At 43.8% G+C, this 72,089-nt stretch overlaps 1 protein-coding gene across 1 annotated transcript; it reads right to left on the bottom strand.

The window, feature by feature from the left end:
- Positions 1 to 12,436: 12,436 nt before the first annotated feature.
- On the bottom strand, positions 12,437 to 51,037 carry APOB (apolipoprotein B). The gene is made up of 29 exons (XM_033125573.1): positions 50,847 to 51,037; positions 50,448 to 50,486; positions 49,323 to 49,438; positions 47,952 to 48,097; positions 45,334 to 45,487; positions 44,344 to 44,499; positions 42,725 to 42,849; positions 41,947 to 42,032; positions 40,579 to 40,798; positions 39,419 to 39,646; positions 39,079 to 39,196; positions 38,824 to 38,970; positions 37,854 to 38,065; positions 37,347 to 37,584; positions 36,596 to 36,772; positions 35,039 to 35,230; positions 33,945 to 34,112; positions 33,256 to 33,467; positions 30,867 to 31,046; positions 29,953 to 30,074; positions 27,943 to 28,153; positions 27,216 to 27,391; positions 26,905 to 27,092; positions 26,287 to 26,432; positions 24,215 to 24,588; positions 16,105 to 23,682; positions 15,582 to 15,696; positions 15,296 to 15,479; positions 12,437 to 14,389 (listed from the first exon to the last, which is right to left on the bottom strand). The coding sequence occupies exons 1-29, from the start codon at positions 50,917 to 50,919 to the stop codon at positions 12,746 to 12,748; spliced, it is 13,725 nt and encodes a 4,574-aa protein (XP_032981464.1). The 5' UTR covers positions 50,920 to 51,037; the 3' UTR covers positions 12,437 to 12,745.
- Positions 51,038 to 72,089: the final 21,052 nt, after the last annotated feature.

Genomic DNA, 72,089 nt, shown 5'->3' with positions numbered 1-72,089 from the left:
AAGAGAGCATTTGGGAGGTGCTGGTTTCCTTTGTTTCCCCGTCTGGTGTGGGCAAGCACTGCCCTGCTCTTCTGTTTCCCGGCTCACTCTTCTCCTGTTTTTCTGGACCGAGCTGCCATTGCTTCATTGGCAAACACATCACCTGTCTTGTTTCCCAGAGTGGAGGGAAGGCAGGGACGATAATGTGGTTGTGACAGTGCTGGCATCTCACAGAAACAGCATGAGGATCCTGGGACTTGGGGATTGCACTCAATTTTCACCCTTGGGGAGGTTATGGTGATCTAAAGTCTTTTTGAGCCTCCGATCCCATGTGACTTGCAGAAGGTCACAGAACAGGCCAGCCGGCTCAGGGCTGCTTACTGGACCTGTGCTCAGCAGAAGCCTGCATGGAGTGAGCTAGGTCCTGTCAACCAGCTCCCCTCACAGAGGAGTGCAAATGTGGGGTGCAAAAGAGAGGGTGGGGTGCAGCCCGGGTTGCTGCCCTGGGGACTTTTGCTATATGCCGTGTTGGTGGAAAGGGCCTGACTGGGCTCTCTTACCTCCCATTTCCCCATTTCTCCCTTGTCAATCTAGGAAACATGACTGCTGGCATGGTTCTGCGGCCTGAGGAAAGGGGTCCTGGCCTCGCTTCTCAGCCAGCAAAGTAGCCTCATCAGTAGCCCCTGACTGGGCTCTAGTTACCTCAGCACTTTCTTCCAGGGAGGCAGCTCTCCAGGACCCTTGGAGATTTTCTGCCTTTTGGCCTCTCTCTGAAGAAACTAAGGAAACTGAAGACTAGAAGGAGGTGGAGACTGTCCCAGATTTCATGAGACTGGGGCAGAGCTAGGACTGCAAATAGAATCCGGCCCATGTCCCAGTTCCATCATTTCCTGATACTCTTCTCTTTGCCCCGTGATGAATGGACGTTTTCCTTACGCCCCTGACATCTGATCAATTTAGTGGTGCCTGACTTGTTCACCTTCCCAAAGGTTATTGCCCAGGCAATTATTATGGCAGACATAATTGAATAAAAAGCTAGAGAAGTAGGAAGAAACTGCCATATACACAGAGAGCTGAGGCCACAGAAACAACCAGTGCCAACAGCCTTTGGAAGGGAAAGGAAGCAACGACCACCCCTGTCAGGAGATGGTGGGGCCCTGACCCCTCAGGCCAGGTTTACGTTTAGTCCTGCAGGTTTCCGATGAATCTGAGTTCTCACTGGCCCTGTGATGCTTGTCCTCTTGACTGGGCTGGAGATCCAGAGCTTTTTTTTGCATGGTATGAACATGACATGGTGAGAAGCTTAAGAGGGGGAGACGTAAAAACAGATAAAAAACCATACCAAACCCCAAAACCCCAACTTGGCTCCTGTCACTCATTAGACAATATTGGAATGACGTTGATGACAATCACAGAGGTGATTCCTCTACAAGCAGACAGTTAAAAGCCAAATGACCACCTTGTTCTGGGCACTGAGATCAGAGCACCAAGTTCAGGGTTCAGTACAGCTGTCATTTCAATGGATGTGCTTTAGGCTTTGCAAACTCTTGGTGCTGCTGAGTGGGCTGAATTTTTCTAAGTATGTTTTCTAGGGTAAATGATACCAAGGTGAGTCAAAGCACCATTTTGTTCTTGTCTTTTTCATCCTCTTGTGCTCCCAATGAGGAAGGGGAGAGAGCACTAGTGCAATTGCCCAGCAGGCTGCCTGGCGTCTTCCTCCTACGGGCAGTGCCTGAGGCTCTCTAGTGTCCAGCTGGTTGTCTGGGGCAGGGACTGCAGAGATGGAACATAGAGGGCCCCCCTGGACTGCAAGGTTGGGTGGCGAGGCCAGGGGAGAAGATCCTCATTCTAGAGAGGACTTGTGGGTCCAGAGTAGTTCCAGGTCTGCTTTGCACACTGGTCCTCCCTCCAGTGAGGGACGCACAGTCAGCTTAACACCTACAGGTTGGGCAACGCTCTGTAAATTCCGGTCTCGGATTGAGCATTTTTAGCACCATTTGAGCTTGAGCTCAATATTGAAAGCTGGCTTGGAGCCAATCGTGGGACTTCCCTTGCACCTTGAGGTTGTGTCTAAAGTATCAGTCTCCTCCAGTTAGGGACAGCCGGTGTGCACATGTTGCCTCCTCTTCCCGGAGTGGCGGCAGGTGCAAAGGGAGGACGGAGGTGAGAGGCAGGGATGAGTTAAGTCAACTCCCTGGAGACAGGAGCTCTTTGGCAAACCAGCTGCCTGCTGGTTGCCTTGACCCTTTCAGCTGATGTTGACCTGGAGCCTGGTGGCTCGAACAGAGAGATGATAGGTGACAGGGAAAAGGAGATGGACAGGACACATGGGGGTGCGAGAAAGGCTCTGAAACGGTGGCCCTGCCTTTGTTGAACTGATTCTGCTGGAGGCAAATGCAATCAGTATGCTTATGGGATCATTACTCTGTACCTGATTCTGCACTGGGGGTGAAGATGTTAGGGGAGGTGACGATTGCACATCAGGAGAGGTGCAGGTCTCTTTCAGGCTATCGGCAGGCAGGTGGCCCCAGGCGAGAGTGGCTTGTTTCAGTGGCCATAGCTCTGGTGAATGACTCTAAGCACAGAAATTGGGTTGGGAGGTTCTCAAACAGCCCTGTTGGTCTTGGCCATCAGGCCCTTTGCGTTCCATTCATCAGTGTCACCTCTGAAATTCCTCAGGGCCTTTCTGCATGGAATGAAACAGAGGTACCACATGTGTGGCTAGAAGCGCATTTCCCCATCAATCAGGACCCCAGGCCGCGGGAGTTCTTTGGTTGAGGTGGGTTTTATTTCAGGGGCATCTTACTAAAGTGAGTCATTCCCTGGAGAAACTCAGGCCCCGGGGCCTGTGCTGGGAGGGAGTGCCTTCTCCGCAGAAACTTGTTGCTGTGGCCACCACGCTCAGGCACTGCAGCCCTTCCCTCGGAGGCTCAGCTGCTCCCATGGCCGTGAGAGATTAGATGTCGCTGGAAGTTACCCTGATAAAAGTCCAAGCTGGAAGGGACAGGAGAGGTTCTGAGACCCAAATACCTCATAGAACAGAAGGGATGTCTGTGGTCCCGTTAGAAGTCACAGAGGTCAATAACTGACAGGCTACTGAGGCTTTGGAGGCAGAGCTGCTGCAGACAGAATCATTGGCATGTGTTTTGTTCTCTCCTAGAAGAGTGTCTGACACAGAGCAGGTGCTCAATGAAAGTCTGTTGAATGAAAGAGTCTGGCCCATCTCTACTCCTAGGCTATTTCAGCACTGTGACACTGGCTGGAGTAGGAGGCAGGGAGCTGAGGGAGCCTCCCTGCCCCATCGGTGCTCAGGCCAGGGTGTGTCGGCTGACCTGCACAAGAGTTCGTCTGGGAGCAAAGTGCTGTGACACACTCTTGTGGGGATTTCTATAACTGTTTCAGGAAGGCCACCCTCCCTGGGCGTCTCTAAGCACCCCACAGACAGCAACAGGCCAAGTGAGGAACTCCGTGGCTCAGGCACCGCAGCTGGTGCCGAGCTGGGGCTCCCATGGAACCGGCAGAACCAAAGCCTCCTCATCTCCTTTCTGACTAGAGGCTGAACATGTGGACTTACCAGGAACTCAGAGGCAACTGAGTCTGCCTGCTTGTGACTGGGCTATGTCTCTTCTAGTTGAGATGACATCTGTCAAGCAGAGCACCTGTGTGTGCTGGGTGCTGCAGGCTAGGTTGACAAAGAACTTGCTCTTGTCCCCTTTCTCAAGGATCTGCCGTCTGACCGTTGCCTCTGAGCTCCTCTCTCTGCTTCCATGGATCAGGTGGCGTAGCCCTGGGTTTCAAGGGAGCAGACAAGGATACCACGAAGCAGGAAAGAGAGAACTTCAGAAACGGAGGCTGGCAGTGAGCCTGGAATGGTGTCTCTCTGGCAGCTGTTAGAAGGCATCAAGAGGGAGGAGGATCTGGGGTGCGTCTGTTCATGTGTGTTCACGCATGTGTACATTCGTGCCGGTGTTTGTGTGTGTGCATGCACATGCCTGGTGTCTTTATACAGGTGGTAAAAGATGAGCTGAGGCATATTAAACATTTTAAGAGTTTATCTGAGCAGGTGAAGAGCTTGGGGAAGCAGGTATGTACCTATTGCTTCAGACGTATTTCAAAATTTTAATAGGTGGTATGGCCTTCCGTGTGCCAGTGGGACATCAGCTCTGTTGTCACCAAAAATTAACTTGGGTGAGAAACGAGGGAAATCTGTTTTGGCTAAAGTGAGTTAGGTTTTCAATAAAGGGCGTGTCAGGATCGGATTTACATGTTAGAAAGCGTACTCTGTTGGCTCTAGAGAAGTCACCTAATCCCCCTGTAAAACTGGGACCACCACACTCACTCTTATGTAAAGTTGGTGCAAAGGTGACGAGGGATTATACCCAAGCAGTGTGCCTGGCATTGGCAGTTGTTACTATCATTGGTCGTCCTTCCTTTGCCGTATACATACGGCACAGTGTATGTTTCCAGGTATGGTTTTGGAGATCACACAGGTCTGGATTTTAAGCCCAGTTTGCTGTTTACAAGTTGTAAAAGTGAAGCTATTCCACCTCTCTGAGCCTCAGTGTCCCCATCTGCAAAATAAAGACCACAGGATGTTATTAAGGGTTTGTTGTAGTACTGTTAATATTGCCTTGCACACAGGAAGTAATCTATACATGAGTCTTCTTCTTATGGATGGTGATGATGACGATGATGGTGGTAGCAGGAAGGATCCCTGTGCAGTCTGTCAGAAACTGGAGGCCTTTAGAAATCACCTGGGTCCACCATTCACTGTACAGCTGTGACTGCTGTGGTCTGGAGATACGTAACATGGGACGGACCTCAGGCCTCCCTGCATTGAGGGGCCCACGGAGGCATGAGGAGGCCAGTGCACCTCCAGCTGGCTCTGTCACCTGAGAAACCTCCTCTCCACATTATAAGGCCTGTGTAGATGCTGCCTTTGAGTTATTGGTGGAGGCAGAAATTCAGTCAAGTCAAGGCCTCCCAGTAACCTGGGTAACAAATGTTATAGAAACTTACTGCTTCTTTGGAGATGGTGAGGGAGGTAGAAGCCGATGGCCCACTGGTTCTCAGGGAATAGCAGGTTTCCAAAGTCAGATCATCAGATAATAAAAATCGCAATTACTTATATAGCATTTACATTGTGTCAGACACGACTCGGAGCAACTGACATGTACTAATGTCTATAATTTTCACAAGAACCACTGAGGTAGATACTGTAGCGCCCTCCCACCATACCCCCGCCTTATCTGCGGTTTTGCTTTCCGTGGTTTCACTTACCTCTGTCAACTGTGGTCTGAAAATATTAAATGAAAAATTTCAGAAACAAACAATAAATAAGTTTTAAGCTGTGCGGCATTCTGAGTAGCATGAAATGTTGCGCTGTCCCATGTGGGACATGAGTCGTCCCTTTGTCCAGTGTATCCACCCTGTATAAGCTACCTGCCCTTTCGTCACTTAGTCGCCATCTAGGTTACCAGATAGACTGTCGCTGTGTCACGGTGCTGGTGTTCAAGTGACCCTGATTTTACTTCATAATGGCCCCAAAGTGCAAGAGTAGTGATGCTGGCAACTGGATGTGACAAAGGGAAGCTGTAAAGTGTATGTATGTATAAGAAATAACATAGTACATGCAGGGTTCAGTCCTGTCTGAGGATTCAGGCTTCCACTGGGGGTCTTGGAACATAATCCCCACGGATAAGGGGGGACCACTGTACTATTATTATCCCAATTTTGCATATGACCAAATGGAGACGGAATAGCCCAGTGATCTCACAAGGCCACCCACTGGTTCACGAGGGAGCTGGAATTAGATCCAGGAGGCCTGTTCTCTCTGTGTTCCCTGTTGGAGGATGGGACCAAAGCACAAAGCTCTTTCTTTCCCCTTGGGGAGATCTGGGCTGAATGCTGGAAATTATAAGCGTAGACATTCCCGGCAAGGGGAAGCCCTGGGGCTTGTAGCAGAGCTGGGCAGCTCAGAAAGGCAGCTCGCTCTGCATTCCATGGCGTCCACGTGCAGTTGCTTGGAAGCCTCTGGGGAGCCTCATTAATCTTGATGTGGCCCCTCATGGGGACCAGCCCCACCTTGCCCTGCTTCTCCTCTCTGACTTGCTGAATTCTCACCCAGAAAGGGAGCAAGGCTTTTGCTTGGACGGTGGGCTTCTGGCATCCCCAAAGTGTGTAGTTGGGACCAACTCTGCCCCAAAGTTGATCCACAAGGTTTTGCTGTGTCCCTGCCAGGGTCCTGGATTCAGTGGGCTCAGAGGGGACGAGATGTGTGAAGCCCAGGCCTGGACAAGGGGAGTGCACAGGTCACATGGCCAGGAGAAGAGAGTCCTGAGGGTACAAGTGCTGGGGTGCGGGGGCGGGCTCTGGGGGTTGGGGAACTGGGTCAGAGAAGGCTTCTGCAAGATGGGGGCTTCCAGGAGGTGGGCAGATAAGATGTGGCCTGTCGTTGAGTAAGGGGAGGGTTGGGGGTTGCTGGCAAAGCCCTAAGGGCCACATTTGCTGAACCCCATTCCTCATGTGTGGGGAGGGCTGAGGCCTGGCTCCTGGTGCAGCCTTATCGATTCATCCCTGTGTACTTCCTTCACCCTGGCCCCTCTGTACACCCATGGGGCAGGCCCGCAAAGCACATGGTAGGCACAAAAGAACTAAGGTACAGTAAGGAACTGTAAGAAACAAAAGGAAAGGAACAAAAGAACTAAGGACAAGGAACGAGGTGTTCCCTACCCTGCACTTAGTGCCCCAGCAGAGCCCCAGCAGCAGAAGAGCTGGCCAAGCTGCGAGGACTGAGGTGAAGCCTTCAGCTCACCTAAGCTGTGTGTCTCCTCAGCCCCACAGGGTCCGGATTCCTGTCTGGGGGAAGCGGAACAGCTCTGGTGGCCTGCATCCTGCTCCAGGGTCCCATCTGCCGCCCAAGGCCCTGGTCTGAGGTCCTGGGGAGCCCTCAGCACCCTTCTCTCCCACACCATCCCAGCAGGAAGGAGTAGGGGGGGATGCAGGGCCATGCCAGCTGGAGGTCTCAGTCCTGCCAGGTGCCCCTCAGTCTTCAGCTTCCTGAGGGCACCTCAGCCCCGCCTTGGCTTAAGGGGACCTCAAAGTAAACACAGTGGCATTTCCTGGGAGCCAGACCAAGGAATTAAGAAGTCTTTGCCCTCTTTCTCAAGGAAAGACCACAGAAACTTCAGGACCCCTCTCTCCCCTTCCTCTCCAAAATAGGTGAGTCTCGAAGGGATTTGAATATCCTTAAGAATTTGAAGTTTGATTTTCGATCTGTGGGCTGCTGGGAAAAACCAGTGGAGAGTTTCTGTCCCAGGGTGGTGGGCGACCCCCGACCTGCCCCCTGAGCAGGCCCCAGTCAGACCCGATGGCCCTGCCCCAGCCAGGCTGTGGCAGGGGAGGAAAGTGGCTACATTCTCAGGGATCCTCAGGGCTTGAAACTTAACCTCTCCTGGGGCTGTTTTATATTCTCACCTCTAGCTTTATATTTTGTTCAGAACTGATCACATTATACTTTAGCACTTAATTCAACAGCCACTGAAAATAAGCTCTTTTTAGTGTTTTCATCTTTTTTGACCTAAGATCAGGTCGGTGCCAATTTCCTTTAAAATAATTCATTACCTGTAGGCCACTGGCGTGAAATCCCAGCAGAAGCCCCACGGACCCTGTCTCTGTAATTCCGAGGCCTCCTCTCTTTCACCCTCCCCTCAGGGAGCTTTGGCCTCTGTGTTTAGACACTAATGTTTTTTCTCACACATTCATTGTGCGGCTTTCCTTAATTTGGTGTCCCACCGGGCGTCAGCGGGAGGCCACTCAAACATTATGTCAGTGATCTCAGAATTGAACCCCAGGGCTTTCTTCTGCCAGCGGCCTAAGCAGATGTGTGGCACACTTTATTAACTCAAGTACCCACGAGTTGAAAATTTCATTAGTTTGAGGGGAGGGCTAAGTCCCATCCAGAGACCTGGTCTGGACAGATTCTTTGTGTCAACCTGACCCCTAGCAAAACGGATTATTGTTCTAAGTGAGACAAGTGACCTAATGTTCTGCCTGTTACGCACACACGGTCTGTAACCTTTTAAAATACGAGTGTGGGAAAACAGCGCATTCTGCCACATCCCTGAGTGCAAATTCCTGACAGGTGGCAGGCGGGCTCTTAGCAACAGTACAAGCAGCCTGAAATTATCCAGGGGCCACAGGGGTTTCCTTAGGCCAGGTATGGGCCGGGTCAGGAGAAGGCCTGCTGCAGGTAAGGAGCCCACAGAGGCAGCAGCTCGGCCTCCTATGCCACCCTGCGGCAGGCCAGGGCATGGCCTTCGCCTGGTGGTGGGGTGGGAAGGGCGCAGGAGGAGCCCACGTTCGCACCCCTCCGCCTGGGTCCTGGCTTTCCAGGCAAAGGCCTGAGGGGCCTTTGCCACAGGACACTGGAGAGGAACGGGCAAGTGCTGGCTTGTTGGTTGTGTAGAGAGAGGCTCCATTTTGGGAGTCGGGTACAGCCACATCCCTGCTCAGAACACCCTGTGCAGACCTACCTGCTCACCTATTCACTGGGGCATCTCCCGCTTATTCTGAGTGACCTCCTGTTCTGCCTGTTTGGTCTGTACACACATGGTCTGTAACCTTTCAAAACACGAGTGTGGAAGAACAGCACTTTCTGCCACATTGCTGACCATAAATTCCTGTGCTGTGGCCATGGGGAGAGGACGAACACGTTCCATTAAGTTCCTCCCCAGGCCTCCTCAGCGAGGCCCTGCGCTGGGGCTGGGTCAGGAGACAAGGTGTCCCCAGCTGTGGCCTGGGCCTATGCACTGCTTGGGGCTGAGAAGGAGGATAAAAGGCCAGGTCAGGCAGGCATACAGTCACCAGGTGGGGGGGGGCGTGGTGGGGGAGGGAGGCAGCTCTGACCAAGGGCTTGGGGAGGGCCCCCAGGGGAGAAGGGACAGAACAAGGCTTGAAGAGGCCAGAGGGGTGGGCTCAGGAGGGGTCCTGGGAAGGAAGGGAACAGGCGTGGGTCTTGAATGGAGTTTGGGGGTGCTAAGAGGTGGCTGTGATCATCCACAGCATATTTGCTCTGGACTGTGCGCTGTTACTGGGCCGAGAGAGATTTCCACCCGAGAGGGCTCAGCTACCTCACTGTTGGCACCGAGGCCTCCAGTGGGGCGTGTCGTGGAGGTCCACCCATGGACACTCCCAGACCTCGGGGCTGCAAAGAATGCTTGATACCTAGGGACACGGCCCCCAGGCCTGGGCTTGGCCCTCCTCAGAGTCTCTGTGACCTGGCCTCCCAGAGAGCTGTGTCTACCTTCTGACAGACACAAAGCAGAGCTGGTTGTAAAAACTTAATTAAATGAAATATTTTAACAAGAAATTCCAAGAACAGAATGCCCTGCCTGTAAGCAAGCCCTCACAGAAATAAAAAGCTGACAGGAAGTGTGTGTTCTGTCCAACAAGAGAAAGTTTCTGCAAGAATCAAGCTAGGGCAGAGAGCTGGCCGGTGCTGGACAGGCAGGTGGACCGGGCTGCTTCTTGAGTCAGAGCTGGTTAGGGGCTGGGTCACCGCTCTGGGGAAGCCTGGAGTCCTGACCATCCTCCATCCTCACCTTGACTGAGCGTCACTGTGTGCCAGGCAGTGCTCAAGGCTGAGTGTGCAATGCCTTCAGCTGCCACCAGGTGTTTCCGTGCTGCTGTGAGGAAGTTATTTTACCAGATGAAGAAATGGAGGCTCAGGAGATTATGTGACTTCCCAGATTTAGGTCAACCATATGACTGACAGAGCTGGGACTCAAACCCGGTCCCCATGCTCCTCAAGTCCAGTCTCATTTCGCTCCAACCTGCCCTTTCTACCTCAAAGAAATTACTGGCTGGCCTGAAGCATGGCTACCTCCAGAGCTAGCGTGTGTCAAGGGAGCACACCCTAAGGGGAGCACGACCAAATCCTGTCCTCACAGGGGCTGAGGGGGCAGGGAACCTCATCACCACTCTGGGGAGAGGGCCCACAGACTAAATGACCCAGGCTGGTAGTGCTGAGGTGCTGTCATGTGACCAGCTTGGTCAGGCATGGAGGGAATATCAGACCTGACGGAGGACAGTGGCTCTTCACTGTGGGCAGACAGACGGTTAAGGCTGACAGAGCTCAGGAGAGGGCTGGCAAGTCTTGGAAGGCTTCCTGGAAGAGGTGGGACTTGAGAGGACCCTGAATATTCCACAGAGAGTCGGGGGCGGGTGTTCCAGGCACAGGAAAGGGAGTAAGCAAAGCTTGGAGGGGGGTGAAAAAGCATGGTGTGTAGCCTAGGGGACAGGAGGGGCTCCAATTTAGATGTGAGAGTGGAACCTGGATCAGCTTACTCCCCAGGGAAACTTCACTTTCATGTATGTGTCAGTGATAATGAGATGACAGGAAACAGCTCCTGTCCCCATGTCAGTCTGGGGCCTCTCTGAGGAAAATGCACCAAAAGTACTGTTAAAAAGAAAACCACAGGCTCAGAATGGTGTCGCTTGTGCTAAAGCCCATGATACCAAACCTAGACAATACCTGACCTAATTGCAATTTCAACCTTTCCCAGAAATATAATCTTAATGAGCCAGCTTGAAATTTTCTGGTCAAGCACCAGTAAAGTAATCTGTCACATGGGTGGGCCCTTGCCATCTTCTCCACAGGAAGTAGAGGCAATCTATATGATAAAACTCTTTCATTCTCTTCCACCCTAATGAAGACATCCTAGCCTTGTTTTCTTTTGCTAATTGCTCCTCTGCCCCACCCTTCTTCCTATAAAAACTTACATTTTGCACACCCCCTCTGAGGGCCTTCTAATTACTAGATGGGACACTGCCCGTTGACTGCTGTGGGGGGACTCTCCTGCGTAGGCTGTTCAGAAATGGTTGGCTGTCCCGCTGGCCTGATGGAGGACTCCTGGGAGGCCAGATTCCCACTAGGGTTTCCCAGGACTTGGTGGCCCTATGGGGATCCTGGAAAAGCTGGGCAGCCCTGGAAGAAGGAGAGAGGAGTGAGGGGTTGGTGTGTCTGATTCTGGTGTGTCCGATTCTATCCCATATTATTGGGGAGTTGGGAACTTCCATTCTAGCTCCTTGGCTTTGCCTCATACACAGTGCTACAGGGAGACCCTGTAGCCCTACTATGTTTACCTGAAAATAAGACCTAGCTGGACCATCAGCACTAATGCATGTTTTGGAGCAAAAATTAATATAAAACTTGGTCTATTTATATAAGACCATTTACTATAATGTAAGACTGGGTCTATAATATAATATAATATAATATAATATAATATAATATAATATATAATAGAGTAATACTGGGTCTTACATTAATTTTTACTCCAAAAGACACATTAGAGCTGATGGTCCGACTAGGTCTTATTTTCAGGGAAACACGGTAGTTTGTACCTATTAGAGAGCAAGAGTCAGCCCTACATAGGGACCTATGAATGGGGAGACAGGGTGCCAGGGAGGGGAAGGAAGTTTGGTAAAAACACGGAATATGACATGGGAGCAAGGATGCAGAGGGAAGGGAAGAAGGTAGTCCAGAGTGTCAGGCCCCAGTCAGTGAAGGGGGCCTTCCATTGTCCATCACTCATGGTGTTAAGATCCCTGACCAGAGGTCAAGACAATAAAGCAGGCAGAGGAAGTGATCTAAGACATCAGAGAAAGGAGGAGGTACAGTGGGAAAAACCTTAAAAAGGACCAAAACCTTTAAAATGGACCAACTGATTTTGTAACGTTAAAATACACACCCAGTCATCTTGGGGCAGCGGAAGTAGAAGTCGCTGGGTGGAGGCTGGGAAGGCAGCAAGCAGGCATGGTAGAAGTGGGGAGGTTTAGGAGGGTGGAGGCCAGTTCTTGGTGGGGCAGGGGCAGTGCCAGGCCTAGGAGCAGGTGGAGAGGAAAGAACACAGACACTTTGCCTCCCCAACACCCTGAGCAGCCCCTGGCAGCTCATCCTCCTTGGAGGATATAGATAGTCTCTCTCCAAAAAAACCAGTCAGCCTCATGGATTTTCAGTCCCATTCGTCCTTCCTTCCAAACCCTGTATGAGAAAGCCTACAAGTAGTTCAGTGCCGTGGCTAGTCAGTCAGTCAGTCATCAAACAGCCCACACCAGTGCTGAGTGAATTGTCTCAGAGTTGTTCCCAGAAGGGAATAATTGTTTCAGCAAACTCGGAGAAGCCCCCAAAGGGGCTGGGCCCTTTACCCAGCTACAGATGGTTCAAAACAGAAAGCTGACAAGGCCTTAGTGCAACCCATGGCAATGGCCTGGTTGACTTCAGAGTTTGGAATACTGTTTTTTAGGTGGCAAAATGTTTCCCTCCACAAATTCTGTCTTTCCCCTTTATCACTCGAAACACAGTGTGCGTTCTGCTGGAGGATTTGAAATGTCAGACATTTGATCAATACCTTCGTTTCACTATCTTTCAGTACTAATGAGCCACAGTGAATGGTCCAATACACAATAAAGAATTCATTTATTTTTTCTCCCTCCCCCCAAGTTTAGCAGAATAACTCAGATCCTGATTTCCTTTAACTTGCAAAAATACGTTGTCTCTCAGAGTTCAGAGACCTTCAAAGATCTGACGCCAGCTTCAGTGCAGGTCCAGTTCACATGTGCTTCTGCTTGTAGTCAGCTGCCTGCTACAGGGCTGGCTCCGTGTATGATTATATGAATTCAAACATACAGTTTGATTTTTTTCCCCTTACTATGTGGAAGCTTAATTGGAGTAGAAGAATAAATGAGAATTGCTTTAAGGAAATTAGAAAGTGATAGTAAATTCTCCCGGAGCAATCTTTATGTCGGGGCGCACGCCGTTGACTACAGCCGATTTCAGTGTTTGTAGGATCTCAATGATGTAGCTCAGAAACATGTGGTATTTTTGAATGGACAGGTCAATCAATCTTTTGGACTCAGCAATGAATTTTTCATAGTAATCAGAGAGTCGGTTTGAAAAATCCTGTAGTTTATATTTGAACTGCTGGTGGTAATCAGAAGTGATTTTCTCCATTAGATCGGCCCAGAGTTTAATTATTTCCTGAGCACTGGTAGAAAGCTCTACAATCTTCTCTTTCCTTGTTCCATCTGCATCGGCAAGGATGCTGAGATATTTCTGGATAGAATTCTGCACAAATGGTTCAAATTCACTTGAGAGTTGGGAAGTAAAGCCAGCAACTCTGGCACTGTATTTGGAATGGAAGTCCTTAAGGCCATCTATTAGGATCTTGATCAGGTGGATTATCTTTTCTTCAAGTTTATAGAATTGCACTGGCCAGCTGACCACACTTGGAACCAAATATTCTTTGTGAAAAGCCTTTATAGTCTGATGGAGCTGCTCTAACTCTCTAGAAGCTTCCTGAAGTTTGTTTTGAACAAGTTCATTAAACTTGTTAAAGTTAGGGTATAGGTTTTCATTCAGAAATCTAAAAACATATTGACTATAACCATTGAAAGTTGTGTTGATCTTGTGTTGGATATCATTTATGAGAATAGTAAATTTCTTCTCTTTTAAGCGGTTCATTTCTCCTTGTATCTCTTGGAAAACATTTTGTAAATATCTCTGAAGATCATCTAACATTTCTGTAGTTTTGTTAGTCTGGAGGTCATTAAATACATTTTGGACCTTTTGTGATAAAGATTTCAATAGTTGCCCATATTCCAAGGTTATATCTATTAGTTTATGACTCCTTGAATCAAAAGGAAGTTTAATCTTTAGGTCCTTGATTAGTTCAGATTTCTCCATCAGGTCTTGGAAATAGGAAAACAGTGTTTCTAACCCATTGTGGATTTTTGAATGTACCTGGGACAGTACCTTCCCTACCTCCCTCAGGACCGCAGTGCAGAGTTCATCTATAGTGTATGATGTCCCAGCCTTTCCTGGGAGCTGGAATCTGGTGAGCTTTAGGTAATCGATGAACACGCCAATCAGACGATTGACTATTACTTTGCAATCCTCAGTCACTCCTATTAGGCTGTCAAGCACCTTATTTTGAACTGTCTGGAGATCGACTTGGCCCTCCTGATCCAACAGGTCCTGGTACAGACTGTGGGCCTTGTCATTCCACAGCTGGTAGGCCCGCGCGGTGCCTCTGGCTACCCTCCCGAGCGTCTTGTTCACCTTGTCAATCTGCCTCACTGCTTCGTGATAGGCCTGGTCAGCGCTGTTCTGCAGACTTCCTCTCACTTTTAAAGAAGCATCTTTCAGAGTAAGTCCTGTGAACTCCTCGTGGTACTTGCTGACACAGTCATAAAGGGCCCCTGTTGCCTTGGGCACATTGTCTTTCAGAGAGTTTAGCAATTCAGACACCGCCTCCTCTTCCCAGTTAACTTTCAGCTGAAATCTCTCACTAGGTTCCTGGTACCTCAACTCAGTTTGGAGTATGTTGAGTTTTTTGTCTGGAGACGACTGAAACCAGAAAAGAAAAAAAAGGATGAAGAGAACATGGTTTCAGTTATCCGGATTATATAATATACTACACTAAAACTTCGTTAGCAGTTGAGAGATTAGAGGATCTTGCATATTCTGAGGGGGATTTATCTTTCATGTATCAGTTCATGTTTGTCTTACGGGTAAACAAGTCCACTGGTGTTAATTCTTCTTTATCATGTGCCTCAGAAAGGATACAATTATGCATGGCATTGACTCAGTAACACTTAACATTAAGGCCTGCCTAGGACTGAAGAGCAGAAAAGGAGGAGAAGAAAAAGGAGGAGGAGGAGGACAAAGGGGAGAAAGAAAGAAAAGACTAATTCCAGAGAAAAAGAAGTAGCAAAAAAGGAAAAAGTCCAGAGCGCATCCAGCAGAGATCTAGAATACCAGTATCAGGAGCCACTCATTTCTCCAAGCCCACGACAAACTTCAGTAATAGAACCATATAATGTTTCTTCCTCTACTAAATCTAATGGCCTCTTTGATTTGGCCCTAGAAGAACTGGTAAAATACATGAGACAAATCTGGCATTATCTCATCTAACAGTTCTATTGTGAGGAAGCATTTTGAAGCCTCAGATATTCCAGAAACTACTATCTGAAACTCAGCATGTGGCAGAGTTTTTCTGTGACTTAGGCGGTGAGGCATAACCCTCCTCTTTCTAGATTTGCCCCAAAGTAATAACGTAACCGTGGCAACATGATGTCACGTGTCCATCTAATAATTAAAGTCAATAAAAGACTTGTAGTGATATTTGCTGGAGAATAGTTCATCAGAGAGGAAGTTCAACCTGCTCATTGCTCGTGTTTCACCTAGTCTGGGAAAGCCCAGAGAGAATACTTTGTCATGGGGTGGGTACGTAACCCATTCCGTGGGGCTCACCTGAGGGCGGTAGTACAAGCTCCATTTTAAGGTATACTTATTCTTTTCGAAGTCCATGGCCACGGTTCCTATGGCTGGGGAGGCTGCTGAGTAAGTGAGGTTATTCTCATCTGCACGGAAGTGCAGATGGACGTCAGTAAATGTGGGGCTGGTGACATCAAGGCGAGTCTCTCGTTCCCAGTTCCTGCAGGCAGAAAAGCAGAGAAGCCATCGTGAAGAGGGGACAAAGGTGGCAAAAAAATCACAGTGACTTGATAAGAATGAAGTTTCGATAAAAATCCCATACCAAAATGTTTGATATTTGCCATCTTCTCTATATTCTGCTTTGATGTCCTGGTGAGCAAATGTTCCTTTAGTCTGACAGACTAACATGGCATTTTCAATCTTCTGTGTTCCCACAACTGTATAGGAGAGAGTTTTCATTTGATTACTAACTGTAGGACACAGACATTTTCATTGTGCAAACTGGGAGAAATCTATTTTAACCAAATGCCTTCCTTATATATTTGAAACACACAGTCCACATTTTTTAAAAACAGAAATAGTTAGAAGGAGATATTATTAGTCCTAAAATCATCACAGAAATGTCTATTTTCTTTGAACCCATTCCTCTTGAATGTCAGTAGGTTTTCTACAGGATGGTTTTTACATGTGGGGTAGATGTATATCCCCTCTTCTTTTAGATTTTCCTATAGAGAGTAATTGAGCCTCTAGTCATATCTAAATACATGATTATTTATTCATAACTCTCACTGAACATATATAACACATAGAATTCTTATCTGAGAGGAGTCAGGACATTTCCTTACCATTTAGGTTGTATTCCAGGAACCGTATGGTGGAGCTGCATGTGGAATCCAGGAATGTTTCAAGGTGATCTACTTTGTTTTTCAAACCAGCACTCCAAGTAGCATTATACAGGGGAGAGGCCACCTCAACATGTGCAGTCAGTGTTCCAAAGGAAGGGATGGAAATTCCAGCAGGTACAGAGAACTTAATGGTAGGAATCTCAATAGTTCGCTCAGGCATGGTGACGTCTGGCAACTGAAAATCTGCAATCCTGCCGGCCACCTCATTTAGATCTAAAACAGCAACGCCAACTGAAATACTTTTTGGAAAGGAGAACTGGGACACAGTTAACTGAGATTTAGGCACAGTTACCTCAAAATAGGGAACTGAGGAGTCTTCCGGTTCAAAATACTTTGTTAACACATCAACTTCAGGGAATGTCACCTTGGGTAGTGCTGGTACCTTGAGGGAAAATGGTGAAGTACTTAGCTTCTTGTAGATTATTATTTCACTGAAGTCAAGTGTGTAGGATGGAACCTGAAGATCTGTAAATGGGATTTGGAATGTAGGTATGACAAGAACTGAATTCAGATTATTTAGTTTCAGCCCAGGAATAATGAATTTGTCAGCCAATGCTTGCACAGGGACAGAGAAAATATAGCCATTGGGGTTTTTGGTGTATACAAGGGCCGTTGAAGCACGAAGATACTGTTTCTTATCAACACTGGTGGTTCTATCCAGCTTTAGGAGGTCCCATATGCTCTTGTCATAAACTGGTAGGCCAATATTTCTGAGGAACCGTAGGTGCCCTTCTAAGGAACCTGCAATGTCAAGGCGTACGTCTTCTTGATTGTTAGAAAGCTGTACATCATGCTGGAGAGACGAGGTAAGAACCTTGATCTCACTTTTCCAGCTGAATTTCTGGTTCTCAGTGTTGGCATTCAGGGACACTTCCTGGCCAAGGTAACCGACATCAAGGAGGGAACTGTGTTGACTTGCATGGACCTGAACAAGGGCTGACATTTTCCATGGGGAGAGATCTAGGGTGGCTGTGCTTTTATGCTCTCCCGATGTGGAAACCATGAGTCTCTCTAGCTGTAAGTGGTTTTTTGTATTGTGTTCCCAGATGGCATATATGCGTTGGAGAGTGGCTTCTCCAGCAAAACTTTCTTTTACTTCAAGGTTCCAGATACCATCAACTTTGGAGGTCCCTTGCAGCTTCACTGAAGACCGAGGACCCTTGGAATTCAAATAAGTGCTGACCTCACTGGCAATAGTTCCTGAATATTCCTGTGAAAGGACTGAACCCTTGATATCTCCTTTGTTAGATGACTCAATGGAAAAGTAAGAAGTGAGGCTTTCTAAGCTGAGCTTGTGGTCAACTGTCCCTGTCGCAGCAGAGTACAGCTTGGTGGAATTGAAATCATACTTTAATTCAATGGATGAAGAGATAGATGGCTTTGACTTGGTATTTCCAGTAAGTTCTTGCTTGAAATCCATTTTCAGAATTGGAATTTGGACTTTTGCAGTTGTTGCCACTGAAGCATCCATGTTTCTCTTAGTGAAGCTAATGGTACTGTCATGATGGCCTTCCACAAATTTGTTATTCAGAGACAAAGCTGTGGCCAACTTCAACCCTCTTTTCCTCGTCAAGCTTGAAGTGCCCTCTAACTTGTACTGCAGTGTGTCAATGACAGAAGAAGAGGAAGTGAGGAAATGAGCAACGATATCTGATTGATTGTAAAGTCCAACATTGGTATTCAGTGTGATGACACTTGATTTAAAGGAAAAATCATAGGTAACATTGCCCATGGCTGGAATTAAAATATTGCGTGGGATACTCAATTTGTTAAATTCTGGAAGAGAAAACTTGAGAAAATCCCCAGGGATATGAAGAGCTGGCAGCTCTAGGAATGGTATGGTTAGGGTATAGGAGGGCACAATGACACCAGAAGCTGGGGTGGTGAAGCTGGGCGTGCTGATCTCTTTGGGGAACACATAGCCGAAAGCAAACATCTCTACTGTGAATGGAGACACTTCAGCGTTGACGATTGGAATAGTGTATCCAGGAATCTGGAAGATCCTGGGCTGGTTGTTACGGGATTGTTCAACTTTGTACTTATCAAATGTAATCTTTGCCTTATTATAGGATTTGGTAAACAATTCTAATGTCTTGTTTCTGACTTTCTCAACATGCCTGTTGAAGGAATTGATGTTCTGATTGATAAAGGCATAAAACGCATCCAAAGGAATTGAGATGGAATGTTTGTCTTTGTTTTTCTTATACTGAGCCTTTACACTAAAATCAAATGATTGCTTTGTTGTTTTCAAGAACTCCTTCAAGCCTGTTCTTTCCCATAAGGAGAAATCTTTCACCTGTGGAGTTGTGAGTCTTGTGTAAGGTAGAGTCATTTTAGGAATTGTCAAAGGAATGTTTAAGAAATCCAGGTTGGCTTCTCCATTTATTCCTACATGGGCCTCGATGCTGTTCTCATTGTTTCCAGCAGAGAAATTATGATTGTACTTGTACTGATTGAACCTGGCACTTGCTTGCCAACCTGCTTGCTGGGCATTCGGACTCAGAAACAGGGCATAATTATTCAGGAAGTCTATTTTCCCTGTCAATTTTAATGGAAAACTAACTTTCAAATTCCCTTCATTGTTTGTGGATGCAGTAATTTCAAACGGCTGTGCTGAAAAGAAAAGAGAATTTTTCAGAGTTCCACTAATTTTTCCATTTAAATGAGCACCGTGGTTGCCCGTTAGCTCTACCTTCTTTTCTCCAAGCAGTGCTGTGCCTTTAGCAGTTAGAACACTGTGGCCCACATACTGAGATTCAACTTGTGACTGGATTTCAAATTTAGCGAAGTCGAGGAAGTCAGATTCAGAAACCAAGGTTTGGTTTACTCTTAGGTGTTTGCTATTAATCTTATTAGACATTCTAAAGGAAGTGTCGGGTCCTTTCATAGAGAAGCTAATCTGTGATTCATGTGTTCCCTCATCTGAGAATTTGGGGCAGGCCCACTTCCATGACCCTCTCCCAGAAGAAGTCCATGTTCTGTGTCCATTTTCCAACAGGGCCTTGATTTCATTGTGCAGGTCAGCCTGACTGGAGAAGTCTAGTTTGGGGATGTTCAGTTTGTGGAAGTACTTTGTGTTGCTGTCCAGGGTAAGCTGATCGTTTATCTTGATGAGCACACCATTCCTGAGCTCCAGTGTATTTTTTTCTGTGTGTATACCTGCCACTGTGTTTGATTTTGCCTCAATAGTATTTCCCAAAGATAGCACTTCAACCTTACGCTCTATTTTCAGGTACTTGCTAGAGAAACTCATTGATTCCTTCAGAAACAGTGGATTAATCTCAGGGTCTGAGAGCTGTGCATTTGCTTGAAAATCAAATTTGAGGACTTCTAATTTGGAGTCTCCTTTGGCAGTGATGGAAGCCATGATTTCTGCATTGTTCTCGGGTGTAGTGACATTCTGAATGTCAGCATTCGCATCTAATGTGAAAAGGGGAGACTGGATTTTCAAAACACCATACAGCTTGCCCAAAGCAGGTACTTTGATGGTGTCTGAGATACTGGGAAGCTGGAATTCTGGTATATGAAGGTCAGGAACTTGAAAATCTTTAAGGTCAAGATGTGGGATTGTAAATTCTGGAATTGTGATTTCTGGTACATGGAAGTCTGGCAGAGTGATTCTAGCAAGAATGGTGTCCACCCCCTTCAGGTCCCTCAGGTATACTTCTGGAACTGGCCATTGCAGCTCACTGCTCAGTATTTGGTCAATGATTCTGATGACTTTTGCTTTTATTTCTGCCAAGTCAATTGTAATGGAAGGAACGTGGAAGGTGTTGAGGACAGTAAATTCTGGCGTGGAAAAGCTGGATGGGATTTTTATATCTTTCAACTTTTTGAAGTTTATTTGAACTGATGGAATCTTCAGATCTGTCAGGGGGACTATGAAGCTGGGAGTCTGATATGTAGCTTCCTGAAGGGCACGGAGACTGACTTCAAAGGCAGGTATGGTCCCGAAGATGGTCTGGATTTCAGGGACAGTGAACCCTTGTTCTACCAACACTTTCAGGTTTTCAGCCCAGTCTTGGAGAGAATACTGTTCTGCAAAGTCAGTAAGGTTCTTAGCAGCAAGTCTCCACCAGTCAGAAATGTAAGTGACAAGTGTGCTGTAAACTTGGCCAACCAAGGACAGGTATTTCTGAATTTCCCGTTGAAGGTCCACTTGATACATTTGGTCTCGTACATATTCTAGGGTCTCTTGGAATTTGATTTTCATGTAAATTAAATGTGTCGAATTTAAAGCCTCCTGTAACCAATCTATGAATAAGGGGATCTTGGTGTCTTTTAGATTTTCCAGATGGACTGAGACCACAGCCTTGACGTCCTCTACAAACAATTTTAGTGCTTTAGCTTTCTGTGGAAGGTCCAGAGCCTGGATTTCACCATTGATTCTCTTAGTCACCTCATGGATTTTTTTATTGGTTTCATCTACAAACTGATGGTAATCAAATGACTTTAATTTCTTTACCAACAGGTCAAGGAATCTGTTTACTTCTTCTATGAAATTTTTAAAAGACAATGCCTTAAGCTGCTCGACAGAATCATCAATAAACCCAACCAATTTCTCAAAGTGATCTTTTATCCCAACTTGTTGTAGGACATTGCTTAGCTTCTGAACAGTTTCCTTTAACTTATATTGGTGGGCCAACTGTACTGATTTATCCATTAAAACCTGGAAGTGTTGGTCTGTTTTATACATCTTAATTAACTTGAGAACCGTGTCTCTGAGAGCATTGATTTTCTCAGTTACTTCAAAATTTTCAATGAGATCGCTAACATAGCCTTTCACATGCTCAATCATTTCCTTTATTTTTTGAAGTGGAATTGTCGTTCTCAACTGATCTAAAAACACTCTGACATCAATAGCTTCAACCTGTTGTTTTAACTTTTCTGCAAGGTGCTGGATGTCAATATTTTGAATCTGTGTCTTGAGATATTGCAATTTTTCTTGTATCTGGATTCTGATTTGATACTTAGTATCCATATTTTGCATCCAAGATGCTGTACTACTTCCGATTTTGTTAAAATCAATCTTTTCAATAAACAAATATAGCTCATGGATTGTTTTTACTAAAGTTACACTGATATGATAACGTTCATCAAGAATTTTCAATTTTTCAATGATTCGATCAACAATCTTAGCAATAGCTGTTTTAAAATCATGCAAATCATAATTATCTTTAATATACTGATCAAATTGTATCACATATGTTTGTATTTGAGATAGTTTTTCATTAAGGTTGATTTTGAAATTGTCCAATTGATTTTTTATATCATTTTCTGTAATTCCATAATTTTTTGTGAAAGCAGTTAGTTTCTCCTTGGCACTTGAAACTTGTCTCTCCCAATTGAAGTCATTCATATAATCATTAACTTGCTGTGAAAGTTTGTCCAAGGCTGCTCTGTATTTCCCCACGAACTGATCAATGTCAATGCGTTTCAATTCTCTCTGTATGGTTTCCAAAGCAGTTACTGTTACTACTCGGGTCTTCTCAAAATATTCCGGCAGGATGTTCAAGAAGGGGAGATTGATGGTGTGAACATCTTGGTTCTTATCATATTTTACAGAAGCAACAATGGTGAATCCCTGGGGCTGGTCAGTCATGTCCCTTATCTCCAAAGCATCAATTACATTGACAGGCTCACTGAGTATAAGTGGCACTTTAATCGGGCTGTCTAGCATGGTGAGGTCAGCCAGGGCTCGTCCACTAAGCTCCACGCCGACTTTGTCTTTTGTGTTGTAAGCATCAAAGTCATGGCTATATTCATTTTTGTTCAACTGGGTCTTGAGTTTCCAGTTGCTTGTCTGCTCAGCTGGAGTGAGCAGGACACTGGCTTTGTGATCAAGAGCAGAACTGATGCTCCTTTTGGACTTGAGAAGGTGACTTGTGGATCCTTTGTAATCATGAGAGAACGTAAGGGCCAGTGGTTCCGCTTTCAGTAGGAATTTGCTGTACAGCTGCCCAGTGTGTTCTCCCCAGAGAACCAGTTTCCCGTTGCCATTTGTATGGGTATCGATGGTCATTGTAAACGGGGCCATTACAGAGTGGAAAACATTGCTGAAATGCAGTGAGTCCGAATTGTAATTTGTACTAATGTCAACGGCTGAAGCTAACCCAGCGATGTTCGCGTTGAGCCGATGGGTAAACTCTGTATCCTGCACCTTAGCGACAGTGTCTGCTTTATAACTTGCGGATAAGTCTGCATAAGAGATGGTGTAGATGTGTTTGATTTCGTTATTTTGGTAAGCTCCTTTTATGTTCCCACCCACATTCAGCTTGAGGGGTTCTAGCCGTAACTTTCCATGGTTGGTCAGATCCAGAGCACTGAATTTCAGGTCATTGTTTAAAGTAGTCACAAGAGAATAGGGCTGTAGCTGTAAATTAAAAGTTTGCTTATAAAACTTGTCAGAACTATAGATGTTGTCAAGTTTTGAAGAGAAGTCCAGTGCTAAGCCTGCAATGTTCAGATTGTTCGTGTAGTCAAGTTTCATCTCCTCATAGGAGCCCATCATGTCATGTGAAAGCTTGAGTCCCTCCTGGTTGATTTTGAAATTGAAAATATTTTTGCTGTCGACACCCAGAATCATGGCCTGATAAGCACTTCCCAGTGATACCTCTGTGAGGGCAGCTTTTCCATCTAGACTGAATTTTGCATTGTTTTCCCTGAAGCGGCCGTTTGTTGTCAATTTCACAGATGCCCCGGAGAGGCCGAGCGCGGCATTCAGTTCATTCTCCAACAGCAGGGGGCTGTACTTGAGGCTGGTGGTTGCACTGGTAGCCAATCCGTCTTGGGTAATCCGTAGTGTTGCTTTGTGAGCACCAGTATTAACTTTGTCAGTGCCCAAGATGTCAGCATTTAATTCAAGACCGTGGGAATTTAGTGATCCAGAAAGCAGGGTGAAGAACCTCAATGACTTATAATCAGCCTGATATTCAGAACGGAGCAATGCACTTTGCTTAGAGAAGGTCAGATCTACTTTGTTAGAAGTGGCAAACTCCTCGTACTTCCCATTGGTGTCAGATGTCAGAGTCAGCTCGTGGTTCTCATATTTTAGGGAAGCAGTATTTTTCATGATGCCACCTTGTAAATCTGAGGTGGAGGAGAGGGAGAAAGTTCCATCTTTGTATCTTCCCGTTATCTGGTTGGTGCCCTGCAGGTAGGTGGAGTTAAACCTCAGCTTGGACTCTCCGTTTAGCTGGCCAGTGGTAGGATCCTTCTGATAAGACAGGCTATATGCACCTTTAGCATAGAATGAAGAGACTCTGAACTGCCCGTCAATCTTGGCTTCCTTGATATACAAATGCTCTTTCTTTTTTGAGTCCAAATGTACTGACGCAGACATCTGTGGTCCCCATTCACTAGATGCATTGAATGTCAGCAAACTTTTTGAGGCTGGATTGTTTCCAATGTTTTGTACATGACTGAATTTGACATTTGAATCCAGAAATTTGTGGTATAGAGACCCATCACATGATAATGTGAACGTATTCTTGTAGTCATATGTTGTTTCTCCAGATCCTAACGTAAAAATTAAAACACATTGGTTAAATTAGGCAACAAATTTCCAGAACAATTTCTATGTTGTAAGACTTTCAATAATAAAGTAACATTGATCTGGGTCAGTTGTGCAACATTCTCCTCCATCTCTAACACAAGCGTAAAATCTGATAGCAAGAGGTAGACCCGCAGGAAGAGTTTCCTGACCACTATAGACCTCACTGGGTTCCCTTAACAAATGCTTTGACTGTACCTTATATTTATACTCTATACCCTATCATAGCACCTGTTACACTGAATTGTAATTTCCAGTTTATCTGTCTGTTTTCTTTGTTACTGCCTAGTAGAATACTTGGTGTATATTATATGTTTAATAAATATTTCTGTTGGTTGACTGAGTGAATGAATGAATGAATGAATGAATGAATAGGCTTCCAAGTAAGAAGGAAAATATCTCTAAGGAAGCCCAAGTCTTTTCCTCCCGAGAGGAGGCTGTCCCGTCAGAGCCTGCAATGCACTAGCCCTGTGTATCCTCTAACGAGGCATGGCTTACCTTGCACACTGTAAGAGAGCAGGTTGAACACAGAGTCAGCCTTCATGTGGTACCGAGCCTGAAGGCTCAAGCGGTCTGTGCTGGTGTTGCCGCCAGTGTAGGACGCCGACCAGTTGTACAGGTTGCTGTAGATATTTGTGGAGACATCTAGAACACCCAAGAGAGGCACCCGCAGTTCGTACACCTTGGGAATGGTAAAAGTGGGGACTTGGAACTCTCGAGATGGCAGGTGGAATCCCACAGACTTGAAGTTGAGGGCTGGTATCTGAATAGTCTTCAACATCTTTAGATCTTTGGAGGATTTGCCACCGAAAGGCAAAGGAATGTCAATTTTCACACTGTTCTTGTTAAAGGTGTATCTGATCCGGCCATCACTAAAAGGAACAACAAAGACAATGTCCCCACAGTCAGACACCAAGAACTGAAAGTTCTCTGCCATCTGGCTTTCCAAACAATAGTGTGTGTGCTCCAAACCCATTGTTACTTTTCCTCGTGCTACTCCCTATGCCTGCATCCCTCTCTTTTCACCTCCACCTATCAAACACTCACTTCCATTCAAAACCCTCTAAGAGCTGCTTCCTTATCTGTACGACATATTTAAGGCATGTTATTTTCTCTTGTTATTATAGTGACATAATCCCTTACACATATCTCAGAGAGCATGTTGAAATTCTGCTTATACAATGAGCACATATTTGCTCCTTTGTCCGTATCTACATTGGAGGACAGGTTATACCTTATCCATTTCTTCCCCCTTCTCTCTGCACCTAGTCTAGTATCTTGTATACAGGCGGCACTTGATATATATTTGCTAAACTGAATTGAAGCAACTTGATATGCAGAAAGAACACAGGTGTGGGTTAGAGTGTTAGCTTCCAATAATGAGTAATATTATATTAGTGAATTCACCTCTCTGAGTCTCAGTGATGTTATCTATGTAGTGAGAATAATAGCGCCCTTTCTGCTGACCTCACAGAGCTAAATATCAAATGAGAAAAATACCCAAAGCACTTTGCAACCTTTTCAATACTATGCACATACAATGGAGTATTATAATAACTTATAAGAATAAAGTAGGATGGCAGAGTTTTAAATTGTAAGCAAATCAACTGTTCATTACATCACTCCAACAGGGGTCTGTCCAGGGCTCTCACATTCAGTAGGGGGATGCTTGCTAAGACCCTGTCTGGTTTGTAGGCCTGTGGTCCTGTCTTTTCAACACAGCATAGAGAAGACTGCTGGCTGGAAGCACTAACAGTGAAGAAAGAGGTTCCTGGATCCTCTGAAGTTGCCACTTTCTTCTCTTCTCTTCAGTATGTTTGTCCATATGAGCGCTTTGGTGGACTTCAGCTCTTTCACACTCATTTGGTCTATTAAACTTTGCTGCTCAGCCATAGACTATAGAAAGGCCCATGTGACACAGGCCACTTGTCTCCTTAACCCTGAAGAGCATACAGAGAACACTCTATCTAGAAAAGACTATTGTCTTTTTAGCTCATACTCTGACCTTTTCATTTTCATGAAACAAAGTAAAGCACTATGTATATTTCTGTAATGACAGAAGTAAGCTGAGACATTCAGTTGGGAATCTGACTTCTCCGTAAGGATGAAGCTATATTGCTAACGTGAAATATTCTCTCAGAATGCTCCCTTCGTTCAGTGTTCAATGGCTGCTCTGAGCCGCTAGAGCTCAACTGCAAACTTGTAGTCAACAATTCCACTAGACACTGTTGAATTCTTCACAAACAATTATGAGTATGTTCTGATCCAGAACAAAGGGGGGATTCACGTATAGCGGAGGAAAATTGAACGGCTTTCAAATTCAGATGTAGTGAATGAAACAGAATCCCTAATTACTTTCTTAGGTTCTTTCTGGCGGGGTTGGTGTTCACAGTCTGACTTCATGTTTAATGATGCAAACATGCCACAGTGTTTATGCTACTGTTATTAATCTCCTTATATTGCTTAAAATATTTCTCTTCAGAAAGTAAACTAGAGTCTACATCATCCTAAGTAAAATCTTCCACTAACTTTGGAAGGTTCTAGAAACATTTTCTGGTTTCTTTTCATACCTTTTCAAGAAGAGGTTTTGTGGGATGTGGAAGTCTGGCAATCCCATTTTCTGGAGGTTCAACTCTTTTAGGCCACTGAGGTAATCTTGAAAATTCTGGGCATAAGGAACACTCATGGATGCCTTCTGAAGCCACGTGTTTGTTGCCTACAAAATAACAGAAGTTTTCAGAGCAATGGGCATGGATGGGCTTCCAAGCACAATTAACATTAGGCAGTAATCCATATTTGACAGATAAATCACTAAGCAGGACGACACACTGAAAGTTAAAAATGAATCATAGAAAATTATAAATTTTGGTTGTCAGTCATTGATTTCTTCCTGTATTTTATAAAAGGAATAATAACATAGTGAAATTCCTAGCCCGTGTCCTGAAGCTTCCTTTGATATCTTAGTCATAGCAAACGCTTCTGCTTATTTGTATTCATTTGGTAGTTATCACCTATAGTCTGTATAACTGAGCAACTATGCATGAATGTTTCTTTTTTCCCCAGAAGATCCTTGGGGGTAGGGAGCATGCCTTATCCATCTTTGGATCACCTCTTTCACCTAACTCAGGGTTGCATATGTAATTTGCACTTATAACCATGTATTTATTGACTGACTGATTTGTACTTACAACAATTAATTTGGAACCCACGTGACGGAAAGTCTTGTCTGTTTGAGGAACTCTGTAATCCAAGAGACTGTTGGCATACTTATGCAAGCTTTTAGGATAACCGGAGAGATCCACGGGGAAATTGGCAGCCACTTTTTTGGTATCCACGTTGGAGCCTGTGTTCCATTCAAATTCAATCTTCTCTTCATCTGAAAACGCACATATGAAATAGTTGTCAGTGGTATCAGGTCAGCCGCTGACCAATGGCTCTCAACACTGCACTCAAGTACAGAGCGCTCTTGGAAGCGCTCGTGTGGGGTAGAGACACATACCATAACGCCATGTCACCTTCCTGGAAATTGTTGAGCCGTAAGCTGTAGCAGATGAGTCCATCTGGAGGAGCAGTTTTGTGGTTGACCACTGGGTGAGGATCTCACTTCTGGCTTCTGCTTGCAAACGGGGTATGGAAATAACACCTTTGATTTTGCCTTCTTCATTTCTGCTACCACTATTGAAAAGAAAATCAATGGACATCAATGACTGTGTCCATTCCAAGGAGATACACAGGACTAAACAGTTAGAAGCTGGACTTGTGGTGATAGAAGTGAGATACATGAATGGCTCAGAGAAATGACCAGAGATTGAACTCATTAACTTGTACAGCCAATTTCAGCACAAATTCAGGACTTTCCAGGGAGGTATGGGAGAAAGAAGGTTTTTGAAAACTGTTTGAATGCTGCTGTACCATCGATAGCTCTATTACCTTGGCCAAATTATTTAACCCCTCTGAGCTACCGTATCCTCATCTAGAAAACAGGGTAACTCAGTTTATTATAAGTACTGAGATAGTTTCTTTAAAGCAGTCAGCACAGTGCCTGATGAATAGTAAGTGCATAGTGAACGACAGGGAGATCCAACAGGACATGGGCACAGAGTCAAAATGTTGGGGGTTCTGTCTGTCCCTTGGACTGTAGACCAGGAGAGCCCCTGGTCTGGTCAGCTTTAAAGCTGAAAAGGAAGGTCAGCAGCTCAGGTCAGATCACCCTGAGTCTTCCTTACCTTATGTGGCCGATGAGGGTGACTTCAGTGATTTTCTTGTTTTGAAGGTCCAGGGTGAGTTTGTAAGACTTCTCTTCCTTAGAAGACTCATCACTGACTCTGAAGATTGTCCCAAGGTCAACGTCAAAATCTGGAATTTGCATTTCACTGGACAAAGTCATACTCTGCCGGTTATACCTGAATGCCATAGTAGCCTCGGTCTGCTTCACACCTGAAAGAGCATACAAGATCATTAAACCATGTATTCAGAAACTTTGTTAGGTAGGAAAAGAGAAAAAGGCAGAGCAATCCCAAATACTCAATGTGCTTTACATGACAGTGCAGGATTTTACCTTAAATGTTTAACTCAGTGGTGTTCATACATTTGCTCAATGTGCAAATATTGATTGATTGCCTATCATGTGCTAGGCACTGCTCTTGACACAGGGGAGTCCATGCTCTCGTGGAGCTTACATTCTAGTGGGCGTGTACAGATAATAAACAGGTAAATTAGTTATGTCAGATGGTAATAAATGTTACGAAGAACAGTACAAATGGCTAAGACAATAAAAGTTAGAAAGGGCTAGAAGAGGTGCTATTTCATGTGTGGTGGTCAGAGAAGTTTTCTCTCATAAGGGAATATGTGGACAGAGACTTGAATCAAGAGAAGGGCTGAGCCATGCTAAATTCTGGGGGGAGAGCATTCTAGGCAGAGGGAATTGGAAACTCGAAGGTCCTGCTGTGGGAAACACTTGGCATGTCCAGGGAACAGTAAGGTCTTGATGTCCTTCTGTGTGAGGCAGCCATGACATCTCTATATGACTCTCCACCTAGACACCCATCTTGGTTCTTTGCCACCCCTGCCCTGCCTTCCCCTCTCCCTGACTCCTTTCTTTATAACAAGATTCCCATGTTTCCTTCAATTCATAGGCTTACCCATTTTATATCTTTTGTAAAATTGTTACATGACATTTGTTTTTTTCAGCACACAACACCCCCTTTCTCTGGTGGGTCTTGTTTTTCTAGTTTAATTTGGTGACATACTATTCCTACACAAAAAAATCTTCCGAATTGAACATTTAAGTTTGTCCCATCCCCTAAAACCTGTTCCTCTAGTAGCCTTTTCCACCCCAGTAAATGGTACCTCCATTTTTTAGTTGCATAGGCCCACAATCTTAGAGTCATCCTGATTCCCTTTATCTCTTATACTCAACACGCACTCAAGCAACAGATCTTGTCAGCCTAACCTTCAAAATATGGCCAGAATCTGACCATTTCTCAGATGTTCTCAGCTACCACTCTAATCCAAAGCACCACCAGCTTTGACCTGGATTATTGCCACAGCCTACATACTAGTTTCTCTGCCTTTGTGCCCTTAAAGTCTTTCCTCAACATGAGCATAAACCAAATCGTGAAAACTCTCCAGTGGCTTCTTATGTTACTTAGTAAAAGCCAGTGTCCTTCCCGCGGCCCACAAGACTATTCTTTCCCCACTGGCCCCTATCTTTATGACCTCCTCTTCTACCAGTTACCTCCCTGATATCTCTGCTTCAGCTGTCCTGGCTTTCTCCCTTTTTCTCAAACATGGCAGCCATGCACCTGCCTCACGGCCTTTGCACCTCCTGGCCCCTTAGCCTGTAATGCTCCTTTCATTTGGCTTATTCCCTTACCTCCTTCAGGTGTCTCTTTTACGTTCCCTTTACCAGTGAGACTTTATCATTCCAAATGGCACTGCCTTCCTCTATCCTTCCTCCCCGCTCTACTCCGACATTCTCTGGACCCCTCTGTATTCTATTTTTCTCCTCAGCACCAATATAACATTCTCCATAGTTACTTGTTTGGTTACTTACTGGAAACTCCATGAAGGCAGGGGCTATCTCCCCTGTTTCCTGTTCTAGCCTCAGCTCTTAGAACAGGCCTGACACTTATCAGTACAAATTTATTAAATGCATTGAATTAAATCTGTTCTCCTTGTGCATCCTGGACCTGAGAGGGAGGGCAGTGAGGAAGACTCCTTGTCTGGTTACTTGCCTTCTGCCTGAGCTACAAACTTCAATGTGTCCACCAAGCCTTCGCCCTCTCTCTGGAGTTCGTACGTTGCGCTGGCAGAATACTGCTCTACTTCTCCCGTCGGCTTCAGTTCCAGTTCAAACCTAAAGATGTTACAGTGCATATGGTGCGTGATGTTAGAGCATTCCATGATCACGACAACGTCCCCAAAACAACTCAGCCTCGATAGCAACAAAAATATGGTCCTTATCATAACATCAACTTTTTGCCCTTAGCTAGTGATGATCTCCATGATCCCTTCCAGTCCCTCCAAGAGCTCACGGCAATGGCAGAGCCTGGGATTCCCAGGGGTTTTTGGACAAGCAGAGCAGGAGTTTCTGGTTGTGTCAGCAACGCTGAGGACCAGCAGTGGGAGTTGGGGGAGTTGAAGACAAGGCACTTTTAAGCATGGTGAGGGCTTTGAACACATCCGTGGGCTCTCGGCAAGGCCATGCCAATGTGTCCGGAGGCTCAGACACATGGACACTGAAAAGCAGCAAATTGAAATCTGTGCTGTGATCCCCTTGTCTAATGCATAATGGAGAAAGAGGGGGTGCCAGGTATGAAGAGATGTTATTAAAGGAGTGATTCTCAATGGCAGTGGGTACAGTTCGCATGGGGGAGTGTGATAGAGTCACTGTTTGAGCTAAGACTTCCCTCAGGGCTCATGACTCCTCCCTCCCACCTATGGAGAAACTCAGGGGTAGGTTCAAATTTTAGGTAGGAAATGTGCACCTTTCAGGTGCGTTGGGCAGAGGACTACTGTTTTAAATAATTAAAGGATGGGGTAAACACCTCAGGCTGTGGACACAGGCCTACATCATGTAGCATTTTTTCTTTGCCCTGTTAAGTGACCATAGGTAAAAGGTGAACAATGCAGGGTGGGCCCATCTGACCTGGTGTCTCCGGTCAGAGGATAGTAAGGAGAGTCTGTAGAACTGGCGTTGGAGTAAGCACCGTTGATGCAATAGTTCAGTCCAGTCAAGAAAGGCTTGCAAAGTGACCAGGACTTCCTGTTCTCAGGTAGAGGTGTAATCGCTTCCATTTTGGTGGTAGAGACCAAATGCAATATGTTACTGGTGGAGAAAGAAAAAACCTGAGTTCTCTTCAAGTCATGAATGGAAATGAACATCCCTGCTTCTCACAGTGCACAAGCTCCCTTACCTTGCTCTCTGTCGCCCTCTGTCCACACCCACCTCAAATTCTGATTTATTCAGGAATAAATCATAGTAAGAAAAACATCAGCAAGGCTAACCATCACAGTGACTCTGCACCAAGTTCTTTTTTACATTTGTTATCCATTATCCTCACAACAGTAGGCATTAGGAGTCTCCTTTTACACAGGAAACAGAGGCTCAGAGATGTTAAGTAATAATCACTGGCACCTGACCTCAGGTGTGCCCCTTCCTACCTATGATTTAGGGTAAGAGGGGCCCCGTCTCTCTTACATCTGAAATCTCTTAGTCTCTACTGGCTTCTTTCCACCGGTATTAAACACCCTCAAGTCTCTTCTCCCATTGTACACACAACACACACACACACACACACAACTTTCTTCCCCTTCTAGTCCCCTCTTGTCTCCCCCACAATCAAGAAATTTATCTGTCTTTGCAGTCTCCACTTTCTTTCAACACCTTTCTCTCTGAACTGTGATCTGACGGCCTCCCCCATCGTGCTTTGGGAACTGCTCTCATCAATATGTCCAATCACCTTCTTGCTCTTAACTCCAATGGACATATTTAGGCTTCATCTTCCTTGATCTCTTGGAAGCATTTAGTAGACTTGCTCTCTTTTGGCCAGATTAAGACTTTAGAGTCTGTAACCCCTAAAAAGATTACGGTATCCTCCACCCAAGTATGTACTTAAAAAATTACTAAGTGCAAGAAAATTCCACAATGCCCTGATCTCATCCAAGGATGCTTTGATAGATCATGTTCTTTTCTCAGTATTGTTTCTTCATTTTAGGGGTGCCCTAAGGCAAACCTATGCTGATAACTAGAGCCCTAAGTGCCAGCTTTGGCCGACCTCTGGAGCAACCCACCTGGGCTTCTATGACCTGTTGCAGCCTCGTTCCCTTTCTGCCCCTCTGGTCACTCCTCACTCTTTGCTGCTTATTTCTCTCCCCCTTCCCATGTTTATACTCTTCGTGTTTCTTTCCTAGTTTTTACATCAATTGCCCCTTGATTTCAATAACCTCTAATGCCACTGACTCCCAAATTTGTATTTGTATCTCAAACCTTTTTACTGAGCTCAGACCCATTGGTCTAATTGCCAGTTGGAGATTCTAGTTGGTTGTCTCACAGGACTTCTAACACAATATATCCAAGCCTGAATTTGTCATCTTCCTCCATACCTTCCTTTTTCAAAGAAGGGTACCCCCTACTCTCCCTTATTCTTTCTTTTGCCTCACCCCCATATCCAGTCAATCACCAAGCAATCATATTCCTACCTCCTAAGAATTTCTAGAGCTCATTGTTCCTTACACCCAGGCCCTCACCTGGTGCAGGCCACTGTCACCTCTCACCTATGCATGATTGTGACAGACTCCTAACTGGTCACTCTGACTCCAATTGTGCCTCCTGCCCACCCATTTTCCACTCTGGATTCAGAGTATTTCTCCTAAAACACCAACCCTTATTTATGCTCCCATTTGAAATTCCTTTGCCCTCAGAAGAGTCCAAACTCCTGTCTATCTCATTCAACATGCTTAGTATATATTAGGCAATTAAATACTGTTTTCACTATTTTTGAATCATATTAATGTGGAATGTGGAAACTAAGGTAAAGCAATGTTTGAGGATGTCATTAAAAATGAAGTTCTCAGTATGAGGTTGCAACCCATAATCGTGAGATTAGGACCTTCATGCTTTATCTACTGAGCTAGCTACCACAAATCAGTATGTTCTTTGGTCATTTTCCTGGGAAACAAGTTCATTGCCAAGGATGATTTCTGTAGAACTAGTCTTTTTTCATTCTTAAAACCAACCATCCAACCAACCAACCAACCAACCAACCAACCAACCAACCAACCAACCAAGCACAACCTAATAACAACTAGTTAATCAGTAGATCTTAAGTCTCCATTTCCTAAAATGTGGAAAACCAAGGAAATTGTAACTGTTTAATGAGACTAGGCTAGGTCATCCCGTACCTTCTCTCGCTCCATCACCCCAGATCCACTGGGGCCAGATTTATCTCAATTAGCTGTCTGGTCTGGCCAAGTCCTGCAGGTACAGTCTCAATTCTCTTTCAAACTGGCTAGTCAGATATAACTGAAAGAATTACCTGCCACTTAGCAGCTTGACTGGCCTCTTTGGAGCAGGAATACTGAACTTCAGCTGGCCAGATTTTAGGGAAACTCGCGCTTCCAGGCCTGTCTCATGGAAGAAGTTGGTGTTCATTTGGACTCCGCTCCTAGCAAAGTCTGGAATGATGATGCCCATATTTGTCACAAACTCCACAGACACAGAAGGCTTTGTCACCAGTTCTGCCTGCATCTGTAAGTCAGAAAACGACCTATTCAGCTTTGTTCAATACCTTAGTCCTCTGAAGTCAGATCAGCTACCCTTCCCACCCCTGGGCAAACATCTCTGGATAGCTCAAACCTCAAGAAACATAATTGTGGTTTGTTTGGAGGAAGAAAAGCCAAGTTCTCAGTTCTGCAGGGCCAGACAACACTGATACCCCACACTAGGAAGTACCCAAGTTAACTTTAAGCATAATATAAAAAGATGATGGAAATCCTCAGATATTGAGAGAATAGCTGAGTTCTCACTTGACTGCCATGCCCAGTGGAGCTAGCGAGGTGGTGCATCCTATTGGAACCCTAAAGTTTTTCATAAAAATGAATGAAGTGATTACATTGATGAGGTACTTCATCTTGAACTGGAAACACATTTGAAAATTGCACAAGAAACCCATTCTGAAGGAAAAGAACAACCCGAGGAATCAAAAGGTGAACAGAACAGGCTTACATCGGCTACGTCCAGTTTCACTCCAGCCTGGATTCCAGGAGTGATGACTCCAGAGAAAGACACTTGCAATGGTAACCCAAGTCCGGTGGGGAGTTCAAAGGCGTTGTCCATGAAGATGTAGTGAAGAAACAAGTCATTCTTTGAACCTCTCCTTATGGCCTCTCCAATCTGTAGATCCGACAGGGGAGAGTAACTAAAAAAGTAAGCCTCATCGAAGTGGGCTTTGTGAAATGCACTTTCCCATACATCAAACAATAATTCTTCTTCTTCATCCAGAAAGGAAGGGACTAGCATATTTTGATTAGCTGAATAATTTAATAAGTAAAGATGAATGATTATTGATTTCAATAAATTGGGATGTAAAAATATTGCCCTGGATATACATCACATCCTTTTCAACTAGTGATTCAGAAAGTATTTAAGAATATTGTGAGGCCTCAGATTTTTACGGACTTCAAGTCTCATAGCACGGTATGACTTTTTTTGGAGTCCAAATGTAAATGAGTGTTTACTTGAAATACACTGTATTATGGTAAAACCAAATGTTTGAAACGAATGAGCTATTGGATGGTATACGTATTAGTATGCATTGCTTTTTATTTTGTATGACATATCTAGAAAATAACTTCAGATCTGTTTTATTAAAGCCAACATTATTATTTATTAAATCCTAGGGGGTGTATTTTGATATTTTCTCCCTTCTTAATAAATTAATAATAATAAAAACTACAGCTCATATTTAGGTAGTAGAATACAGTTTGTCAAATACATCCTTTCATAATCATTGCATCATTTCAATTTTAAAATAAACCAGTAGCATACGTAGAGGAAAATACGCTTAACATTGTTTTCCAGATGAACAAATGAATGCTCTTAAAAGATACATCCAGCAGTATGGATAGCTTAATTTCTAAATGCTACCAATTCCTTGTGATCCAACGATCTTCTTCACTAAAATTCAAGGCTGACCTGTCTCTTTGAAGGAAGTACAAACGTTTTCGCTGGCTTACATGGCCAGGATTTTAAGTGAATCTGGGAGATCTAAAAAGAGCACAGGCTAATGTCATCACCTGTGATGGGCCTGGCCCACTTACCATTTGGGGGATCCCCTGCAGAGTACGGACACCATTCAGGAGCAGCCTTCCCAGGAGCTGGAGGTCTTGGAGCCTGACAAAGCCAAGCTCCTCTCCCAAGATGCGGAGGTAGGCTCTGGCTTCTGGGAATTCTTTGGATTTCAAATCTTTGATCAGCTTGTCAATATTGTTCATAATTCCGTTGACCATGTCCTGGGATATTAACAACAAATGTCTAGTGAGATGCTAGCACTGTCCAATACCTTTAGGTTTCTGTTATGGTCTGGGGGCCTGTCTGCTACAGCTGTGATGGACCTACACACAAACACTCAGGGTGGGGATCCAGGCCAGACACTGAAACTGCTCCCACCTCTTGAAAGATAGATAGCTTCTCCAAATCGAGATAAAAGGGACAGAGGTGCTTCCACACTGTTCTTAACTTGAATGATATAGGCATAGTAAGGGTGTGTTCTACTCTCCAGGATGACAGGATCCCTATGGCTCCCCCAAATGAGAAGCTCCTTGGTCTGCCACCCCATTCCCTGCCCTCTTTCCTTTGACTAGGCAAGAATAGTAGGGGGAACATAGCTGCCATATAAATTGGACAAAAGCTTGAAAAAACCTCTGATCCTAGACAAGTTCTTTTTAGAGATAAGAAGAACTCCATAGACTGATGTTTAGGCATTGAGAAAGAAGGGAGTGATTGGCAAACCCAAAACAGACCAATGACCCTCCGCCTCAAGTGAAAATAAGGAAATTAGAAGATGGAGGAGGGGATCTTTGTGAGCATCTAGGAGTAACTTATTGCTCTGCTTCTCAAACTGAAATGTGCATGCAAGATAACCTCATTAAAATGCAGGTTTTGATTCAGTAAATCCCAGTGTGGCCAGAGAACCTGAATTTCTATCAAGCCAATTTCTGTAATGCCAATGACTGGACCACACATTGGGTAGCAAAAAGTTAAAGAATAAGAAGCTCCAGATTATGCAATATATTTTCTGCTCATTAAGTGGGGGCTGATGCTAGCTTCAAGATGAATTTTGCTTTCATTAGCTAGTGTACTGATGTGCGTGAGAGCCAAAGAAAGAAGTTGGCCATAATGAAAAATATGAATTTAAAAATGATAATCGTATCTGCTTATTGAACAAGCAGTATTAGAGTCAGGCACTCTACTGAGCATTTTACATAATTTCTTTCATTTAGTCTTTAAATAACCTTGTGAGACATGGGTTATTGTTAGTACTTTGGTGATGCAGAAACAGATAGACATAGTATCGAGGAACATACCAAGTGTGCATAGCTTGAAGACAGTGAGGTAAGAATTCAAATCCATGCCCCTGACTTCACACTCTTAATATTCTAGAGTCCCTCTATCGAGTCTGGTTCCTGGGCACACTGAATCTTTAGGAGGCCCATAACTGCCAAGGATCCCGGCTCTTACTCCCATGGGGTTGGTCAATAAAACCCATAGTTGTCACAGCCCTTAGATAGTTCCTTGATGACTTCCAGACTTTGATAAGAATGTTTTTGTATTGAGACCCAAAGCTCTCCTTGAGAAGATACTTAACAAGAACTTACCTGCTCATGTTTATCACCTTTGGTGTAGCCAAAGTGGTCTACCAAGACCTTGGAGACACGATCAGGAACTTTACCATCAACCCAGTACAAAGCCTTGTTGACACTGTCTGGGAAAAATCCCTGCTTCCCAAAGAAAGCTTCCAAGGTTGGCTCAAACCCTTTTCCTTCTAAACCAACCTGAAAAAGAAAATCAGGCAAAGAGAAAAAAAAAAGTTATTAAGTTCATTGTTGTTTTTCAACCTCCCATTCCCCTCTTTATGTCCATTTAATTAAACAATTATTTGATGACTACTACAAGGCAGGAACTGAGCTGAGCACTCCACAGGAGTGGTATTATTTAAATCTTGCTAGAATCTTCAAAGGCAGAACTTATTTTTGCCCTTTTTCAGAAGAGGCAACTATGGTTCAGAGAGGATAAATAATTAAAGCAAAGATTCAGAGTTGGAAGTGGAGTTTGGGGTTTGAACCAGATCTATCTGATTACATAGCCCATGCCCTTCCTTGGATTTTGGGTCTCAGGACTTCTCTGAGACATCTGCATGTCCATTTATACTAAGAAGTTATGCTTCAGATGACCCCCTCCCCCCACCCAGCAGCAGGGAGGTGAGGGAGGTGGAAAGGAGCAGGCCTCAAGGGGGTGGTATGGAACTAACTGCCAGATGATTCGTGTTCCTCCCCTCTGGTTCATGGCTCCCTTGATTTTTTATTTACAGTGTAGAATAGAATGGGCTAGAATACATAAGACTCTTACCTCAAAGAGGTCAGATGGAGAAAATCCAAAGACAGTGAGGGTCGTTTTCAGCATGCTTTCTTTGGGAAGGTAATTATTTGGATCAAATATAAGGTTGCCTTCGATTTTGGCTGACACTGGGTCAAACGATGGAAGAGAAATAGATTTGGAAAGGTGATAGTTGCGGGAAAATTTTTTGAAGTCCATGACAGTTGGAAGTTGAGAATTTTCCAGAGCTTCTTCCACTAATTTTTTCAAACTAGATGAAAAGAAGGAGTATATTTTGAGCCGACACATCATGTTACATATGCATGGCTTCTCTCATCCCAAGAAAATATGAATTTCCAATTGCTACCAAAGTCATGGGTTTGCCCCAAGAGTTTGGCTCAGGTCTGCTGTACTTTTTTTGCACAAGTGTTTGTTCCAGAACAAAGACTACTCTATAAAGAGCAGGCAGTAACTAAATCCAAATTGAAGTTTGGAATTTCAGCCCTTTGTATCAGATGGGGAAAAATCGCTCTTACTTACTTCTGGACATACAATTCTTCTGAGTTTAAGATGTTGGCGAGGTGGGAAGCCACAAAGTTCTTCACTTGCTCATTCTGTTCCCGGGGGAGAAGTTGGGTGACTTTGCTAATATCTGATGGGGAAGGGTCTTTCATCAGCATGAGATAAGCAGCCAGTCGCTTATCCCCTGGAGAGGCAGCATCAAGGAAAGTCTGAAGAAGGACTTCCCGGACCTGTAGCCCAAAGAGGAGACTGTTATCATTGCCCTTTGGTCAGAACACAGAACAAGGCTGGCAAACATCGGCATGGTCTGCAAGCAATTTATTACGTGCAAGTCGAATTTCTCTCTAATAACTCTTCAAATGCTGGTACTGAATCTTCTTGCCAGTGTTCCCCAGAGCAACTAGCTCATAGAAGGGTTCTCAGGAAACTCCTATCGAATGTACGTCAAATTCAGTTTTATGAAAACACACAAGTCATGGCCAACTTATGACTTGTTGGAGACCTGCCACTAACTAAACATGAAGTTGTTTTAACACAAATTATTTCAATATGAGGGTAAAGGTGAGAAGGGATAGTGAGGGTTTGGGCCTAGTAAACAAGGTAGTGTCCAAAAATACGGAGAACATGCCTGATTTTTCCCAATCTCTCCAAACTAGGATAGCTAGGTTGACTAGCCTAGTTTGGAGAGATTGGGGAAAATCAGGCATGTTCTCCAAAGATGAATGAGAGTGAGAGTGATGGTCATTCTGGTAGAAAGATAGTATGTCATGAAAATCTCATGTTCTGCATGCTGGACTAGCAGCAAGGTCAAATATTTCTCTCATGTTCACATACTGCTAGGCAGTCAAGTCAATCAGCTCGTTACAATTTGCAATTAGAAAGCAGTAGAATAAAGTCAGGTCCATTGAACAATGAGATTTAGAATCTCATTCCAAATCCTTGTCAATCTGAATAATGTTCACCTTCAGACCTCCTCTGTGGACTTTACCTCATCTTTAATTTCCATTTTCCTAAGGGCTTGGATGGCAGCCTTCTGAATCAGCAGTGATGGCTCTGTGCTTTGGATACATTTCAGGATTGAAGATGTGAGTCTTGAGGTTAGCTGCTCCATTTTTCCACCAATATTTCCAATGACCTGCATTGAAAAGCAACAAGAGGGAATCAGGGTGCAGAAGGAGAAGGGAGGGGTGTCCAGGAAAAGTGCTTCTGAAATGATGACTATTATACAGGAGACGGAAAGTACCCTCAGAATCAAGTAGGTGTGATCTTCATTCCCGGTGCAGTCATTGTGAAGCTGCTCCGACAGGTAATCAGCAATGTCCTCAAGGTCTTGAGCCATGGTAGAGCCTGTCTTTTGATATCTACAGAAAAAGAGTTAGGACTCAGTAAGCATAGGTAGGTGTATCTAAAAGTCCAAACGTGTGTTTGTTGATTTCTTACGTTAAGTCATTACTCTCGCAAAGACCAGTAGAAAAACCAAAGAGGAAGCCTCAGAGTTTGAACTTCGAAGAAGGGGTACCATCTTAACACAGAGATGTGGGGTCTTCCTCAGCTCTTAGGAGGAGAACCAGTGTAAAACTCACTTGTTGATCACGTGACCCAGAGCATACAACGTGGCCCGGCTCTGCTGCTCCTTTGCTATGTTGAAGATCTCCCGCAGCCTCTGGGTCGAGGGCTCTGGGAGCAGGGCCACCAGGTAGGTCACCACATCTATCAGGAGAGGGTTGGCTTTCTCACTTTTCAGCCACTGAAGGATGTGAGTGTAACACTGGGGCTGTCCGCACTGAATCAGGGCTTGTAAAGTGACGGGGCTGTGAGGGAAAGGGCAGAGAACGTTACACAGATTGCCTTCAAGACAGTTGAAATGTGCTTGGCCCCTGGTGTTCCCGCTGTCAGGAGTGCCCTTATTTCCCTTATTCACTACCTGAATCCAACCACTTTCTTTTTCTTTTTTTTTTTTTTTTAAATTTATTTTTAATTTATTGGGGTGACAATTGTTAGTAAAATTACATAGATTTCAGGTGTGCAATTCTGTATCACATCATCCATAAATCACATTGTGTGTTCACCACCCAGAGTCAGCTCCCCTTCCATCACCATACATTTGATCCACTTTCAAAATCCAACTCACATCCCAAGAACCAGGAAGCCTTGTCCCTACACATCGTCCAATGGAGTGGCGCTACGGAGGCAAGTCAGAAGAAGGACCCTCGGGACTTATCACCATAATGGCACTCCTTTGGTCAGAACACAGAACATGCCAGACAAACACTGGCATGGTCTCATTTCAGGCCTGTTTCTTCTCTGATCTTCATGGCACTAAGAGCCAGTGCCTTTCTTGAAGCACAGAGAAGTCACAGTATTATTTTGTTTGCCCGAGTTCTCTCTCCACTAGCCTATAGGCTTCTGAAAGGTACAGACTTCTTTTTCTCTCAAACCTTCCAGGGTAACAGAATGAGGAATTAGAAGACATCCATCAAAATGCAGGAACTATTTCCCTCCTATTTTAACACACAGATACATATCTGCCTTGGATACACCTTGTATGTGTTTGTGTTACCCATGGAAATCTAGGCACCTTAGCTGGTGGTATTTCTCTATCCAGCAAACATGAACTGATTGACCAATCGACTGACTGGCTTGATATTTCAATGGTCCCTGAGCTTCTCTGTTTGGCCAAGGTTTCAGCCAGCTACCACAGGTTTATAATCTATGAAGGATGCTGCAACCATTTAAGATCTACCTGGACACCTTGACCAGCTTTGGCAAGAGGGATGAGATTGCGTCATTGTTGAGGCCTCGCAGCTCAGTGACCAGCTTATTGAAGAGGTTAGCTCTCTGGGCATTCTGCTCCGACACATGTAGCTTTTGCAGCTCCTGGAGGGTCTTCACAATGGCCTCGGCCTGCTTCGGCGATGATGCAGATTTGGTGCTCTCAAAGGCGAGAGCCACCTCCTTGGTACCTGGAAAGAGGAAAGTGTCAAAGGAATTCTGGCTTACCTCGACATCTCAATCTCTCTTCGTCTCCTGGAAACTGGAAATCAGTGAGATGCCAACAAAGGGGAAAAGGAAACTACCCTGTACTTGATGCCTGTTCTGTATCTGTCTCTGTGTTAGGCATTTGACTTCAGTGTTTTCATGGACTCATCATACTATCCCTGTGGGTTAGTATTAGTCTTCAGTTTAAAGATAAGGGAACTAAGACCCAGCTTTGAGCAACTCACCTCATCTTACATCTCTCTGGGTGTAAGAGGCAGAGCTGGAATGGAATCCAGGCTTGCTAGAACCTGGTAGCAGATTACCTCTTTGCCCAAAAGAACTGGTGAGGAGATTCTGCTGCTGATAGGGTGACAGCTGAGGCGACAGCTGAGGCTCACCCGTCATTTCTTCCAGTTGAATCTAATAGCAGTTGAATAGCAGTTGAATCTAATAGCAGGGGGAGGGGGAGACTCTTTTGTGTTTCCTTTACCACACTGCTCTGACCTATGCTCCGGAAGGGGGTTAATTCAGCAGGGAAGCAAGGTGGAATGGAAGGAATCCTGGCTTAGATTAGACCTATGGGCTCATTTGGCACCACCTCTAATATGCTGCGACCTTGAATAACCCTCTTTATGTGTCGTTTTCCCTTCTGTAGAATTAATATCAACAGTTACCACCTGACATCACAGGTTGCTGAGAACAATGAGATAATGCATGAGACAGACTTAAATACAAGACAAAAGCAGGGCTAGAGTTGTGCTAGAGATCTCTAAAGTCCCTTCCATCTGTAAAGACCTTCCTGATGCAGAAGGTCCTCTCCAGCTTGTCCCTGGCCCTAGGCCTTATCACAAGGTGTACGAGTTTGTCAGACTACCAAAGGTAGATTTAGGAGGCCAGTTTCCTACTTACAAAAACATGGGAAGGCTTGGGAAACTTCTCCCTTTCCTGAATCCCCCTCGTCACTTGATGTTCTGAAATGAATATGCTTTCTCGCTAGAGTAGCCCATAGCCAGAACACCAGAGCGCACTTAATTCATTAGTCAGCAGACGTTTCATGTGGCTCAGCAAAGAGCTAAACCATGATACATGGAACATCTTGGGCAGTGGCAACCACGTGGATATAAAGTCTTACCTTCATCAAAGAAGCGGCTGTTGATCTTAGGTGTGTCTTCAAGTTTCAGAGTCTGTGTAACCTGCACCATCATCCCGTACTTGTTCCTGGTAACAAAGGAAGCATATCAGGTAACCAAGGATGGCCAGCTCCCCAAAGCATACTATGCTTTTCGTGTTGAATGTTTTCCCATGTCCACTTCTACCCAAATCCTGTCCACCTCTCAAACCATGGTGAAACCCAGCCATCCTGACCCTCCTAATGGATAGGGCCCACCTCCTCCTGGCCATACTAACTGTCCTTCCATCAAAAGACATAAGCATCCCATACCTTCAACCTGTTTGGAGTACCCAGCGGGTAAGGACTAACTCTGTGCCTCGAAATTCTTTCATATCTCCCACAGCACAGTGCCAAGAATATAGTGGGGACTCCATAAACTTGAGTTGGTTGATCAATTTTCCAAATGGGTTTAGATATACAAGTCTCCAGTCCAAATTCCAAATCCTCCACAAAGCCCTTCTAACCGGGGCAGCCTGCAATGATCCAGGCTTTTCCTGATCTATAACCCTTGAAGTCTGGGGCTCAGATGTCACTTGTTGATCTCAAGTTGTTTTGCATGCCTAAGATTTTCCTGACAAATCTCTTATTAGCTTGAAAAGGGGGACAGGAATGGGCGCTGCTTTGTACCTCTTCATAACCCTCTCCCAGGCATAGCCTAGCCTGGATCAGGGTACCTGAGAAGCATTCGGCTCACATAGACCCCACAAGTGATGAATTGGGGGTGCAGCAGGTGACCTACTTGTAGGAGAAAGGCAGGAACAGGTTTTGTTCCTTGCAGATGGCTTCTGAGACATGCTTTCTCTTGGGGTCCAGAGTGTACTGGCAGGACTGGCTGCTGCTGATCAGAGTAGACAGTGGTCGGGTCTGTGAATGAGATGGGAGAAAAGCATTTTGATCAGTCCCTGGGGCTTGAACCAGAGTCGTCTGCCATAGGCATTTACCTTCAAGGAAGAAGGGGACGAGGGGAATGGGAATTATGTACCACTAGACAAACTCAGTTAAAGAAGAGAACTTGGTACTTGACATTTAGACAAAGGGGTGCAACAACTCGGCAGATCCAAAGCTGAGTCAAGGTATGGACTCTTCTTATTCTATCCAAGAGACGTCTCCTTCCGCTCCAAGTTCATTTAGCCTGGTATCCTACACGTACCCGCCCCACCACACGTTGACACTTCACACACTACTGCTCCTTATGTTTTCTTAGAAGCCTATCCTTATAGCTCTCTTCCATTTACATATCCTTTGTATCTTTTGGTCTCATACTCCACATCTTCCATGAAACTTGGAATCTAGGCTCACTGACGCTCACCCATCATTTCTTCTAACTGGATCTACTAGCTGCTTTGCCCAATGAGCTATGTGAATAGTGCTTTCTCCTTCGTGGTCAGGCCTAGGACTGCTTGTCTGCCCAGCTCAGTTGATCACTTTAACAGGAATGCCACATATTGTCCTTTCTTGGTGTGAGTATGAACCATGTTCCTGCACTAGACTGTAAGCACACTGAGGGGAAGGTCCATGGTTAATCTGCCATTGGCCCTCCCTCAGTGCTGTCTAGAGTGGGGCTGAGCACACAGCAGCTGCTTGGAAAAACAAACAAAAACAAAACAGAAAAAAAGAAAAGAAAGCCATGCACTGGCCTCTGCTGGCTGTGGCCCTTGTTCTCCCTGTTTTGGGCCCAAGGACAGAGACCAGGAGCACTGCCAGGGATGGCATGATTGCTCAAGCCCTTTGTGTTTGCTGAGCTAAGCTGTGATTCATGTCCCAGAAGTTGTTACAAGGCCTTAGGCCAGCTCAGGTTATATGGTGCTATGTGACCCCTGTTGAAGGACAGCACAGAAGGGTTAGTTCTGAGGGGGTGTCCCAGGCAGGAGGCAGAGGGCCCAGGCATTGATCAGGGTCATCCATGGGATGGGAAGACAGGACTCTGGAATGTTCTCAGTTATGTCATGTCTTAGGAGTAAGGGAGAGGAGAGCAGAACACAGGTCTTGGGACTGACGTGGAGGCTAAAGGCTTAGAGTTGGGGACACTCAGCCTTTGCCCAGGAAGGCTTTGCTCCCCTACATTGAGCCTCGGAGCCTCCTCAGGGACGGACAGTCATTACTCTCAAATGATGGCAGAAGGTTTGGTACGAGTGACAGAATGACAGCAAGAAGGGATTGGGAATCAGAAACCTGATCCCAGACACGTGGCCTTGGGCAGCACTTTCCTTGTCTGGGCCACAGTTTCCCACTAGAGTCTGTACGAGGAAGCGGCTGGACAGCTTCTTCTCTGAGATCCCTACTAACTCTAACTTCCCAGAATGTTAGTAACAACGAGGATATTGCTTGGGTGAATAGCAATGCTGATGTGAAACTTACCATGCCTTTGATCAAAGCAAGTGGGCTAACTCCTGTGCTAACGGGCTCGAACCCGTCACACTTCTCCAGGTTTCTTTCAATGGATATTTCTGTTGCCACGTTTCCCTTCCTTGTTTTCACGGTAAAGTCACTGGAACAGTTTCCATACACAGTATCCTAAGGGAGAAGATACAACAGGTGCATTCAATGTGGGAAAACATCTTTTGGCACTTTGGGAAGGCCTGGGAAAGGAGCCTGGGAGAAAAGGCAGGAGCAGCTTGGATGCGGAGACACTTTCTTCCTCACAGGCAGAGTGTGGGCTCTGCATGTGCCCAGTCTCCAGAGGTGGAGTGAGAACACCCATGAAAGGTGGTTCTGATTCTGACGCACACTCCAGCCAGGCCTCCTGGGACCCAGCCAAAGCTGATTTTACGCTCCGTGCTCTCAGATTGTTTTCTCTACTGCTTATCTACGGCATGTATTCCAATCTGCCTTGTGTAATATGTGCCTTGGTTCTGCCCCCAGGTCCTGGGAACTCCCTAAGGAAAGGCCTCTGCAGAAGGTCTGTATTCTCTAAGTATAGAACATAGAACATACCAAGGGCTCAAAAATGATCATGGGACTGAAGTGAATTGAATTCTCTCTCAGATCAGAACTTGAAATTCTTAAAAGAGGCTGGCAACAGGTTCAGTTATTTTCCATGATGAAAATACATAGAGGCTTTCCTGTGTTACATGTTGTGGGAAGGGAACAAAATCAGACAACAGAGTAGGGGGATGAGGACTCCCTAGAAACTGCTTTAAAATTAGATCCAACCTGCTCAGGATGATGTCCCTGAGCCCAGAGGTCAGGGAGAGCCTGGGCACTGGGGTTTCACACCAAGGAAGGGCCTCCTGTGTAAACAGCCGTGCCGCTGAGTCAAGGATTCACTCTATGTAGATGGTGGGACCCAGCTGGAATATGTGAAGATGGGTTCAGAGGGCCACTCTTCTCAGCTTTCTAAATTCTCACCATAAACAACACTTGTTTGGCCTCTTCCGTTTCCGGGGGAACCAGGAGGGCGGAAATGATGCCCCTCTTGATGTTCAGGATGTGTTTAGGCTCTTCCTCCTCTGGGTAAAGTAAAACTTGTTTGCCTCCGGGAATGGCCAGCTTGAGTTCGTACCTGTCCCAGAGAGAGTGTGGTCACAAAAGTGTCCGTTCTCCATCCGGAGCCTGTTGGACATAAGCTGGGTAGCTCTGCAGCCTCCTTTTCACTTACTGTTTTTCTTTGTACATCTTTTCTTCATAAATATACCTACCCACATATATATACATTTTAAAAAAGTATACAAGTATGCATCTGTTTTTGGCACTCTTTTCTTTTCCTTTATTGCTTTCTCACCTGTCCCCTCTCTGTCCTCCGTTCACATCTCTGCTGCCATACACCCCACAGAACAACTACAAGGGTTTCCATGTACCTCCACACTCAGACAGTCCTACATAGAGGTGTGTGGGTGTAAACACCCACATATAAAGATTTTGTGATTGCTTGCTTTATACAAATGGCACTGCATTAAGCACACTTTTCTTTATTTTGCTTGTCTCATTTAATTATACCCCATGAAAGTCCTTCTGAGTCATTTGGTAGCACTCTACCAGATTCTTTTAAAAAAAGCTGCAAAACACTATAATCTATATAATTATATAATTATTATATATAAATATATATAATAATATATATATATATTATATAAAAATATATATAATATATATATAATATAAATATATATATATAAAATTTTATATATATATAAATATATATTATATATATTATATATAAATATATATATATATTATATATAAACTATATAATCTATATAGACATTCCCTATTTAATAGCATCCATTTTCTTTCTGGAATTTTTTTTTTTTTGCCACATGAACAACATTGAAATAAACAACCTTATGCACATATTTTCACACATTCCTGCTTTTCTTTTCATGGGCGAGAGTCCCAGAATTTGGACCTTCTGTGTCAAAGACTATAGTATTTTTTCATTATAGTTGATAGTGACGAATGGCTCTCATTCCACCAGCAATGCATGAGAGCACCCCTTTCCTCATAGACCTGCTGGCAGCATGTGCTGTAGCTGCTTTAAATTTATTTTTTAATTAAAGTTTAGTGGGGTGACAATTATTAGTAAAGTTACTCCCCTGGGTATCTACCCCCAAAAATCTGAAAACATATATCCGAAAGGTATATGTGCTCCGATGTTCATTGCAGCTTTATTTATGATGGCCAAGACGTGGAAACAACCAAAGTGTGCTTCGACAGATGATTGGATAAAGAAGATATGGTACATATACACAATGGAATACTGTTCGGCCATAAGAAAAGATGAAATAGTGCCATTTGCAACAATGTGAATGGATCTTGAGATTACATTTTTGTAGTCTTATGTGTATAAGGTGATAAATATCTTGCTACATTAATTGCATGTTCTGACTGCTAGTGAATTTGAGCTTCTTTGCATACATTCAATGGATATGCACTCTTTGCTATGGTCTCAGGCCATGTCTGAAACGTGGGTCAACTTTGATCTTAGGGATTTTCCTTAGGGAACTTTCTTTTGGGGGCTTCAAAGGGCCTGGTTGCACCTGCTCTAGTTAAGTCAGAAGGCGGAAAAGGAGGCCAGGCATGCCTCCTACAGCTCTACACTCTCTCAGAAAACTCCAGACATGGCGATGCAGGCTTGGAAAGCCTTGAGGTAGTCAAGAGCAGGAGACCGTTTGGTTTGGAGGAGGGTAAGGACCAAAAAGTTCTGTTCGTTACTACATCCCGCTCCCGCATACACATTGAAGTCTCAGATAAAATAAGGTGGATTGCTGAGAGACAGAAGCATTAAGGCCGATTCTGTGGAGAAAGGACTGGCTTCTGGGTCTAATGTTCAACAAATCCCAAGGTAGGCAGGGAGTTGCCAGTGCTACCAAGTCCACAGATCTATGACTGCTGGTATTTGCACGCTTTTAGGACATTACAAACTGACTTGGAAGGAGGAAGGGGTGATGTTCAACGTATTTAGCAACTGGTACAACATCACGGACACTGATCAGTCCAAAGGGAAGCCAGCTGTAAACCACGGGCCTGGCCTGGTCAGCGTGCACTGGCCGAGTGCAGGCCTGTGAGGCCTGGGCTCTCCCTGGATTCCCTGAGGCTGGGCCTTTACCCCCTCTGACCAGACCCTGCACTGCCATTGGCAGGACACAGCAGCATGTCCCGCTGGGTGCTCCCTGAAGACCATCAGGCACCAGTTCTTGTTTACTTCTTTAAACAAGAATTTACGTGATTGGACAAACCATCTCAGCTTTATTGTCTCAAGGAGTTTAAAGCATGAGATCTTTTAGAAACACACTTAAATGATAAGCAGGAGAGCTTCACCAGGGGAGGGTAAATAATGCTTCCCTCTTTTTGATTGTTGTGAAAAATCAGCGCTTCCCTGCTCCATGGTGAATACAGAATACAGAACACACACGTTCCTGTCTCAGCACATGTGTGCGAGTACACACACACACACACACACACACACGCACAAAACATCCAGTGGCACCCAAAGCTTCAGAAATTCAAACGCACAGGCCCAGCCTTACTTGGACATGGCTGCAGCAAACTCCTCAGAGTTCTTAGTCTTCTTCAGCAAGGCCTTGCCCTCAGGGTTAAAGCCATACGTCTCTTTCAGGGTACACTGGCTCGTCTTTAAGATGAAGCTGCAGAGTTGGGGGACTTCCAGCTCGATCTGCGGAGACAGGGTAGCTGCACGGTAAGACCCTCCATCAAGAATGTGAGGCCCCTGCGTGGCCCAGGGCTTACTCTCTAGTCAGGACACCGAGGGGAAATGCTATTGGAGGACAAGACGTCTGCTTCCCGACACCACGTGTGTCCTTAACAGGCCTCAGCAGTTCTCCAGGAACCCACCTACCCTTAGTCCTATTTTTGATCTCTTCCATATTCTGGGGTCCCAAATTTCTTAAGTATGCCCTTATGCATGTGAAGGACTTTTTTCGTTGTTTGTTTTTTTAATTGGTTCTAAATATACTCACTTTAGTAATAGAGAAGTATCACTGGTTAGAAAACACAGCCTAGGAGTGAGAGGTAAGAAGAAAAACAGGAAGCAGGAGAAGGCTATCACTGGTTTCAACAGCAAATGTTCCCTTAAAGTCACCAAAAAATCTAAAAAAACCAAAACTGTATCTATGAAGGACTGCTCAAACATTTGCGAATAGCTGGACTTTAAACAGATCCCTAGTTGTTATCCAGGAACTGTTCAAAGAACTTTCTGCAATGATGGACAGGTTCTATGTTTGTACTACCTAACATGGGAGCCACCAGCCATAGGTGGCTATCGGGCACTTGAAATGTGGCTGGTATGACTAAGAAACAGAATTTTTACTTTCTTTTAATTTAAATAGCCACATGTGGCTAACAGCTACCTTGTTTGACCAGATGAGGGGCGCTAGAAAGAAGAGGGCAGCTTCTTGGTCTCATTTCCCCACCTGGACCCCAGTTGTGGCCCTCAGATCTGTTCCATAGAGACATACCCAGGAGTACAACCAGTCTCAATCAGAAGGCTTTATTTGAGAACAAACTGCATGTTTACATTTTTCTTTTTCTCCACTTGTTTTTAGTAACGGATGCTATTTGACTTAGATTGTAAAAACTGCACTCCACAAAGCTTTCCTGAGACACCACTTCCCTTGCCTCACCCACGGGGCTTCTTTCATCCTGTTAAATCTGCTGTCCTACACTGCTGGTATTCTAGATCACCTATTCCAATCATACTGCTGAGGGGAAAATGAATCTGGTTGGCAAAATTCTGGGGCAGGCACCTTTTCAGCAAAGTGGCTGACTCACACTGGAGGTCAGTTCCAGCATTTCGAGATTACAACCGTCCTGGCATGAGCTAGATTTGCTCATCCGTGGATTCTAGGTCCTGCAGTGGCCCCCTCCCTCTGCCCTCATACCTTGCAGTTGATCCTGGTGACGCTTCTTGAATCAGTAGTCCCGGGGACTCCGCTGGAACTCTCAGCCTCATAGTTGTATACGTACTTCCTCAGGTGCTTGAATCTAGTTGTATCTTCTAAAGTGAGGAGAAATGTCAGCCACATAGAAAGAAACACCTCTCCCAAGGATAATCAATTCTGGGCAGAGAGGGCATAGACAATTTAAAAAAGTGTCTGTGTTATGAAACTCAAACTATTTTTAACTGACTTTGTATTATACTTAATTTTCTTTTACAGATTTAACTTCTTCACTATGTTTTGCTGAGGCTAATGTTTAAATTAGCTGGCATTCCTTGAATATATCATCTGGGGTGCAAGGAGGCAAGTGTCAAGTAATGGGGCTCAGAAAGTCTATAGGAAAGACTGGAAGATTAAAGAGTTGACACCACAAAGCAGGTATCTCTAATGCCTTTTCAGTTTGAAAATACCATAATTCTGTGGCGCTGCTTGGGTTCTACCAAACACTTCGATAAAATTCATTAAGAGTTAGGGGTATCTGGCTGACTTAAGAAACCCCCAAGAAGGAATATCTGGATGTTTCCACTGGGCTTGAGAGGCATTTTCTGAACAATTTGAGAAAAAGAACATTTGGGTCATGAGCCCAGATACAGTAATGCCAAATGTCCACGAGATGGCAGTGCTGCTCCACCAGAGGCCAGCTTGGGCTTAGGCTAACAGAGTACCACTGCAAGGCCAGCTCCTTTGACCCCTAGGGGTCAAGTAAATACAAAGGGGTGGGAGTCTGGGTTTCTGCACAAAGGTTAAAGTCAGCATTTCCTCACCCTCATGTGCTTTAAATCAATGATTACCACTGGTAAACAGGATGGTGATGTCTCCTTAAAGTGTCCATGGGCCAACAGAGTGACACTCCTTTCCCTACCCTACCCCTGACCGAGCTTTTGGGACAGAACAGAAGGGCAAGTACAAGAGAGTTGAGACTCCTTGGGGGTGGGAAGGAGCCCAAGGAATTGGCTGCTTGGCTCTCAGAGCAGGGCACACCAATCACAGCATCACAGTCTCCTGAGGCACAGAGGGGTAGGTTGGGGGTTAGGGGTACCCTTCCTTGCCTAGTGGGGAATGCCTTACTTGGACAGCTGGGGCTGACATTTTCCAGCACTTCATCTTCTGTAAGAAAAGGAGAAAGACAACTGTGGATCTTGCAGACCAGTCCTAGGGTCTGACAGGGAGGACAGCTGCATGCACAGGGTTTTTATCTTTTAGGAGGAAGCAGGTTCTGGAGAACCTGCTCCCCAGCCCCTCCTTCCCCCCACCCCACCCCCACCCCCATCCTGAGGCTGGCGGAGCCACCCAGCTGGCCCTTTTATCCTATCCCCCAACTGTGACTGCCCTCCTTCTGACCCAGGCCCAAGATGCCCCAGCCATGGCTCCTGCCACTGGCTTCCTCCCACGCTGGCTTCATCTTGGATGCTCCCCCAGCACCGCACCCCGGAAGGCTCTGGGCAGGTTGGGGGCTGCCTCACTCACGTGTCCAGGCGCCTGCGGCAAGCAGCAGGAGCAGCAGTGCTGGCACCTGCAGCTTGGCCCCCGGTGGGCCCATGGCCGACCTGGGCAGGCTTCCTTCTTGCGACTCGACTTGCCTCACACCACTCGCTGGCAACACACAGACGGGCACCCAAACGTTGAGTCCCTGCACTGAGGTAAGAATGTGCACCCGGCGCCCGCGCCCTATTTTATAGGAGGCCACCCTCCCAGGGCCACAGCGGCCGAGCAAATTGCAAAAGGTCCAAAGGGCAGCGTCCCGGGCCTGTTTGCTTTTCCACACCGGGCTCTTCTCTGAGCCTCAGGAGGGCTCACACTGCGGGGGCTCAGCTGGGACCCAGCCATGGCCACACCCAGCCTTTCCTCCAGAGGGGCCTGTCCAGCAAGGGCCTGGGGGGGGGGGAGGGCAGTGGGCTTGGCTCCTGAGAAGCCTGCCCTGACCCAGCAGTGCTTTCAGGAGATGACCAGGCAAGGTGACAAAACCCACCCCTGCTCCCTGCTGTGACTTTGTAGCCATTTAGTTACCCAGTCCTTTACAGCGTGTTGGTGGAGACATTTTCCTCTCAATTCTTTTCCATTTTGGTGGACTTTGGGTTTGCGTGGCCTCCCTGAATCCTGATCAGTACCTGTGGCTGTGGTTACCTGTTCTGAATTCAGACTATCAGGAGGGAGCAGAGAGAAAGGGGAAGGAGGGAGGCCTGGTGAGTGACTAACTAGAAGTTGCCCTGAGGGACAACCAAGTCACAGTCACAGGCAGGAGTCCCGGTGCCCAAATCTTCCAGAATCTCCAGTGAAGTGAGGTCTTTGGAGAAGACCAGCATCCCCTCTTCAGGCCTGCTCCGCCCCCTTGGGCAGGATCTTGGGAAATCCCAAGAAGGAGAGGAGGCTTTTCCCTACATGAACCAGCTCCTGAGTTTCCTCCAGTGTTGGGGAGGCCAGTGAAGAGAAGCAGAGTAGTGGACTGGACATGCCACGTTCCACTTAAATATCCTAGAAACTTCTCCACGAATCCTTCCTTCCTTCTTCCCTAGGTACTGATGTTTCCCACAGGAAACTTCCCCCAAGGTGCCCTTCCTCTGCCCAGCTGTAGGAAATCAGGCATAGACGAGCTAGCTCAGTAACACTGATTTGACTGACCCTGAAGCCACCATAAAGAGTGATTGATGGGGTGGATGAACGTCTGAGACTGGCCGTATCCACACGGCAACTCCAATCTGGTCGGGGAGACATGTGCAGACAGAAAACTGCCGGTGAGCCGTGAAGGTAGGCTGTAAGCAGCGCTAACCTGTGTGGGGTATCAACTCCTGGAGGAGTGCAAAGTGAACAGTGGGCATGGAGGGGGCCCCGGCGCAATGAAGAGGGGCTATGGATTAATAGATAGCGGAAGCATTTGTGGCAGAGTCAGTACTTGTTATAATAGTCTGTTATTTATGAAATATATTCAGATATACATCCAAGTGTAACAAATACTTGCGACGTTATTTAAATCTTCCGGTGGCAAGGCTAATGGTTCTAGAAGGGTCGTATTCTGAAGTAGTAAGAGTATAAAGACCGCTATTCCCTCAGAAGACTCTCACCACGACTTTTGTCTTGTTCCCGGCACTTGGGCTTTGACACTCCTCACTCATGTACAGTGTTGTTGTTTTTAGCTACGAAGTCCCTGTGGGTAGCTCAACTCTCTTCAGTGGTCAGTTGCATCACCTCCATGGTATATCAATATTGTTAAAGGTGGATATTACAAAGGTCTCAACCCAAGGCTGGCAACCCAACCCTACGCCACTGAGTTGTGAAGGATCTGGAAAAAGTAATTGTCCTGAAACCCCATTTCTTTGAGCACTTTCTTTGCACTATTTTATGTGGGCTGATTTACCACAGCAGGAGCTGCTGTATTTCAAGGAATGGTCCCTCCTCCATGTGTATTCACTTTAAGGAGAACGGGGGAGAATACTTAGTTTCAAAGAAACGAGACAGACATGGCCAATTTCAACTTAGGAGCACAGTCCAGGCTTTCTGTGTTGAACAGAGGAAGTCAGTGTCCCATAGCCAGCAGCCGTAGAGGACATCATTTTTACGACTTGGGAATCAAAAATGCATCTGATAACTTGGGTGCAGGGAAAACTTGTGGGATGGTTGGATGTCTCTGAGTGGATTGTCATGACCTCTAAAGGAGGAAGTCTAAGACTGGGGTCAGCTTCTCTTTCTTTCTCTGATTTCCTCTGGAAAGCTTCCCCCTCCAGCATCCCGTGTGGGACTTCAGCCAGCAGCAGAACTCATCCTCTGACAGTACACAAGCACCACGGAACGCATGCTGCATTGTTGAGCTGACTACTACACTCTCAAGAATACTATAAGGAATAGTGCATAGATTTTCCTTAGTTACAAAATCCACTTAGATCTTTTTCCAAAAGCTATTTGAAATTATAGCATGATATGGGACCACAGATAGTACCTTTCCTCCATCCCTTTAAGTAGAACATTTTTCAGTTCCCTCCCCTAAACATGTTTTAAATTTCAAAAGAATATCGACCAGTTTTCATAGAGACATCAAATAGAATCAGGAGTCAGGAAATCTAGTATAAGTCACTCTCTGAACAGAGGAAATACTAGTCTGGCTGTAAGCCGCGCTAACCTGTGTGGGGTCAGCCTATGTAAAGGAAACCAGTGTGAGTATTAGACTCAAGAAGACCTGGAATTAAGTTCTACCTGGGTTCCTTGTGAAGTTTGAAACCTTGGGAGCGTGACTTCACCATCCAAGGCCTCTGTTTGGTCATCCCTAAAACAGGATTAAAAATATCTACCTTCCTCATAGGAATTTTTGTGAGAATTAAATGGAACAAGTATGTAAATAACTGCATTGATAGCATGATGGCTGACAAACAAAAGAGAGTAAATGGTAACTGTTATCATTTCTTATGTGCGTTAGAGTGGAAGTGTATTTGTTGCGTACCTATTTGAGCTAGCTAACCACGGTGTATTTGAAAACAGAGGTTTATGGAACAAAAACAGGAAATTGGGGCTGAGGAAAGGGAGTAGAAGCAAAACCAGGGCATTCACGAGGGCCGTGAAGAGCTGTGACTGCGTATCCATTTGTCTCTGATGATTCCTAACATTTCTGGGTATTTGGAATCACAGTTCTCTCTGGGGGAAAGGTGGCCGTCCTACATCAAGCAGACAAGTGACTATTGCAGAGACACATTCTGGTGTCATAAAGATTAATCTCAGAGAGTGGCTATGACTTATCAGCTTCTAAACGCAAAGTCCCATGGGGGGAACCATCAGTCTGAGTAATCACGGAGCTCTGGGTACCCATTAGGAAGCTGCCTGACTAGGGGAATTCCAAGGAATTAGATAATGCAGAATATACCAGTTATGGCCTCTAGAAGTGAAGCGATGCATTGTTTATCTGCAGTGGCCAGAAGGGTCCTGGCCAACAACCATGGAAGCTATTAAATGCCCCTCAGAAACCCAATATTCTGAGTTCAGTGTAGTTCACATATTGAAATGAGTGTTAGTACATAATTTGGTGAATACAAATGAATGAATCTGTGCCATTCATTATACCCCATTGCTACCAGGATATTTATATACGGTGACCATGATGCTAAATAACTTTCAGTGGCATAAAATAAGGATATACAATTTGGTACAAATTATGTCCAGTTATGCGGTTCAAACAACTCATTTGGCAAATAGGGACCAGTATTGACAATGATTAATTAGTCTATCTCTTTTCTGCCCCGGGCAGCATTATAATTGCAAATGATGCCCAGAAGCTGGAAAGTAAACTTCAAGAATTGTAGAACAGAACTATGCCCAGTGTGCTTTGTACATGGCAGTGATACTCACACAAACACATACACACAAACACAAATAAGAAATGGCAAGAAAAAAAATTGGGCCTTCAGGTGGAAGATGGTGGAATGGGCCAGTGTCAGCCAAATGGAGACATTGCTGATGGATGAGGAAAGAATGTCCTCCTATGAAGAAGCCCAAAAGAAACTTTCCTATTGTCATTCTTCTATCCAAGACATAAGGTCAGAATGTTGAACAGCAACATTCTGGGGGCAAGAAGTCAGAAGTCAGCACTGCTCGAGGTGTGTGGTGAAGTCTAAGTGAGTGAAGTATCGCTTCCTAGACTACGCAGTCTCACCCATCCACGCTTCCAGGGCCTGCACCAGCCCCACCTCCTTTGAGGAGCCTTTCTCTGGGTCCAGCCCAGATAAGACGTCTTGGAGTCTGACCCTGATCTTTTATCAATCAGGTTCTAGGCAGGGCGACTCATCCTGATGGGTCTTCATACAAACCTTCTATTGTTGCCCTGAACGTATATTTTTCTCTGGTAATATGATTTAATTTTTCACCTGTTTACATAGTACCTTGCCAACCAGAGAGATAAGCTTGGAGTGCAAGAACTGTGCAGTTTTCACCTTTGTATCCCTCTCCCTTCTCCCTCCTGAACACTTCACACTAGGCTAGGCAGATAGTAGCTAAAGCGTAAATACTGTGATTATAAGGTAAGATGGTCCAGGTGAGACCATTCTTTTTCATACATGCTGCTGCATATGTTGATATCTTACTTTAGAATGTATGGTGAACTTGAGTCAGTAAGAGAGAGGCAGGATTTATAAAGTAGGCTCACAGGACAGAGAGTGTCAGTTCCTCATCTGTGTGATGAGTGGATAGGACTGGATGACCTCTTATACCCATTGCAGGGCTGACTACTTTGATTCTAGGAAGACTTTGCACTTGAAAAAGATACATAAGTTATCCTGGGCTCAAACCTCATAATGGTTAAGGGCTGAAGCTTCAGAATCATTAAACAGGATGGATTTCCTGGGAGGCTAGCTACCTCTGGAAAGACACTCAGACTGCCTAAGAAATAGAGTACTTTACCCCTTTAAAACAGATTTCCAAATATGGAGAGGGCATGCCCTCCTGGGGGTGCTGGGGAACTCTCAGGAAGTTAGTTCTTTCTTCCTCATGTCTAGCTTTAGTTTTTACCCTTGTCTTGACTTCAGATATATTTCCTCAGCTTTTCCTTTGAAAGGCTTTATTGCTTGCTGACAACTTTTGTCAGCTGCTCTTTACTTTTTTTTTTTTTTTTTTTTTTTTTAAGTTTTCTGTATGTTCTCACAGGGCTAAGAACCAGAAAACCTGGTCCTCAAAAGGCTGAAACCAGTGCTTATGATAAACAGACGGCTGGCTGGATAAACAAGCCTCACCCTTCCCACACGACTGACCACTGAGTCTCTTCAAGGATTTAGGGAGCGCCTGAGCCCTCTGTCCTCTGAGAGCTTACTGATAAGGAGAAGGGCATGATTATACATCACAGCTAATAATGAGTGTATATAAAGTGCCCAGTGTGGGATCTACACAGCTAGACTGCAGGGGTCCAACGTGGGTCTTAGGGGTCCTGGAGGAAGGGAGTCTTGAGCAGGATCTTGGATGATGGGCAATTGGATAACTGGACTGCATAGTACCCCTGAAAGAGCAATGGCAGAAAGCTGAGATTATATTTGACATGTCTGACAGTCTGTAACCCAGGCAGCCAGCTGAGTCCATTCAGAAGGTGGGGAAAAGTGGGGCAGCAGGTCAGGAGGGAGCACAGTTTGCTCTGTCTAGGCCAGAGACAGAACTTTCTGGCTAATTTCAATCTTTAATTTAAGTAGGGGTTACTATACAAACTGCATATTATATATTCAGCATTAAATTTAGTACAAATGGCATTAAAACTCTAGACTGTATAGAAGGCCGTGAGTATGGCTGACTTCTCTTTGTCCAGAGGTATGAAGGGAAATGGAGGAGGAACACAGATTCATAGCGTGACAGACATAGCGAAGACCTGAGAGACTGACTCTATTATTCTCATTTTGTGGATAGAGAAACTGAGATCTTGACAGCCTGAGGATTTTTCGTTTGTTTTCCCCACAAAAACAAAAGGAGGTAGGGCAAGATTTTGGGTCTCCTACTTTATAATCTACAGTATTCATTCTACTTTAATTGCACTAAATTTATACTAACGACATACAATTGCTTGGAGATTGTTTTATGAAGAGGAATCTTTGATAGTGTATTTCCTTGCAATCTACTAGTCGTTAAAAGTGGAAAGTTAATTCATTTTTTTCTGTGGATTTGTATTTAGAATAAATAGTGCTATGTAACTAAGTACATAGAATCACAGACGTTCAGGGTCTCAAAGGGCCACTAAGCTCATTGCATCCAGCTCATCTTTCAGTATGTGTGTTCTATCCATCTGAGAATACCTGGACACCCATTGGGAGGTTGTCTAACTGGTAGGACTTTGTGAAATTAGATGATGCTTTAGTAAGCATAGTAATTAAGAGTCCCTACAAGGGAAACTTCCCCAGCCTGTCAGTCTACAGATGGCCAAATGGGTCCTGTATATGGATAGCAATGTTTTGTGGCCACATCTCTGGTTTCTTCTATTTCTGTCCCCCATCCAGGTCCCAGACCATCCATTATAGGGAAAGCTGGGAAAGATACCAGTTTGGGATGGGAGTTTCTCTTGCACTGTCTTCACCTATATTTTGAAGTCAAAAATAAATAATTAACAGACTTACTGATTTTCTTTTCATCTGCATATCCTTCCCTCTCTGTTAGCATGGAGGGGAGGAGTCAGGTATCCCCAGAATCCAGTCTGCTTGGTTACTGGTCTCCAAAGTAGAAAGAGGTTAGAAACATGTGCCAGTTAATATCAGAAGTTCCTTGTCTTTCTTGGCATTTAGTTTTTAGTAAAGTTATTTAAAAAAAATAATGGCCACCTTCAGTTGTTCTAGGGTCCAGAACAGACTTTTTGTCTGGAAAAAGTCTGGAAAGAGACTTTTTTTTTTTTTTTAACAGTTTTATTGGGATAAAATTCACATCATAAAATACACCAATTTAAAGTGTATAATTGAATGGTTTTTAGTATATTCACAGAATTGTACAATAGTTACTACAATAAATTTTGGAACATTTTTATTGCCTCAAAAGAAAAAATCTCGTGTCAATTAGACATCACTCCCTAAACTTCCCGTTCCCCCAGCTCGAGGCAGCCATGAATGTACACTCATCTCTACAGAATTGCCTATTTTGGACATTTTATATAAATGGGATCATATAGTATATAGTCTTTTGTGGTAGGCTTTTTTCACTTAGCATAATGTTTTCCAGGATCATACATATTGTAGCATTTCATTCCTTTTTTATTGCCAAACAATATTCTATTTTATAGATATGCCACAGTTTATTTATCCAACCATAAATGATGGATATTTGTGTTGTTCCGTTTAGTGGCTATTACAAATAATGCCGTTGTCAACATTTATGTACAAGTTTTTGCATGGACATATGTTTTTTATTTCTCATGGATATACATACACCTAAGAGTGAAATTGGTGGGTCATATGATAATTCTATATTTAATTATTTGAAGAACTGCCTGACTGTTTTCCAAAATGGCTACACCATTTTACATTTCCAGCACCACTATATAAAGGTTTCAGTCTCTGCACATTCTTGCCAACACGCGTTATTAACTGTCTTTTTTATAATAGCCATCCTAGTGGGTGTGAAGTAGTATCTCATAGTGGTTTGGTTGGCATTTCCATTATGGCTAATGATGTTGGGTATCTTTTTGTGTTCTTATTGGCAATTTGTATATATTCTTTGGAGAAATGTCTATTCAAATCCTTTGGATTTTGAACTTTTTAATTGAGTTGTTTTTACTTTTTCATTGTTAAGTTGTTAAGTGTTGTGTATATATTCTGGATATAAGTTTCTTATCAGATATATGATTTGCAAATTTTTTTTCTAATTCAGTGTGTTGTCTTTTCACTTTCTTGATGGTGTCCTTTGAAGTACAAAAGTGTTTAATTTTGATGAAGTCTACTTTATCTAATTTTTCTTTTGTTACTTGTTCTTTTGGTGCCATATTTAAGAAACGTTACCTAAAATAAGGTAAAGAACATTTATTCTTGTATTTTCTTTTAGGAAGTTTATAGTTTTAGGTCTTATGTTAGGTTGACGATCCATTTATAGTTAGCTTTTATGTCTGGAAGGCTCCTTTTGAGCCTTGTTTTAGAAATTTCTAGGTTCCATGAGCCTGTACGTGGCCCTGAGTAACCTCTTCCGCCTCCCTGCTAATAGGGCATGATCTGTTGCTGATGAGGGTGACATCAGCCCTCTTGCTCAATGAGCAGGATCAGCCCTTATCAGGCTGCTGCACCGCCCTGGTGCTTTCCAAGCAGTGACCAGTCATCCGGGCCTGAGAGCCACAGTCACTGAGGGGCTAGGCCCTGAGCTCTTGTCTTGTCAGAAGGAAAAAAAAAAAGAGTTGTTCTTGGTCTCTGCAGCCGAAATCCCCACCTGCTTTTGGAGTCCATCATGCTTTGGTAACCATTCTCCCTTTTTTCCTTTAGAAAGTATGCCGTGGTGAGAAAAAGGAAGCTTTTCTGCACCCCAAACAGCTCAACATATTTTATAAGGAAACATACAAAACTAGTAATAAATAAATTAAATAAACGAAGTGACATCAAACACCTTAGAATGGTTGCTTTGGGGTGAAGAGAAGAACAGGAGTTGGGAATGAGAATGGGGAGTTGGGATGGGGAATAAACAAACAAATCAGCCAACAAAATGAGACAGGGGCCTTCCCAGGCCAATGATAACAGCACGCCGTATGCTGAGCAGGGCAAGTAGTCACCCGTCTGCTGCGGAGCGGCAACAGGACAATGGCCATATCATTATAAATCTTTTTTGAAAACCTAATATTTATTAAGTACCAAAAATGTATCAATCATTGTGATAGTTAACTTTCCTAAAGTATTTCATTGAATATTCAAAAGAAAAACCCTGCAAAATAGATATTTTAACCTGTTCCTACAAATAAGGAATCCAGGGCTAACTTCTGTATAACTCACCCAATTCTACTATCTTCATTATGTAAGTACAGATACCTAGAAGGGGTGATTATGAGTGTGTAAGAGATCAGATGATCAACCTCAGGTCACGTCTCCTTGACTCTGGGCATACAGACACAAGTTGCCTTCTATCAGAGGAAATAAGCTCGTGGTTTATTAACAAGAGCTGCAGTTGCACATTGCTTTAAGGTTTGTTAAGGGCTCTGGCATCCATGACTTCTTTTAATCCTTCTATGGAGTAACCCTGTGAGATTTTTGTTATATGTCACGGGTGAGGCACTTGATGCTCCCTGGAGTTCAATGACTTTCAGGACTACCTGGCATAATAACCAGCTGAGTTAGAACTCAAACTCACATGTTCTGACTTCATAGTCCAGGTAGTTCGTACTCCACCATCCTGAATCTCACTGAGAGGAATGGGAAATACGGGACCCATTATGGCATTTTTTAAGAGAAATAAGGCATAACGGTTCTGAGCCTTCGCTGGCTCCAGAGAGGATGCTTTAGAGAGACAACATGAAAATACTGTCATGATCCTCTGCCTGAGGAGGAGATGGGCTTAGTGGCATTTGCCAGGTTATGATATGATAACATTCAGGTAACATCTAGATTTAGGGATTAAGCATAGATGTGCTGAAGCAACCTGTGGGCTCTTAATGGATGGGCTCTTAATGTAAATTAATGTAATTGGATGCGCTCTTAATGTAAATGCCGTTTGTTGCAATTTTTCTCCTTCTAAATGCCTTCATGCATTTTCCCCAAGTAGGTAAACAAGAAGTGGGCTCAGACACCTCAGTTGTTTTTCCATACTATCCTGTGTATAATGGTCTTTGCATAGTTAATCCTACTGGATGAACACACGCCCAGAAAATACCTCCAAGAATGACTCAATATGAAATGATGTCTGTCCTCTCATCCCATATCATGTCTGAGACTGGAGCTCCTTGGGGCAACACTGGTTGACAGCATTCGCTATCACTGGCTGACCCATAAACACAGCTAAAGGACATCTATGTAACTTCATTTGGACAAGTCCAATATAAAATGGTAAATTGGGGTGATTAATTCAAAGCAATCTAGTCTTCTTGACTCTTACACCTTTTTTTTTCACCTGGACATTTTAGTTGAAAATGTTGTGGATGTCTGTATTATCCAGATAATTACTTTATTCTCACTTCATTAATAATAGAGCTCTGTCTTGTTAGAGGGCAGATGAGCTATTTGCTCCCTTAATGCTCAGAGAAGCTAGAACCTTCCTCAAAGGAGGGAGGTAGAGGAGAGGTGGGAGAATCCGATGACTCAAGCAGCGTCCAAGCCCGTCTTGCTGATGCCTGGACCCCCATCTTTAGGCAGATCACAGCTGCCCCTCTTTCACCACTCTAATGTTTCCCTCCCTAAAATTCTTCCCTGGAGAGAGAGGCAGCACTCCTATGTATGACCTCCTTCTCCAGTCTCTCATCTCACTCACTCTCCTGCCCTAGGAACCAAACCTCAGCCCTAATCTCCACTTTCTCTATTAAGGTTGTCTGTCTTGTTTTCTTCATCATCTCTACCATGGCACTTCGCTGTCAGTGAAATCATTTATTTTTCGAGTTATTTTATGGGCTTTGATACAGGAACATATGGAATATGCCACAATGACTCCCAATGTCACCTGTGTATAATGTGCTAGGGCTGTCATACAAAGTACCACAGACTTTGGGGTTTAAGCAAGAGACATTTATTTTCTCACGACTCTAGAAGCTAGAAGTCCAAGTCAAGGTGTTGATAGAGTTGGCTTCTTTTGAGGCGTCTTTCCCTGGCTTGTAGATGGCCGTCTTCATGGCTGTGTCTTCACACAGACTTTCCTCTGTGCATGTCTGTGTCCTAATCTCTTCTTATAAGGACACCAGTCCTATTGGATCATGGCCCAACCTCATGACCTCATTGTGACTTACTTACCTCTTTGGAGGCTCTATCTTTGTTACAGTCACATTCTGAGGTGCTAGGGGTTAGGACTTCAACGTATGTCTTAGTCCACTCAGGCTGCCATAATAAAATACCAAAGACTGGGTGGCTTAAACAGCAGAAAGTTATTTCTCACAGTTCTGGAAGCTGGAAGTCTGAGATCAGGGTGCCAACATGGTCAGGTTCTGGTGAGAGCTGTCCTCCTGGCTTGTGGACAGATGTCTTTTCCCTGTGTTTTCACATGGCAGGGGAGTGGGTTTAGGGAGTGAGGAGGAGAGAGAGAGAGAGAGAGAGAGAAAGAGAGAGAGAGAGAGAGAGAGAGAGAGAGAGACTGAGTGAGAGAGAGACACAGAGAGAGAGAGAACCCTCTTTTGTGTCTTTTCTTACAAGGGCACTGTTCCCATCATGAGGGCCCCTCTTTCATGACCTTGTCTAAACCTAATCACCTTCCAAAGGTCCTATCTCCAAATACCATCACATTGGGGATTATGGCTTCAACATATGAATTTTGGTGGGGGGGACTCGCCCACCAGACCATTTGAGCCCATAATGGTCTGAATGGGGACTATAAACAGAAGTACATGATCTTCTTATGGTGGGCAGTGATGTAGACCCACACTTCCTCTGTTTCCTAAGAAGGGCTTTGAAAAGCTTCAAGAAGATCCTATAAACTGAGTAGCTGAGTAGGGACTATAGTCCAGATGATCTTGAAACTGTCTCACTGATTTAAGTATGGTTTCTTCAGTGTTCAAGTGTTTCCTATGTATGACTCCTATGTATGACTCCTGCCCTATGGATTTTGGGCATGGTGATTGCTTCAGTGGAAGGATTTTGTTGGAGAATGCCTCTTGGGCATACCCTGGGCATCACTGACGCACTCTGGAGGCCACAAAGCCATGAAACCTTGTGGCATCTAATCCAAGGATAAGACAAATTCAGAAAACTACTGGCCTGGGACATTAAGAAAACCTGTTAACTATAGTGAAATAACCCAGGAAGAAGAATGATAAAGCTTGTTGACTTTTTCTCTTTAGGGGCTATTTTCCTCCTCGCACAGTAAATTTATCTCTAGGGATTAAAGGCAGACTCCCAGAGAACTATGGATTCCCTTGTACCTGCAGACCCGCAATCCCCTTAGCTCAAGAGACAAGACAGCCAGTGACCTTGGCCTAACAGGAAGGGCAGATTAATGCTTTGATACTGTGAATGCTTTGTGTGGGGAACTGAGAAATAAAAGTGTCTCTTGCAAGAAAAGAAGAGATGAAAAAAATCTACATTTAAAAAAGACTCATTTATATGAGCTATCAGGCTTCAAGGAAGTGCTGGAAGAAATACAGGGGGTGGGGTGGGGTGGGGAATGTGTGCCAAAAAATGTATACACATTTTAAGAAAGGATACAACTGTATTAAACGTGTAATACTCAATTATACCAATAACAAAAGATGAAGACAAGTCATATGTATACAGTTTTTTTGGCACCCCTGGTAGTTTTGGTTATGTATTTAGGAGATTTTAAAAGTGACACTATTGACATCAATCAGTCTACGAAGAAAGGCATATTAGTAGTATATGTGGTAAAAATGATATTAAAATAAGGCAAAAATAACATTATATTACTTGGCTGAATAGTTTGACAGAACCCAACAGTAATTTGATTACATTATGGTCAGAGAACTTCCACTGTATGATTTCAATTATTTTGAATTTGCTGAGGTTTGTTTATGGCCCAGAATAATGTCTATATTGGTGAATGTTTCATGATCCCTTGGGGGAAAAAAAAAGATACTGAGTTGGGTGCTGTTTTCTGTAAATGTCAATCAGATCCTGTTGGTTGATAGTGTTGTTAAATTCTTTTATACCCTGACTGATTTCGTCTGTTGGTTCTATGAACTGCTAAGAGTGGGGTGTTGAAGCACCTGACTATTAATGAAGCTGGGGCTCAGAAAACAAAAAGAATAAGGCTTCCCCCTATCAATCAGTCAACCAATTAATCAATCAGCAAAAAAATATTTATTGATTACTTTCAGTATCCCTAGCCCTATACTAGGTGGTAAAGGAAGGAGTATTGGCCTAGAAGGAAAATTAGGTGTTTGCATCATGTATGAATCAGTGTGCATAGACCCATGATGATATACTGAAATATTTGTAACTTCTGTTCCTAAAGATTTTTACATGTGTTCAACTAATTCATCTGGTTAGCCAGAGTTAGTTCTAAATAACTCTGGGGACTCATAGGGACCAATAACAAGGAAGGCAGAGCTTTATCTTACTCTTCTTGTAAGACACTCTGATCCGAGCAGACCCAGAAACTCACCATTTTTTTCAGAGCTGGTGCTGATGCTCAGTTATCTCTTCTTCTTAGGAAGTGAATTAGCAGAGTGGTTGAGAGCACATACTCCAAAGCCAGAAGCCTGAGCTTACGTGGCAGCTCTGTCACTTACTGGCTGTGTGGTTGGGGCACGTTATTTAATCTTTTGTGCCTCTGTTTCTTTATCTCTCAAAGGGGGATCATCATAGACTGTTTCTACCTGATAAGGCTCTGTGGTTATTAAGTGAATTAATACAGATATAGTACTTTGCACAGTTCTGGCATTTGGTAAGTAGTCCGTAAATATTAGGCTTTAGTATCTTTGGCCTGTCAATATACCCTTTTATGTTCACTTCCCTTCTTCTTCCAACTGACTGATCTGACGGGGCACACATAATGTCTACTTCAGACATTTTCCCAGGACAAATGAAAAGTTCTTCTCTGCTAGTTTACACTTTTATAAAGGAAGTGAGACATGTAAGACTGGCCAGACTGTAGGACCAAATATTAATACTTTGGGACAGATAAAGGAACTGCGAGGTCACAGGAGGTGATTAAGAGAGATAAAATGCCATGATGAAAGATCCAAACCTTTGAAGGATTTTGCAAATATAGTTGACCCTTGAACAACACGGGACTGGATTGGACTGTGTGGTTCCAATTATACATGGACTTTTTTCGATAAATAACTAAATATTTTTGATCTGTGGTTAGAAGTCTGTGGGTATAGAGGGCTGACTGTATGCACTGATCTATACCATTTTATGTAGGGGACTTGAGCATTGGAGAATTTTGGTATCCATGGTGGGTCCTGGACCAAATCCCCCATCGATACTGAGGGCAAAACTAAGGTTTTGAAAAGTGAAAAGTTATATGTGGAATTTTGACTGTGCAGAAGATCGGTGCCCCTAAGCCCCGTGTTGTTCAAAGGCCAACTGTAGTTCCATGCGATGCCAGCTGAATGGCCAATTGACTTTTGTGATACTTGTATTTTATTAAATATGCCCATGCTATTTTCTCTACTAGGTACAATTTATCTTTTTATTTGAAGTAGAAACACTTGCTTCTCATTTTATAAAGTTCTGTTTCAGCTTCTTATCTGGTATCTTAATGTTTTCAATGGGGTTTCTGTAGAAATCTTGGCAGTCTTAACAGGTAGGCTGTTCTTCCTTTTAATATTTATGAAAAACAAATAATTCTTTTCCTATGCAATTTATAAAAATATCATCATATGTATCATTATGAAGTTTGCAATACAATCAAAATATTCATGGTTGGGCTAAAAGCTGAGTTGCCTTAGAACCTCCTGAATGCTTTTGGGTTACAGCCTTAAGACACTTTGGAGCAATTGACTAGATTAGTATGGAATTAGATACCCTTTGTCATCTACTATTAATTTTTCATGAAACTAGGGTTTTGGAAAATATTTCTCTATGTAACAAATCACAAAAACCATTAATTCTAATCCTGAATTCCTTAACATAAGAATACTGTCTAGGAGACTTAATTAGAGTTCTAAGGACAGAAATTACTCCAACTGAGAATAGCTTGGCTTATATTTTACCCTCAGAATAGCGTATTAGGATAACGTAAGACATAGATAGCCACGTAATAGTCCTGGCATCCCATCTGCCGCATGAGGGTCCCAACTTGGAAATTCTGATGATAATGTGTCCACGTGACAGTTATTAACTTCTGGTATAATATTAAAGCATTTATATACTTTGGGACTACCTTCTAGGCACACAGTAGTGACTACTACAAAAGGCTATTGTTCCCACACCAATGGAAACCAAGCAAAACATATAAACAGATAGTTCGCAGAAAAGATCATTATTCTTAAACATGTATAAGATGTCCTATTCTTTCTTATAATGAGAACAATATAATCAGATTTACATTGAGATTCATATTTTCACTTGTCAGACTAGCAAAGATAAAACAATTTTGAAAACACATTGTGCTGTTATTTATGGGGAGCTGTAAATCTGTTTAACTTCAGTGGATGACAATATGACAAGACCAAGCGAAATACAAGATGTACATGCCTTGAGGCCCAGAAATTCTACCTGTAAGCACTTATCATAGATACAATATGTATCTCTAGATATATGTAATGTATCTACACATATAAAATGACATGTGTGGCATGCAAAGATATTCACACAGAGATATTCATTTGCAAAGATATGCAAAGATATTCATTTATAATAACAAAGTTTGGAAACTTTAATTGAATATTAAATGTCCATCTACAGGAGATGAATTCAATCAATTAGTAAACAGACATACAGTGGAAAACTATGCAGTTCTATATGTGTACCAATATAGAACAGTCTCTAAGATAGACTGTTATGTGAAAAACAGAAGAAAATAAAGGTTATAGAGTGTTATCATCTGTGTAAAACTGTGTAGACATATACAATGCATGCTATAACATACAAATTTATGCTTGTATATGTATATACCCTTTTTATTAGGGTTCTTTTTGTCGGGGTTCTTTAGAGAAACTGAGCCAATAAGAAATACACACACACACACACACACACACACACATAATATTTTTTATGTCAAGTTTAAATCTTACCCAGTATAAAACAAAGAAAAATACTTTTTGGAAAGTGGTGATGAGTAAGATGGAGACGGTGTGGTCTGGAAGCCGGAGGGGAGAGGGCAAAGCTTTCTCAGAATTTACTCATGTTTAGGGAGACAAGGAGTAGAGACTGGTTACTCCAAGACAGCCCATGGTAATCAAGAACCCAGAAGTGTGTATCTCATAGGCTCCTGTTTGATGTAAGAAGGCGTGAATGGTAGAAAAAGTTTGTGGGCCTATTAGCCATTCACAGAGTACCTGGCACATATTAAATAGTCAACAAATTTTCATTGAATAAATAAATGAAGAGGTGGACCCCTCTGCCCAGTTACAGCTCATGAAGTTCCTTTGAGCTCAATGAGACTGCAAAGTGAAATAAACTTTCCCAGAGACAGCAAAGGCTCCAGGAAATTCTTTTGGTATTTGTATGGGCTTGCTTCTTCCAAGGCCTTCCCTTTCACACTCTCCCATCTAGCCTTTGGCCTATTAGCACTATATGTAAACACCCAGCATGCGTTTTTCAAATAAAAATGTTTCCAAGCAGCTTGTAGCTTGCAGCAAATTACATCTCAGAGACTAAATAGGCAAGCTAGGCGGCATACCTTGGAAAGACTGGAGTAGTTATGATTTCGGAAATGTCCAAGACAAATAAATACAGACGTGAAGCTTACCTATGAAGGCTAAATGCTGCCTATGGTGGCCACTCAGATGCAAGAAGCAACATGCGCCATTATCTTTCTCTGATTTAAACACACACATACACACACACACACACACACACGTGTGCGCACACACACATAGTTAACAGCAAATGTACAGGTGCACATTTGTTTGTTTCATCTGTCAGTAATAGTGTATCTTAAAGACACTAGAGATACGACCAGCTAGATGAAACATGTGCTAATTTTTGCTATCTTCTCCCCAAGTACTGGAAAAATTTTATATATACATCATTTTAAACTTCAGTTGAGAATTTAATTCACCCAAATACCTCCTGTAGTTGTCACATGATAAACTTCCTAGGGGTTGAGGAATGATTAACTCCTGGAGTGACGGGTGGGGGAGGGGAGGACTAAAGTTTCTATTTACTCGTTCCTCTGGAACCACTGCAGCTTGTCCTCCCAACCTCTGTTTCTGGTTTGAATATGAAGCTTCTCTGAAAGGCCAGTTGCAAAATGCAAGATTATCTTGTAGTTATTTTTTTATGACTATCATTCATCTTGTCAGTAGTTCTTTCCTGGACCCCACTGAGTACTCAACACTGTGCTAGCTACATAGGACACACATATATGATGCTATACTTGCCCTCCTTAAAAAATCAGAAAACAGAACAGTAAGTAGAAGAAAATTCTGGGTTCCTGCTTGTTTTTTCTTTGCTCCTGATATACAGGGTTCAAAGGCTTATTCTATCCTCATTTTTGGGTAAACAGTTCAAAAGTTGAACCTGACAATCTAAGGGGAGTAGAATGACATCACCTTACCATAATGTGCCAGCTTTCCTGGGAGTGAAGTCAAGATGAGATGCTATCTGCCAATGGCAACTCCACTGGAGACAACACACGTTGCATCAAACCCTGTCCTTTCTGTGGCAAAAATGCTAGAGTAAATATTTTCCTGGTGCTCCCCCTTTTCTTCCTGCATCCTGTCAATCAGAAAACCTAGTCAAGTCAACTTTCTGAATATCTCCACCCAGTTTTCTACCCCTTCTGTGCTGCTACTGATCTGGACATGTCTCCCCTGTATTTTTTCAATAGCCTACTTACATCCTAGCTACGGCCACACAAATCAGTGTGTGGTTCCCTGGGCATTTTAAGCTTTCTCATGACTCAGAGTCCTTGAAAATGACTTTTTCTCTGCCTGAAATACCTCTTTCCCATTAGTTTGACAAACTTAAAATTCTCTTTGTAGTCTTCCTTTATATTGCCAGCAGACTGAATTGCTGCTCCTAATGCTCTGTGTGAGTTTTGTATGTATTTCCATTAGAGTAATATGTGATTGTACTGTAATTGTCCATTTTAGCTGCCCCTTTCTTCATTTCTCTGAGTATTTTATGGGCAGAGGCCATGTCTTTTCAAGTTTGTCATCTTAATGCCAGGTACACCAAAACACCTGTACTTAGATGTTCCACAAACATCTCAAACATGACGTATTTGTTGAATGAATGAATAAATGAATGAATTTGTTGAGCAAAGCTTTTCTATCTTCTGTATATTGAGTGTGGGAAGGAATTGTCTTCATCACATTTGGTGGCAAATATTTAATCACATGCCTTGATTGGTGGAGATTCATAACTTACTAGTTCTCAAGTATCATTCACAACTTGCTCCCTTTGCAAATCTCCGTTGCCTATAAGATGCGACAAATAAGACTATTTTTCTTCCAAGGCAGTTTCCATCATTCTATGGAAATATTATCTTTTGAATTAAAGCACAATGTTACTAAGAATGCTTCCTGGATGCCCAGTTAGATTTGAACAGGTATTTTGGATTTGAACACAGTTGGATTTGAAATGGTATTGTATGAGAGTAGTTTTTTTTTTTAAAGTTAAACACAACTTTTATTGCAGAATCTTTGCAGTTCACTTTTTAAAAGTTATTTTAACACACACACATATACACACACACACTTCATTCACACATCTCAAAATATTTAGTGAATAAAGAAGGAAAAATCCATATTATGTTGGTGCAATAGATGGTTTTTAGCAATTTCTGTGATCTGTCCGGTCAGACCACCTGGAGAATATCCTTTTTTGTCACAAGAAATTCCTTCTGGCTTTACACTTTATAAAACATTGTTCTGCTCTGAGCAAAAGCGCAGAGTCCACTTTTTAATTTTTTTGTTATGATTCAGTAGTGAGATATAATTTTCACTTTGGTAAAATTCTTTGGGATTTAGAAAAAAGAAATAGAATTGGAAATATAAATGTTCTGGTATATGAACCACTGGCTCGCTTCTTCAGCAAAGAAACTATCAATTAATACCAATAAAACTTAAAGCCATGAAGGAAAGAACATATTTCTCATCTCTCAGCTAACTGAAAAATGTCACTGGGCCAACTTAATCATCTTTCCCATTATCACCTAAATGCATATTTGAAATGCAGCATCATAAACTAAATGGATATTTTTAAATTGTCACGTTAGATTTTCACTGATCATAAAGTTGCCTGATATTATTATTATTTTTTTATTATTTTAACAGCCAACCAGAGCATATTTTATACAACTTTTACACAACTCTCCAAAACAATATTATATAACTAAAGGCACATGGAATAGTTAACTGTTAACTTTCCCTGTCCTTTATTATTTCATCAGTAATTACCCAGTAATGATAAAGAATATTGATTTAGAATATTGGAAGGAATGAATAGAAGATAACTTAAATTTTCTGCAGCCTGAAGTTTTCACTTGTTGTCAGACCACTGCTTTTAAAAGTGAATGAATTAATTTTGCTAGTATTAAGTATCTGTAAGCAGCTTTTTACTCTAAATAATTAGGTATTTTCATACAAAAAGAAAGAAGCAATCTCAATTTAGGTATGGAATTAATCTTCTTTAAACTTAGGAAAGCTACAAGCTGTGAAAGTAGGCCACAATTAATCATTTGATAAAAACACCTGAATTTAGATTACGTAATTGCGTAAAAGTTACTCAGTAATTTAGAGGACAATTTCTGCAGGTAAGCTTTTCCCCAAAATCTTCAGTAACAAAGAAAAAAAAGCCTTTCCCACAACAAAAGTGAAGAGAAATAATCCAATTTCAAAGAATAAATTTTAGATTTGCTTAGATTCAAATTTTTAAACACCAGATTCTATATACACAATGCAATCGAATAACAACTAGCCAAATGGGACTCTGAATTGCATTAAGCCAACTCAAAAAGAAGCATCATGGCCCAGCTGGGTATGGTACAGCTAACTGTTAAGTCTCTGAATGTTAGAGACCTTGACTTAATGTCTCTGAATGTTAGAGAACTTGACTTAATGTCTCTGAATGTTAGGTCTCAGAGACCTTAACTTACAGACAGAGCCATGTCTGCAACAAAACAAAATGTCTGTTGGCCTGCATCTGCTGACGGAGCCAAACTTGCAACAACAGAAAACGCCACAAAACAGCTACTGGCTTGCAGGCAGTCAACATTTTCTGTTCAAACAATGCTACCCTGCCAGCACAGCCCCTATAAAACCCTCCTCACCCCCTCCTTCGGGGCTGCAAGTCTCCTTTAGACGTGCAGCCCGGGCTGTAGCCATCTTTTGCTCAGCCTGATAAACTTTTGTCTCTTACAATAAAAACTTTCTTAACTGGCCTGACCATACGCGTTCGTTTACCGGCCGACCTATCACCAACCTGCTCCTTTCTCTCCATATTTTTGATTACAGCAATCACAGTGACAGAACTCACTATGGGGCAATTTACCCTCTTCACACTGATTACAGAAACAGGGGGATTGGCTGCATTGCACAACAAACTGACTACCTACAATTTACTTATTTTTGAACATGCAGTTACAGTAGGATAGAAACTTGAAACTTGAACCAATGTTATAGAATTTAGTGATATTAGACACTGTATTTTCAGGAAATGAGGGTCAGCAATTAGATTTGGTTAAGGCTCTTCAAATTGATCTTCCATAGGGGTACACATTTCCATGGAGGCACTGATATCACTAGAATCTGCTGACCACTTATTAAGTAAATGTTGGGCAGTAAACCAGATCGAATTCAGCTTCCTCACCCCTGCTTTTATCCGGGGTTATAGGGCTACTCTTCTTAATATGAGAATGCATAAAAATTACAGTTGAGAAAACTAATCATTCTTAAAATTTTGGCACCACAGAGTCCTGCCCTTTGATGATCTAGTAAGAGCTAGTATCCTCTTACTACAAAAATCTACGGATGTCCAGCAAATTTTGCACAGAACTTCAAGAGGTCGTGAAGGCCCTGAAACCCATCCATGGACCCCACCAACTCTTTAGTTAAGGTGCTTCTTAGAAGATCAGGTTCATACTCCATTCATCTCTGTATCTCTAAACTTCCTAGCTCAGTGACCGGCCTGGAGTAAGGTTTTAGATCCTGTGGGAATAAATAATTTACCAGGGGTGGGTGTTGGTGCTGTCAGCCACCGAGAGCTCCAGAGCCCTGGCAGGAAACCTAGCTACTCAATGCTCTCGTGTCTGCCGTCTCCAGGGGACTAGTGTCCTCCCATTGCTGCCTCTTATCTATGCATCTGGGAGAGAAGGATTCCAGAAGACTGAGAAGGCTGGGCAGCATTGTGAGCGCTGGGTGTGGGTGGCAATCAAGGGCAACCCCCACCTGACCACACTGGGCAAGTCATGAGTGAGGTCACTGCTACTGAGTTGACCCGTTTTGGGGTCTTCTGCCCATAATATTAGAATATCATTGCCCTTCAATAAATAGTGCAGTTAACTGTTCCTGTGTCACCAAGAAATCTCTAG

The sequence above is a fragment of the Rhinolophus ferrumequinum genome, chromosome 13 (genome assembly GCF_004115265.2).
Source record: "Rhinolophus ferrumequinum isolate MPI-CBG mRhiFer1 chromosome 13, mRhiFer1_v1.p, whole genome shotgun sequence".
Taxonomy (NCBI): Eukaryota; Metazoa; Chordata; class Mammalia; order Chiroptera; family Rhinolophidae; genus Rhinolophus; species Rhinolophus ferrumequinum.
The sequence above is the reverse complement of the archived record's forward strand: the minus strand, read 5'-3'. Positions and strand labels throughout refer to the sequence as shown.

Bases quoted from the DNA above. Each gene is read 5' to 3' on its own strand.
- APOB (XM_033125573.1), bottom strand. From the start codon at position 50,919: ATGGGCCCACCGGGGGCCAAGCTGCAGGTGCCAGCACTGCTGCTCCTG. The intron at 39,197-39,418 runs GTGAGTTTTACA...CTTTTTCTGTAG, and splicing joins CTGGGTCACGTGATCAACAA to ATATCAAAAGACAGGCTCTA. The intron at 27,392-27,942 runs GTAAGGAAGACT...TCTTTTCAATAG, and splicing joins ACCCTCATCGGCCACATAAG to TGGTAGCAGAAATGAAGAAG.